Genomic DNA, 64,061 nt, shown 5'->3' with positions numbered 1-64,061 from the left:
CAAAACCACATCTTCAATCATCAACATCAATTCTACCAACAGACCTAAGATTCAACTCTCTGCTCCTCACAAGCAATACAGAGACTTTTCCTTTCTTTAATTTTTTCGGACCTATCTCGCATTTCCAATATCAATATGAATGAATGAATAAATTAGCTCTAATGTCACACCTACTCACATGAGTACGGTGAAAAGGTTACAAGTCACCACTTACAGTGCCATCTTAGTACAGAAGTACCCAAGTATAGAACCTGGAGTACAAATTCTTAGGAAAACAAAATAGAAAACTAAATAAATTAAAATTTCTGCATTACAGACCTTCAAAAGTACAAAAATAATAACAATAAATTAGGAAAAATAAAAGAGAGGTGGCACGGTGGCTCAGTGGTTCGATTCCAGCCTCGGGTGACTGACTGTGTGGAGTTTGCGCATTCTCCCCGTGTCTGCGTGGGTTTCCTCTGGGTGCTCCGGTTTCCTCCCACAGTCCAAAGATGTGCAGGTTAGGTGAATTGGCCATGCTAAATTGCCCATCGTATGTTAGGGGCATTAGTCAGAGGGAAATGAGTCTGGGTGGGATACTCTTCAGAGGGTCGGTGTGGACTGGTTGGGCTGAAGGGCCTGTTTCCACACTGTAGAGAATCTAATCTAGATAAAAGGTTCAGAATAACTGTCCTACGATAATAGAATATGAAAAAAATCCAATCTGTGTATATTTGTGCTGTAATTTTATTTATTTTCTGTCATTAATTATTTAGTCATTATTAAGCCCACCCTTTTGTTAATTTAAGAGAGTATGATTAAACTGGCTCCTTCTGAATCATAGTTGTCTGGGAGAAAGGGGTCCACAAGAGAAGGGATCTGTTTACAATTACGGATGAGTGAGTAACCAGGGAACAGACAGTTCACCCCTCCTCAAGGGCTGCTTTAGGGTTAGAGGTGATGTGAAATATCTGAAACATTACCTTACCCTAGAACTACTTGCAAGAAGACAGAATCTATTTCTGTTTGTCAGGAGGTTTGAGAATTCCCAGGGTTAACATTAATCACAGACGGAGAGACGTCTAAAAATTAGAGTCAGATATTTCAGGAGTATGATTAGGAAACGTCTCTACTCACAATGGGCAATGGAGGCTCTGAACTCTCCTATGCAAATAACTATTGATTCTTAATCAATTGCTAACATATAAGCTTGATGTTGATAAAAATCCTTGTGCAAAGATAATATGGAATATAGGGCAAAGTGACTGGTTTTCAGCTTATGGTCAATAATTCATCCCACCCTCGGGTGAATTTGGTGCTGTGGTTCTGTTCGCCGAGCTGGAAGTTTTTGTTGCAAACGTTTCGTCCCCTGTCTAGGTGACATCCTCAGTGCTTGGGAGCCTCCTGTGAAGCGCTTCTGTGGTGTTTCCTCTGGCATTTATAGTGGCCCTGTCCCTGCCACTTGATTGTTGCCATTGCACATAAAGGTTGGTGTCAAGGCTGGTACGCAGGAAGATGGTTCTGGTTGTTGGAGATCAGTCAGCTCAGATCCAGGACATCTCTGCAGGAGTTCCTCTGGATAGTGTCCTTGACCCAACCATCCTCAGCTGCTTCACCAATGACCTTCCCACCACTTTCTCAAGCTTCAATTCAGGATAAACAATAAACACTGGCCTTGGCAGTGTCACCCACATACTGTGAGAGACCAAAAGAAGTCAAATGTTGGAACATTAACAGATGATTGCACATGTTTGACACCATTTTCTGCTCCTCAGATACTGAAGCAGTCCAGACCCATATGCAGAAAGAGTTGGACAGTGCAGGTCATTCTGTTTCGTTAATGCGAATTCGCTGTAACACGATTGATGAATTGGGAACACTGTTTCTAAAGCACGAACTTTTAAAGTGTGTATTGATTACAATGGGATTCTGGCCCCATTAGTTTAAATGGTGCTGCTATTACGCGATTTTCTTATAACACGGGATTGCACGAGATTGAACTATCACGTTAAGCAGAACGACTGTATTCAGTTTTGGGCTGACAAGTTTTAGTAACATTTGTGCCATACAACTGCCAGACAAATATTGTCTCCAATGGGAGAGGATGCCGCACTCACCCTCAATATTCAGTGGCATTACCATCACTGAATATCCCACTGTTAACATCTGGAGGTTATCATTTTCTGGGAACTGAGTTAGAGTATCCATAAAAATACAATGGCTACAAGAAGCAAGTCGGAAGCTAGGAATGTTGCAGTGCTTACTCACTTCCTGACTCCCCGAAGCCTGTTCACCATCCACAAGGCACAAGTCAGGAGCGTGATGGAATACTCCCCACTTGTCTGGATGGATGCAACAAGATTCAAGAAGCTTGACACCATTGCTTTATTGGCACCACATCCACAAACATCCACTCCGTCCACCACTGACGCTAGGTAGCAGCAGTGTGTACTATCTACAAGATGCACTGTAGGAATTCACCAAAGATCCTCAGACAGCACCTTCCAAACCCATGACCACTTCGATCTAGAAGGGCAAGGGCAGTGGATACATGGGAACACCATCACCTTCAAGTTCCCCTCCAAGCCACTCACCATCTTGACTTGGAAATATATTGCTGCTCCTCCAGTGTCGCTGGGTCAAAATCCTGGAATTCCCTCTCTGGCATCAAGTTAGACAAAGGAGATCCAGTAGATGTTATCTATTTGGATTTCTAAAAGGCCTTCGACAAGGTGCTGCATAGGAGGCTGCTTAATAAGAAAAGAGTCCCTGGTGTTAGGAGCATGGATAGAGAATTGGCCGACAGGAAGAAGGCAGAGAATGGGGATAAAGGGGTCTTTTTCAGGATGGCAGTTGGTGACTAGTGGAGTTCTACAGGCATCAGTTTTGGAACCATAACTATTCATGGCCTCATTCCTGATGAAGGGCTTATGCCCGAAATGTTGATTCTCCTGCTCCTTGGATGCTGCCTGATCTGCTGTGATTTTCCAGCAACACACTCTCAACTGCAACATCTGCAGTCCTCACTTTCTCCCATAACTATTCATATTATACATTAACGAACTGGACAAACGAACTGAGGGCATTGTTTTAACGTTGAAGTTGACACAAAGATAAGTGGATAGACAGGTCATGCTGAGGAAGCAGGGAGGCTGCAGAAGGACTTGGACAGGTTGGGAGAGTGGGCAAAGATGTGACAGATGGAATACAATGTGGGAAAGTGGAAGATAATGCACTTTGTTAGGAAGAATAGAGGTGTATTTTCTAAATGGAGAAGGGCTTTGGAAATCTGAAGCACAAAGAGACTTAGTTCAGGATTCTCTTAAGGTTAAATACAGGTTCAGTTGGCAGTCAGGAAGGCAAATGCAATAGTATTTATTTGGTTAGTTACTAGTTAGTATTCATTTCAAGAGGGTTAGATTACAAGAGCAGAGATGTACTGCTGAGGTTATATAAAGCTCTGTTCAGACCGCATTTGGAATAATGTGAGCAGCTTTAGGTCCCATATCTAAGGAGGATGTGCTGGCAAAGGAAGGGGTCCAGAGCAGGCTCACAAGAATGAACCTAGGGGTGAAGGCCTTGTCTTCTGAGGAGTGACTGAGGACTCTGTGTCTGTACTCAATGGAGTTAGAAGGATGAGGGAGGAGTCTGATTGAAACTTACAGAACCCTAAGGTGCCTGGATAGAGCGGGCATGGAGAAGATGTTTCCACGAGTAGGAGGGATGAGGATCCGAGGCACAGCCCCAGAGTGAAGGGACCGTTAGAACTGAGAGAAGGAAGAGTGTCTTCAGCCAGAGGGTGGTGAATCAGTGGAATTCATTGCTGCAGGAGGCTGTAGAGGTGAAGTCAATGATTGTATATAAGACAGAGATAGGTTCTTTATTAGATTAGATCCCTTACAGTATGGAAACAGGCCCTTCGGCCAAAACAAGTCCACACCGCCCGTCCGAAGAGTAACCCATGCAGACCCATTCCCCCAACTTATATTTACCCCTGACTAATGCACCCTAACACTATGGGCAATTTAGCATGGCCAATTCACCTAACCTGCACATCTTGTAATTTTGGGAGGAAACCGGAGCACCCGGAGGAAACCCACACAGACACGGGGAGATTAGTAAGGGGATCAAGGGTTACAGGGAGAAGGTTTGGAGAATGAGGTCGAGAAACATACCAGCCATGATTGAATGGCGGAGAAGACTAGCTGGGCCCAATGGCCTAACCCTGCCCATACATCTCATGGTCTTATAGTCTTACTGTGGGTCTACTAAAGCACATGGTCAACAGTGTTTCAAGAAGGCAGCTCACTACCACTTTCTCCAGAGTAATTAGGATTGGAACTCGTCAGTGACATTCACAATTCATGGAGAAATATTACAAAATGATCCATTGAATTTCCTCCTAATTTTCCCAAACCAAACCCATCCTTTCCATTGATACAAACGTCTATGGAACATCTACCCTCCATTGTCCATGTTGGGGTTAGCATGTGGAGGTTAACAGCAGACAAACAATCTATTTTCTATTCAGAATTCCTGAACTACATTACCGCTGGGTGTTGCCAAATTAATCTACATTTGAAAGGTAAAATCTCAGAATGGAAATGAAATATTTGGCAAATAACATCTTTTCCACTAAGTTACGAAAATACAAGAAATACTGAAAGCAACAGTATTCTCCAGATAATAAATGGAAATATTAGTTACTTGACAGCTTGCCCTGGCTTCTTTGGCAGAGAAGTTGTGGCAATTAAAGAAGTTCAATTTTCAAATGTTATTTCTCCAACGTGTGATCAAAAGTCACCACATTCAGACCAAAGCATTTGGCTTCATTGCAGCTTCCTTCATCATAGAATCATCAAGTCATAGAATCTCTACAGTGTGTAGAAGCCTATGGTGACTAACCAGCTCCTGACGCTCCAAAGCCTGTCCACCCTCTATAAGGCACAAGTCGGGAATGTGATGGAATGCTCCCTGGATGGGTGCAGCTGGGAGTAAGTGAGGATTGCGAATGCTGGAGATCAGAATCAAGAGTGTGGTGCTGGAAAAGCACAGCAGGTCAGGCAGCATCTGAGGAGCAGGAGAATCGACGTTTCGGGCATAAGCCCTTCATCCAAGATTCCTTGGATGCTGTTTGACCTGCTGTGCTTTTCCAGCTCCATGCTCTGGATGGCTGCAGCTCCAACAACACTCAAGAAACTTGACACCATCCAGGACAAAGCAGCTTGCTTGATTGGCACCACATCCACAAGCATCCACTCCCTCCACCACCGACGCTCAGTAGCAGCAGTGTGTACCATCTACAAGGTGCACTGTAGCAGTTCACCAAGGACCCTTAGACAGCACCTTCCAAACCCATGCAGCATCCAAGGAGCAGGAGAATCGACGTTTCGGGCATAAGTCTTTCTTCAGGAATCCTGAAGAAGGGCTTATGCCCGAAACTTGGATTCTCCTGCTCCTTGGATGCTCCTGACCTGCTGCGCTTTTCCAGCAACACATTGTTCAGCTCTGATCTCCAGCATCTGCAGCCCTCACTTTCTCCTTCCAAACCCATGATCAAGTTCCCCTCCAAGTCACTCCCCATCTTGATGTGGAGGTATATCATTGCTGTTCCTTAGATGTCACTGGGTCAAAATTAAAATCATGAACTCTCTTCCCATCGGCATTGTGGGTCATATGGACAGCAATGGTTCAAGAAGGCAGCTCACCACCACCTTCTTAAGGGCAACTAGGGAACAGCAATAAATGCTGACCCAGCCAACAGCAGCCACCTCCCCTCAATGAATTAAAAATAAGGCTATCCGTAATTGTTAGCTGTGACAGTCAGACGATTGTGAGCTCAAATCCTCTCCTGAGCCTTGAGAACAAGTTTCTGGTTGCCATCCATTTTAATTTTCCTTTCCAATCCCTCAGCGACACGTCCATCCTTGGCCTCCTCAATAAACAAAGAACAAAGAAAATTACAGCACAGGAACAGACCCTTCGGCCCTCCAAGCCTGCACCAATCCAGATCCTCTATCTAAACCTGTCACCTATTTTCCAAGGATCTGTATTCCTCTGCTCCCTGCCCATTCATCTATCTGCATAAAGAACTTTCCAAGCATATCTCCCCTAAACTTTTCCCCTCTCACCTTGAACTCATGGCCTCTAGTAATTGAGTGCCCCATCTGGGAAAAGGCTTCTTGCTATCCACCCTGTATATACCTCTCATGATTTTGCAGACTTCAATCAGGTCCCCCCTCAAGTTCTGTCTTTCCAACCTCTCTTCAAAGCTAGTGTGCTCCATACTGGGCAACATCCTGATGAACCTCCTCTGTACCCTCTCCAAAGCATCCTCATTCTTTTAGGTAATGTGGCGACCAGAACTGTACGCAGTATTCCATATGTCGCCAAACCAAAATCTTATACAACTGTAACATGACCTGCTAACTCTTGTACTCAGTACCCCGTCCAATGAAGGAAAGGCTGCCGTACGCCTTCTTCACTACTCTATTGACCTGCGTTGCCACCTTCAGAGTACAATGGACCTGACCTCTCAGATCTCTCTGTACATCAATTTTCCCCAGGACTTTTCCATTTACTGCTCTTGAATTATACCTTTCAAAATGCATCACCTTGCATATGCCCGGATTGAACTCCATCTGCTATTTCTCCGCTCAACTCTCCAGTCTGTCTATATTCTGCTGCATTCTCTGACAGGAAGAAAGTGAGGACTACAAATCAGAGTTGAGAGTGTGGTGCGGAAAAGCACAGCGGGTCAGGCAGCATCCGAGGAGCAGGAGAATTGATGTTTCGGGCATAAGCCTTTCATCGGGCTCCTCGGATGCTGTCTGACCTGCTGTTCTTTTCCACCACCACACTCTCACTGCATTCTCTGACAGTCCCCTTCACTATCTGCTACTCCAACAATCTTAGTCTCATCTACAAACTTGCTAATCAGACCACCTACACCTTCCTCCAGATCATTTATGTATATCACAAACAACAGTGGTCCCAACACGGATCCCTGTGGAACACCACTGGTCGCAGGTCTCCATTTTGAGAAGCTCCCTTCCACTACTACTCTCTGGTTCCTGTTGTCCAGCCAGTTCTCTATCCATCTAGCTAGTACATCCTGGACCCTATGCGACTTCACCTTCTCCATCAGCCTACCATGGGGAACCTGATTAAATGCCTTACTAAAGTCCATGTATATGACATCCACAGCCCTTCCCTTATCAATAAACTTTGTCACTTCCTCAAAGAATTCTATTAAGTTGGTAAGACATGACCTTCCCTGCACAAAACCATGTTGCCTATCACTTATAAGCCCGTTTTCTTCCAAATGGGAATAGATCCTATCCCTCAGTATCTTCTCCAGCAGCTTCCTTACCACTGACGAGAGGCTCACAGGTCTGTAATTACCAGATTATCCCTGCTACCCTTCTTAAACAAGGGGACAATATTAGCAATTTTCCAGTCCTCCAGAACTTCACCCATGTTCAAGGACACTGCAGAGATATCTATTAAGGCCCCAGCTATTTCCACTCTCATTTCCCTCAGTAGTCTGGGTTAGATCCCATCCGGAGCTGAGGACTCGTCCACCTTAATGTCTTTTAGAATACACAACACTTCCTCCCTCCTTATGCCAACTTGACCTAGAGTAATCAAACATCTATCCCTGACCTCAACATCTGTCATGTCCCTCTCCTCAGTGAATACAGATGCAACGTACTCATTAAGAATCTCACCCATTTTCTCTGACTCCACGCATAACTTTCCTCCTTTGTCCTTGAGTAGGCCAACCCTTTATCTCGTTACCCTCTTGCTCCTTATATATAAATAAAAGGCTTTGGGGATTTCTTTAACCCTGTTTGCTAACAGTATCTTATGACCCACTTTAGCCCTCTTAATTCCTCATTTCAGATTGGTTCTACATTCTTGATATTCTTCCAAAGCTTCGTCTGTTTTCAGTTGCCTAGTCCTTATGTATGCTTCCTATTTCCTCTTAGCTAGTCTCACAATTTCACCTATCATTCATGGTTCCCTAATATTGCCATTTCTATCCCTCATTTTCGCAGGGACATATCTAACCTGATCTCTAATCAACCTCTTTTTAAAAGCCTCCCACATATCAAATGTGGATTTACCCTCAAACAGCTGTTCCCAATCTACATTCCCCAGCTCCTGCTGAATTTTGCTATAATTGGTTTTCCCTCAATTTAGCACTCTTCCATTAGGATTACTCATCTTTGTCCATGAATATTCTAAAACATACGGAATTGTGATCACTATTCCCAAAGTAATTTCCTATTGAAACTTCAACCACCTGGCCTGGCTCATTCCCCAACGCCAGGTCCAGTATGACCCCCCTCCCAAGTTGAACTATTTACATACTGCTCTAGAAAACTCTCCCGGATGCTCCTTACCAATTCTGGTCCATCTCGACCTCTAACACTAAATGAATCCCAGTCAGTGTTGGGAAAATTAAAATCACCCATCACCACCACCATGTTGCTCCTATATCTGTCCATCATCTGTTTACATACTTGTATATCTCTCATGCTCGCTGTTGGGAGGTCTGTAGTACAGCCCCAACATTGTTACTGCACCCTTCCTATTTCTGAGCTCTGCTCATATTGCCTCCCTGCTCGAGTCCTCCATCGTGCCCTCCTTCAGCACAGCTGTGATATCATTTCTGACAAGTAATGTAACTCCTCCACCTCCTTTCCCTCCCTCTTTATCCGCCTGAAGCATTGATATCCTGGGATATTTAGTTGCCAATCATGCCCTTCTCTCAACCAAGTCTCAGTAATAGCAATAATATCATACTCCCAGGTACAAGCCCAAGCCCTATGCTCATCTGCCTTACCTGCTACACTTCTTGCATTAAAACAAATGCATCTCAGAGCACATTCAGTATCTGCTCCCTGCTTACTCTTCCTGATGAAGGGCTTATGCCTGAAATGTCGATTCTCCTGCTCCTTGGGTGCTGCCTGACCTGCTGTACTTTTCCAGCACCACACTCTCGATTCTGATCTCCAGATCTCCAGTCCTCACTTTCTCCTGCCTACTATTCCCCTTAGTCACGCTGACTTCATTACCTAGGTCCTTACAGGTTTTACTTACTACCTCCTTACTGTCCACTAATTTCCTCATTTGGTTCCCATCCCCCTGCCATATTAGTTTAAACCCTCTCCTCCCCCAAGGACATTGGTTCCAGTCCAGCCCAGGTGTAGACCATCCAATTTGTAATAGTCCCACCTTCCCCAGAACCGGTCCCAATCCCAAAAATCTGAACCCCTCCCTCCTGCACCATCCCTCAAGCCATGCATTTATCCTGCCTATTCTTTCACTTCTACTCTGACGAGTATGTGGCACTGGTAGCAATCCTGGGATTCCTACCTCTGAGGTCCTACTTATTAACTTGGCTCCTAAATCCCTAAATTCTGCTTATTGGACCTCATCCTGTTTATTACCTTTATCATTGGTGCATATATACACCACGACAACCAGCTGTTCACCCTCCCCCTTCAGAATTGTCTGCAGCTGATCTGAGACATCCCTGACCCGTGCACTGGGGAGGCAACACACCATTTGGGAGTCTCGTTTTCAACCACAGAACCACTTATCTACTCCCCTTACAATTGAATCCCCTGTGACTATAGCCCTTCCACTTTCTTTCCCACCCTTCTGTACAGCAGAGCCAGCCATGGCTATTGCTCCCCTCCTCTGGTGAGCCATCTCTCCCAACAGTATCCAAAATGGTATAACTGTTTTGGAGAGAGATGACCACAGGGGACACCTGCACTGCCTTCCTGCTCTTTCTCTGCCTTTTGGTCATCCATTCACTGTCTCCCTCAGCAATCCTAATCTGCGGTGTGACCAATTCACTAAACGTGCTATCCACGACCTCCTAAGCATCGCGGCGAGACCATCCGCAGCTCCAGATCCGTCATGCGGTCAAACAAGAGCTGCAGTTGGACACACTTCCTGCATATGAAGGAGCCAGGGCCATCAGCTGGTCCCTGAGCTCCCACATTCAGAAAGAGGAGCATAACACAGGTCTGAGATCTCCTGCCATTTTTAATCTTAGCCTTAACTTAGATAAACGAAAATTCCTCCATTGTCAGAGTGAGGCCAAATGGAAACTGCAGGAACAACACCTAATATTTCACCTGGGAAGCTTACAGCCCAATGGCCTCAACATCAACTTCACCAGCTTCAATGTCCCTCCCAGCTTTATCCTTTATCTAGACCCACCCATCCTCCTCGCCTCCCTGACCTGTTATAACTTGTCCATCTTCCTACTCACCTATCCGTTCCACCCTTCCCACTGACCAATTACAATAACCCCGGACTGCATCCACCTAACACCATCCCACCTACCCCTCCCCCAGCCCCATCCTCCTCTCTCTATTTACTTCTGGGCTCCCTTCCCCCTCCCCAGCTCTGACAAAGGATTTCAGCCCGAAACATTGACTCTCCTGCTGTGCTCTTCCAGCCTCACATCTATCAACAATATCTAGATTAATCCTCTCAGTGTGCTACAAAGAGAGGGCTGCATTGTTGAAGGTACTACTTTTCAAATGAAATGTGAAACTAAGGGTCTGTCTGCTCTCTTGGGTGCATATAAAGATCTGAGGGAAAGTGAGGGCTGCAGATGCTGGAGAAATCAGGGTTGAAAAGTATGGCACTAGAAAAACACAACAAGTCAGGCAGTATCTGAGGAGCAGGAGAATCGATGTTTTGGGCATTAGCCCTTCATCAGGAATGTGGAGGGGGAAGGAGACTGAGAGATAAATAGGAGGGTGAGGGTGGGGGTGGGGGGAGGGAGGTAGCTGGGAAGACGATAGGTAGTTGCAGGTGGGGTGTAATAGTGATAGGTCAGAGCAGAGGGTGGAGGGGATAAGTGGGAAGGCAGGTGGACAGGTAGGGCAAGTCAGTGGGCAGTGCCAAGTTGGAAGGTTGGGGGGGAGGGGTCATTCAGAAACTGGTGAAATCGACATTGATGCTGTGTGGTTGGAGGGTCCCAAGGTGGAAGCTGAGGCATTCTTCCTCCAGGCATCAGGTGGCTTGGATTTGACGCTGGAGCAGGCCCAGGACTTGCATGTTCTTGGCAGAATGGGAGGGGGAGTTGAAGTTGTCAGTCACATGGCGATGGGGTTGTTTGTTGTGTGTGTCCCTGAGATGTCCCCTGAAACATTCCATGAGTTGGCGTCCTGTCTCCCCGATGCAGAGGAGACCACATTGAGAACCTTCCCAGCTACCTTCTCCCCACTCCCACACCCCCATTTATCTCTCAGCCCCTCTGCCCACCTTCCTGATGAAGGGCTTATGCTTGAAATGTCGATTCTCCTGCTCCTCAGATGCTGCCTGACCTGCTGTGCTTTTCCAGCACCACACTTTTCGACTCTGAATGTAAGGATTGCATGATATTATTGGACAAAGAGATGGGGACTTGTTTCTGGCATCCAATATGTATCACACAATCCACATCACTGAGAAACAGATTGACTGGTCATTATTTCCCAGGCTGGGCCTAGCTTATGTATATCATGAACAGTAGTTCTATGTTGGTGTTCAACAATAAATGATGCTCTTTTCCAGTCAGGTTTCCTGAGTTATTACACTAAGGTTCAAGTCCCACCTGATCCAGAGATGTCTCATCACATCTCGGAACAGGTTAGGAAAAAGCCTCTGACATTGTCATAATGAAACATTAACTTTCACTGATCACAATGCACTGGCCTACATTGAAAAGTTTATAAACTCAAAACATGAGATTGTTCAGGTGGAGTCATTTATTTCAACCATTTATTGTCAAGGATGTTCCCATTGCTGGAATAAACATTGCAATTGCAGGTGCATTGTACTGAGTGTAAATTGTTGGAGTAAGTTAAAGGTTTACAAATTGTTAAGAATGTATAAAGTTGTTTAAGGGAATGAATGGATGTGTTTCTTGTGTTTTGTTGTCTATCACATATCTAGTGATGAAACATATATTTAAAATAGTGCTTCATCTTATTAATGTTTGTGGGAGCTTCCTGTAGTTGCTGTGTATGCTAAACAACCAACAGAAGTACACGAGTTGCTGTAAAACTCTTTGGGCTGTCCTGAGATCCTGAAAGGCGCTACATAAATGTAAGTCTTCAGACTTCTTTTCCCTAATACTTTCCTATTGAACAAAGAACAAAGAAAATTTACAGTCCAGGAACAGGCCCTTCGGCCCACCAAGCCTGTGCCGATCCAAATCCACTGTCTAAACCTCTAGCCCAATTTCTAAGCATCTGTATCCCTCTGCTCTCCACCTTCTCATGCATGTCTTCAGATGCACCTTAAATTAATCTACCGTGCCCTGCCTCTACTACCTCTGCTGGCACCGCGTTCCAGGCACCAACCACCCTCTTTCCATGTGCATCCCCCTTAAACTTTCCTCCCCTCACCTTGAAAGCATTGAATCCCTCACCCTGGGAAAAAGCTGATCTCTATCTACCCTGCCCATACCCTTCATGATTTTGTAGATCTCAGTCAGGTCCCTCCATCATCTCCTTTTTTCTAATGAAAACAATCCTAACTTACTCAACCTCCCTTCATAGCTAGCACCTTCCATACCAGGCAACATCCTTGTAAACCTTCTCTGCACCCTCTCCAAAGCGTCCACATCCTTTTGGTAATGTGGGAACCAGAACTGTACACAGTATTCTAAATGCAGCCGAACCAAAGTCTTGTACAATTTTAACATGACCTGCCAGCTCTTATACTCAATACTCCGTCTGATGAAGGCAAGCATACCATATGCCTTCTTGACCACTCTATCCACCTGTGCATCCACCTTCAGGATACAATGGACCTGAACTCCCAGATCTCTCCCAGATATTGACCTTACCAGGTTTAACCTGTTGCTCACTTTCTCCTCACTGTCATCTTCCTGTTTCCTCTAATGCCTTAAATATTTCTATTATTAATTTCTATAGCCTTTTTCTTCCATGCCCCTATATCCTTACAGAGGTATACCCTTACATACCACCTTCTGTCTAATGTTTCATCTTATAAGGCTGGAGGCATGTGATGACTCTAACCTTTCTTTACCTGTATTTTTGATTGGTAACTGAAATGAGAAAAATGTTGTTTTAAAAACAGGACTGGGGAAGGGATTTCTGCATTGTTTAAATGCACTTTTGTTGTAAGTGCTGCTTACAGCGCTGTTTGTTCAACCAGTAGAGAAATATTAATTGCCGGCAAATGGTGCCAGTGAGAATTACAAAGTGAGATTTGACCAGCAACAAGTAACTGATTGGTCTGTGGAATGGTGACCAGTATATCGATGACAAAGGCTTTCTGCCTGCCAACAACAATGTGATTGGCTCCTAGCTAGCTGACTACTTTGTGACTGTGAATGATAAAACCAAATCCATCTGACCTCCAGAAGGGGAGGTGATGTCCTTTTCTCTGCTGTGGAAACACAACTGAAGACCAAAGAAAGCCATTTTCCCTCAACAACTGCTGTAAGCTGTTGCTTTTAACAAATAAGGCATAGCTTTATAATTTGTTGACCAGTAGCTCTGTAACAATGTAAAAAAAATTGTCCTAGAGAGAAATTGACCATCAGCAAATCCTGACAAGCCAAAAGAATCATTTCAGCAAATCCTGTGAACAGGGATCACTGAACTGCCTTCTCGGTCTTTCCCTCCAACCCTAACACTAATGTTTCTTTGGTGCCTGTTCATGTTCTTCTGTATGTGTATTATAAGGAGGTTAGAGTTTTAATTATCAGATTTATCTGTTCACTATTGTTTACCTGTAGCTAGAATCTATTTATTTATAGTAAAACATTTCAATTTTTGTGATGACTCTGGAAATAGCAGAGCTTGATTTCTAATGTATTATCACAATGAGAAATGACAATTTTCATTTTGTGTATCTGTCTGATCATTTGACCTTCTGCTTTCTTCCTTGCTGTCAGCTAGTTAGCCCTAATTTTGAAAACTTTTCTTCTGGCAATCAGCAGTAGTTCGTGGAGCTTACTATTTCCACACTCTCTGTTAATCCTTTCTCTAGCGTCACGGAAATCATAACATTGGCTATCATTAGTCCTGGCAGTGTGTGAATTGGCCATAATAGTCTAGTTTAGCAACACGAATCTCCACCCCATCTCAAAGCAAAAAGGGACTGAGCTTTACCTCAATGGAATAGTCAGCTCCACAAACACAACGAGAATTTTAAAAAGTGGTTTTCGCATCTGGAAATTTGCCCGCCTTACTCTAACCAACCGAGTGCAGCAGCATCATTGGATAAGATTTTCGCTTTCAGAGTGGTTTCAGAACTCAGCTCTTGGTCCAACGTGTAACTGGGTTCCGAGGTCTGGATAGATTCATGCTGCAGCAGGTACGAAGTTACATATTTACCCTTTCTTTTCAAATCAAACAATAGCTGGATAATTGTTGGGGGAGCTGTAATGTTCTGTCACACAAAAAAAAACTGGTTGTTTTCTCTGAAATATTTCCAGATTGTTTCCAATGAAAGGCTAGACTTTTCACCCCACCCTGTCTTTAAATTTTGTGGCTTTTCTTCTTGAAGAAATCGATTTTATGGGTTTCTAGATTTGCTGCGCTGCAGTAGAAGTAATTCAAATGTTCAAGTTAAACTCTTGCCAATTCCAAACCCTCTCTCCAGAAAGCCCACTGGGCGAGGGGCTACACCACAGGACTCCAACACCGGGAACAGTCGACTATTTCTTGATTAACATTCTGTCAGCTTACAGTCACAATCAGGTATCCTGCTTTGTTGAAATGTTTTAAATAGATGGGAACGTTAAATGCTTCGCCAGGTCAGAGTTTGCAGAAATAAATGATCGAGTGATCTCCAACAATGTGGATCTGATCCCAATGGGATATCTGAGACTGTTTGGAATTCTAGTAGGTGGAATGGTTAGAATTTTAATATCTGTAATCGGAAGGAATACATTTAAGATCATTGGGAAACGAACAAGAGGGGCATTGCGGAGAATTTATGCCAAAACCTGGCGTTGTGTTCAGCAGTGAACTGCCTGAAGAGGTGGTGGAAGCTGATTCCATCATAATGTTCAAAACAAGAGTTGGATAAATAATTGCAGGGCTCTGGGGGGAGGGGAGTTAATTGCTCTGCTCTTTTGAAGAGCTTGCACAGGCAGAGTGGGCCAAACGACCTCCTTGGGTGGAGGCTCAACTAAATAATTCCAGGTATTTGTAAAACCTCCAGGGCATGAGGGAGGTTTTGCTAAATCTATACAAGATACTAGTCAGACCAGAGCAGTTTTGGGCTCCTTATATGAAGGAAGATATACTGGCATTGGGGGCAGTCCAGAGAAGGTTGACTTGGCTGATCCTGGACATGGAGGGACCGTCTTATGAGGAGATTGGTCTTTACTCATCGGAATATAGAAGAATGAGAGGAGATGAATATATTTAAAAGAATGGGAGGGTAGATATAGGAAGTTGTTTTTCCTTGTAGAAGAATCTAGGAGCAGAGAGCATCATTGAGTCATAGAGTCGTAGAGAGATACAACACAGAAGCAGGCCCTTCGGTCCAACTCATCCATGCTCATCCGATATCCTAAATTAATTTAGCTCTTGGGCCCTATCCCTCTAAACCCTTCCTATTCATACACCCATCCAGATGCCTTTTAAATGCTGTAATTTTACCACTTCCTCTGGCAGCTCATTCGTACCCGTACCACCCTCTGCTGAAAAAGTTGCCCCTTAGGTTCCTTTTACATCTTTCTCCTCTCACCCCAAACCTATGCCCTCTAGTTGTGGACTCCCCCACTCCAGGGAAAAGACCTTGTCTATTTATCTTATCCATATCCTATAAGGTCACCCCTCAACCTCTGATGCTCCAGGGAAAATAGCCCCAGCCTATTCAGCCTCTCCCTGTAGCTCAAACCCTCCAACTCTTGTTTTGAATGCTATGACTGAATCAGCTTCTGCCACCTCTTCAGGCAGTTCACTGCTGATCACAACACCAGGTTTTAGCATACACTCTCCGCAATGCCCCTCTTGTTCATTTCCCAATGATCCAATCATCCAATTGCTACAGTGTGGAAACAGACTATTTGGCCCAACAAGTCCACACCGATCCTCCGAAGAGTAAACCAGCCAGACCCATTCCCCTACCCTATTAATCTACATTTACCCCTGACTAATGTACCTAACCGACACAGCCCTGAACACAATGGGCAATTCAGTATGTCCAATTCACCTAACCTGCACATCTTTGGATTAAGAAGTTGCACTCAGAGGGGAGTGAATCTGTGGAATTCTTTACAGCAGTTGGCTTTCAAGGCTGGGTCATTAAGTACATTCAAGGCTGAGATAGACAGATTTTTAATCAGTAAGGAGAATCAGGGGCAACAGGGCAAAGGAAAGAAAGTGGAGTTGAGGATTCTTAATCAGCCATGATCTCATTGAATGGTGGAGCAGACTTGATGGGCTGAATGGCCTACTTCTGCTCCTATCTCTGTGATAGGGTTAGAGTTACTGTGCTGTAGTAAGGCAAGCTATGTAATTTTTGGCAGTGCATCCTTAACAGTTTTTTTGACCAGCTTAGTACACATTTAGTGGTCTGCTGAGCAGGAATGCTGTGCAAAGTCTGTCCCCCTCAATAAGCCCCTTGCACCCACTCCCAGAGACATTGTGGTGCCAAGCAGTTGAAATCCTGTGCACGATCGGGCAGTGTCAGCGCACCACAGGCTTGTGAAGCTCAGGAATACATCAGCCACCAGTGTTGCTGCACTAACCCAGCCATAGAGGTTTACAGCACAGAAAAACCTTTATCCATTGTGTCCACACTTCTCAAAAACAACCACTGAACTGCTCTAATCCCATTTTCCAACACTTGGCCCATACCTTGTATTGCAAATGCACAATTATATACATTGAAATGCTATCAGGGTTTGTGTCTGTACCAGGCTGACACACAGCGAGTCCAGATTCCCATCAGCCTCTGGGTAGTATGTGTTGGGGTTGACAAAGTTGAGTTGCCCATGTTGGATTTAGGTCACCCCAGCATCATTTAAGTTGGAGGAAGGATACCAAAAAATGATGAATTTGAAGTTGAGGGATATGAATACGGAGCTACAGTGTGTGGGTTATGGAAAAAAGTCACTAATGTCACTGGGCCAGTAATCTGGAGATCTGGACTACTGATTGGGAGATTGTAGTTTTTTTTTAAATTCATTCACAGGGTATGGATGTTTCTGGCTAGGTCAGCATGTATGACCTACCCATAATTGTCCAGAGAGCAATAGAATGTCAACCACATTGCTGTGAGTCTGGAATCACATCTAGGCTAGAGCAGGTAAGGATGGCAGATATCCTTCCCTAAAGGGCATTAGAGATTAGATTCCCTACAGTGTGGAAACAGGCCCTCCAGCCCAACAAGTCCACACTGACCCTCCGAAGAGCAACCCACCCAGACTCATTTCCCTCTGACTAACGCACCTGACACTAAGGGCAATTTAGCATGGCCAATTCACATGACCTGCACATCTTTGGACTATGGGAGGAAACTGGAGCACCCGGAGGAAACCCATGCAGACACAGGGAGAATGTGCAAACTCCATACATACAGTCACCCAAGGCTGGAATCAAATCTGGGTTCCTGGTGCTGTGAGGCAGCAGTGCTAACCACTGAGCTACCGTGCCATCCCAGGTAGGATTTTAGTGAACCAGGTGGGATTTTCCTGACAATCGGCAATGGTTTCATGGTCATCATTGGACTCCTAATTCCAGATACTTGTTGAATTTAAATTCCACCATCTACCATAGCAGGATTCACACTCAGATACCCAGAACGTCACCAGAATCTCTGGATTAATGTTCTAGCCAGTATACCACTTAACCACCACCTCTAATTCAAAGCATTAAATAACTTTGGAATCAAAATAAAACACATCAGCAACAGTGACCATGAAATTATTGGGTTGTTATAAGATCAGATCTGGTTCACTAATCCCTCTAGGGAAAGGAAATCTGCCATCCTCACCTGGTCTGGCCTACTTGTAACTCCAGACCTACGGCGATGTGGTTGACTTGTAACTGAAATAACTCCATAGAGGCCAGTATCCTGTCACCAAATCCCCCGTTATGTACATGTGGAGAGTCCTTGACACTGATCCAGGTCCCTTAGTGCCAGCTCTCAGAGTGAACAGAACCCCTGACACTCCTGTTTATGTCTGTCAGCCAGGACTCCCTGATTGGATCAGTTAACAGCCCCAATCAGGGAATCATTAATAAGGAAATAACTATTTATTTTAATTGAACTATTTTTAAACAACAACAAAAAAGAAACACGAATTGCTGATTTATAACTATATAACCTTCGAAACCTATGACCATTTACAGCAGATATGTGGGAACACTATTATCTGAGAGTTTCTATCCATCCGAATGGAAAGATATCACCACTCCCTCTAACCATGGTTCCTGGATGTTCAATAGCATTGCTATGACTGAATTACTATCACTAACATTGCAGACCACATTTGGAATATTGTGAGCAATTTTGAGCCCTGTATCTAAGGAAGGACGTGCTCTGGAAGGGGGTCCAGAGGAGGTTTACAAGAATGATTCCAGGGATGAAGGGCTTAGAATATGAGGAACAGTTTAGGACGCTGGATCTGTACTAAATAGAGTTTAGAAGGATGAGGAGAGATCTGACTGAAATTTATGGAATACTGGGAGGTCTGGATAGAATGGATGTGAAGAATATTTTTCTACCAGTCGGAGAGACTCGGACCCGAAGGACAGACTCAGAGTGAAGAGGTGACCCTTTAAATGAGGAGGAAGTTCTTCAGCCAGATGGTGTGGAGTGCATTGCTACAGAGGGCTGTGGAGGCCATCATTGAGGGTTTTTAAGACAGGTTCTTGATTTGTAATGGGATCAAGGGTTACGTGGAGAAGGCAGGAGAATGGGGTTGAGAAACACATAAGCCATGATTGAATAGCAGAGCAGACACAGTGGGCTGAATGGCCTAAATTCTGCTTTTTTCTTGTATGGCCTTTTGGAATTCCTTGCTGTTAATGTTCTGGGGGTTACCATTGATTATAAACAGCTGGATCTGTTATATCCCTCACCAACCTGACTTGGAAATATTTCACTGGATCTTCACTGTCGCTGGGTCAGAATCCGGGAATTCTCTTACCAAGGGCATTGTGGGCCAAGCCACAGTATGGACTGCAGAAGTTCAAGAAGGCAGCTCACCCCCACCTTCTCAAGGGATTATTAGGGATAGGCAATGAATACTGGGCTCAGGCTTCTGCATCCCATTAATGAATTTTTAAAAATCTTAAACTATCTGTTTCTAAAATGCCCATGCACATAGATACAGCCACACAAAGAGACAAGAGAAGGCCCAGGTCTTTACAGTGGGGAAAGTAAAAGAAAGAGAAAACAATTCTGACCCCAGTTTGAGTAACGCACATTGAATCACTTCCTTCCCCTTCCTTCCTGCTCAGACCATGATGTTTCCATAGCGATGCTATCTTTCATTCACTGATTGGGAATTTCCCCCTTTCAGTGCTTCTAAAGATGGTTTTTCACCCTAATCATTTCAACAGGCAATTTGCTCTTCCTAGTTACCTGCCAAGCGAGAAGAGTTACTGGGAGATTTTCTGCTACTTTCTGTCTGTGAAACATTCACAGTTGCGCGTGTAATTAAAGGCAGGAGTGCAGCTTAATGGGTCCACAGGGTTTCTGTTTCAGGAGAAGAGATTGAATCACCAGCAGGTGACAATTGATGCAGCCTTTGAGGAAATTCACAGACTAGATATTCAAAAGTAAAGAGTTCTAATCTTTCATGAAGGAGAGAAAATTTTAATGAGATTTGGTTATCCATAGTGTCACTAAAATTTAGCTGGGTTACAGAGAAATGAGTGACTGCATCTTGATGTGCTCTGGGGAGTATTTCACTATCATTAACTGTTCATTCATTTTACCTCATGATAATTTTGAATATTAGAATATAAATTGCAAGCATTTTGTAGATTGTTTTCCTTTCCTGACAATGCACAATAAACTTCTGCAGTCTGTTGAAAACTGGAAGTTGTGGCTTTACTCTCTTAATAAGTACCTAGGATTTCAAAAAACTGTTGACTTTAGACAAAAATGTTACTGGGACCTAAACAGACTGTAATATAAAATTGGGGGCACACCCAGGACTGTAACAAATGACTAAAAACCTCATCACACTAACCCTCCCAAAAAGGAACTTAGACACATTCCCCACCTTTCTCCATAGTTAAGTCCAGATGCTTATTCAATTTTCTTTTGAAATCAACAATGAATTGCTTCTACCACATTCTCAGGCAGTACATTCCAAAGCATACAATTCATTGTATAAAAAAAAGTTCTCATCTTGCTTTCAATATTTTTCCTAATCATTTTGAAAGCACGTTCTCCAGTTATCGACCCTTCTGCTAATAGGTAACCATTTCTCTCTGTCCAGATCCTCTGGACTTTGAACAGATCTATCAAAATGACGATAGTGATTTCACTGTAACGTCACTGGATATTAATGGTAATGGTGACTATGATAAATCTCAATGATTTATTTTAAGTAAAACTCCTGTCTGGTTCATTCATTTCCTTGAGGGAAGGAAATCTTCTGTATTGACCTGATTTGGCCTGTATGTGACTTGATCCTCAGCAAATGTGGTTGGCTCTTAACTAACTCCAGGCAATTAGGGATGGGCAATAAATGCTGAGTTTGCTGGTGACATCCCACGTTCCATGAAAGAATAAAGGAAATCTCCCCTCTCCATCTAAGGAGAGCCTTCCCAACCAGCTTCTCTGATCTCTCCTTGTAACTAAAGTCCCTCATCCCTGGAACCATTGTTGTGAACCTTTTCTTCATTGTCTCTGTAAGGATCTTGGATTAGAACTCTGTGGATAACTGCAAAATGGAGCAGCCATACGCCTGTCTTTTCAGCTACACCATGTATTTGAAGTTGTTTGTCAGTTCGCTGAGCTGGTTGGTTATCTTGTAAGCTTTTCATCACCCTTCTGGGTGACATCTTCAGTGCTGTGTAGCCTCTTGTGAAGTGCTGTCATTGTGGTCTGCCCAGAATTTATACGGTTCTGTCTGTCATGGCAGGTGGTTCTGGTTCTGGTTTGGTACTGTAAATGGGGTCGATTTCAACGTGTTTGTTTATGGCACCAGTGGATGAATATCAGGCCTCCAGGAATTCCCTGAGCTTGTCTTTGTTTAGCCTGTCCCATTATCATGACGTTGTCCCAGTTAAACTGGTGTCTTTCATTGTCAGTGTACATTAATATGAGGGAGGATTGGTCATGTCATTTTGTTGCTAGCTGATGCTCATGTATTCTGCTGGTAGGTTTCCTGCCTGTTTGTCCTATGTAATTTTCTCAGAGTTGCTGCATGGTGTTTTATACATCACATTCATCGTGCATGTTGTGGGTATGGGGTCTTTTGTCCTGAATAGTAGCTGGCGACGTGTGGCTGTGGGTTTGAGTGCAGTCATTATTCCCAGAGGGCATAAAAGTCTCATTGTTAGTTCTGAGACATTTCTAAGTGTAGGATAGGGTGGTCAGTGTGTCGAGGGGCACAGTGTCTTCTTGGTATTGTTTGTATGCCAGGCATTGGCAGATGAAGCTGCTAGGGTACCCATTATTGGCAAAAACTTTGTATAGGTATTCCTCTTCTTTTATGTGGAGTTCTGAGGTGTTGCAGCGTATTATAGCTTGTTTAAGCAGGATCTTGACACAGCTCTGATTGTGCACATTGGGGTGGTTACTGTTGTAATTAAGGATCTGGTCTGTATGTGTGGCCTTTCTATACACTCTGGTAAGGAATTCCCCATTGTTCGTCAAAGAACAGGAGTTAGTTGTTGTCCTGTTCTTCTCTGGTGAACCTGATCCCGGTGAGTATGGAATTGATGAGATGGTGTGTACTTTCCAAATTGGACCATTCAATGATAACAAAGGTATCGTCCACGTATGTGATCCATAATTTGGGCTGGATCATTAAACTGTCTGAGTAGACACCCCAGGCAATCACTCCACTCTGGGAAGAGACATTCCCTCACATCGCAGTTTTCAGTGATTATTCTGCAACAATGTGTCCTGGTTTGAGACTGCCCAGCTGGTAGAAACATCTCAACATCTACTCTGTCACACCACCTCAGAATCTTGTACATTTCAATAAAATCAGCCCTTTGGTGAATAAAGGTCTAACTCATTCAGCTACTCTGATAGATAGTGCAATGAAACATTATTACTGAAAGTTTCCAATGAGTAGGGACCTTGCTAAAGCCCTTGCTGATTTTCCTTGATTTTATTTTACTCTTTTATCAATTTTCTTATGGAACTGGAAACTGAGAATTGTAAGCTAACAATGACTTGTGAGTAACAACTTGTGTTAAAACGAAAAAAAGACCATAGAATCGTAAACGAAAAGCTTTTGTTTAATTGTGAGGCCAGCCCTGGAAGTTATTTGCAGATTGGTTCCTGATCAAAAGGTTCTACAGATGTGGCATCAACCGGTAAGAGCATTACATGTAAACAGATTGACTGAAGTTGTTTATTAATGCAGCCAGTCCTTGGGAGTTGGTTACAGCAAGTTTGGAATGGACCTTATGCCCTAACAGATGGTAGATATTGAATGAGAACTGGGACCTGATGGAGGGGAAGGTCAGTCTGTCAGGGAGAGGACAGCATTTGAATTGAGTTTTGGACTGTATTTTCTCTGATTATTGATGCTACAGCTTGAAGATTTGAAAGTTCCATACCTAACCTCCCACAAGCATCTCTTAGTCATTCAGAGAATAGAAAACCAAGCTAGATGTATTCCTGCCTTTATCTGGGTGAACTGTAAAATCAACCATAATCGACATCTTCAGGTAATCAACCAAGGAACCATGGCTCAAGCCTGTAGAGCAATACGTTCTACAGAGAAACCCACTGAAGCAATCCAGCCAGTTTTGTTCTTTTCTTTTATTCATCCTTTAACTGTGTGTGTGTCTGTGTGTGTGTGTGTGTCTGTCTGTCTGTCTGTCTGTCTCTCTTTTGTGTGAATTGAGCTGATATCAAAGGTTTTTGGGTTTTAGTATCAACCAACTACATTACTTTGTCGTTTAATCATACACTACCAAAGTTATTTTATTGTTAATAAATTACAATGTTTTTTGTTCTAAACTACAAACTGGTGTCAAAGATTGACTATTCTCACAGTCTGGGATTGTTTATTCAAAAACTCTAATGAGGAACCATTGGGGTCAATTTTAAGGATTTTTGAATGCTTTAATGTTACCGTGTTGCTGATTTGGTTCAGTTGTCTTTCTCCATGTCATTACAAAAGAATAAAATAGAACAGTAATGTATTACCATTTGCAAAAGGTACAGTGAAAAGTGTTTAAGTCGCCATAATCTGGTGCCTATATTAATAACAGAAATCATACATTAAAAATAGACAAAGGGCAACTTTGTTCAATTCATGGCACATGGGTTCCCAAGGTCAAGGAAAAGACAACCTATACTCTCTGGAGTTAGAAGGATGGGAAGTGATCTCATTGAAATTTATCAGATTCTGTGAGGACTTAGTAGAATAGATGGTGACTGTATGTCCACCCTTCCACCACCCACCAACTGGAGAGTCTAGAAACTGGGGGCATTATCACAGATTAAGAGATTGACATTTGGGACTGAAATGAGGAGGAATTTCTTCACTCAGAGAGCGGCAGACCTTTGGAATTCTCTACCTCAGAGGGTTGTGGAGTGTTCAGTATTGACAGCAATAGATGGGTGTGCATGTTGTGAATTTGGGATGCAGGGAGAACTGTAAGACTTAGCTGGAGCCAATGAAGTTGAGCACTGATGTTACTGAAGAAGCTCGAGATGGGAATAGTGGCTGACTTCCCTATTCTTAATGTTCGTCTGTTCTTATAACTCCTCAGGTATGAAGATGACACCGCAAAATATCTTCCTCCTGCTTCTTTTGGAAATTGCACTGGTTGAGAATGTTGCATTGGCCAGAAAAACACAGCATGCAAAACAATCCAAAGTGAGCACAGGGGATGAAATCGCAGCACAACAATATGTTGGTGAGTACTGGCAGATAGCTCAAAACAACAGATGACACAAGTTGGCACTAAAGCATCTCGGTAAGGAAAAGGGACCATATCAAAAAACTGGGAGTGAGTTAAATAAGCAGCAACAACTAATCTTCCATCCATACCTCCTGCATATTGAAAAAGATCCTGTAAAGTTCACATTGAGGAAAGATACCAGAGCTGAGTTATCACTGTAATGTGGAGATACCAGAGAGGATGCAGTTGTTCTTTTTAGAGAAGGTTAAGAGGAAACTTAATGACACAAAGATAAAACAACTGCGGATGCTACAGGTCTGAAACAAAATCAGAAAATGTGACAGAAACTCAGCAAATCAGGTAGCACCTCTGGGAAGAAAGTAGAATTCACATTTTGAGTCTGGTGATTCTCCATCCGAATGACACAAAGCTAGGTGGGAGGGACAGATAGTGCTGAGGAAGTGGGAAGATTGCAGAAGGACTTGGATAGGCTAGGAGAGTTGGCAAAGAAGTGGCAGATGGAATACAGTGTGGCAAGTGTGAGGTTCTGCACTTTGGTCGGAAGAATAGAGATGTGGGCTATTGTTTATGTGGCAAAGGCTTCAGAAATCTGAAGCACAAAAGGACTTAGGAGTCTGAGTTCCCTAAAGGAAAACATGCAAGTTCAGCTGGCAGTTAGGAAGGAAAACACAATTTGTGATTCATGGACAAGGATTCCTAAATCACTTTGTGTTGTAGCGTTCTGCAGTCTTTCTCCATTTAAGTAATATTCAGCTCCTCCAATCCTCCTACCAAAATGCATAACTTCACACATCCCCACATTACATCTGCCACACTTTTACTCACTCACTTAACATGTTTATATTTCTCAGCAAACTCTTTGTGTCATTCTTATCACTTGCCTTCCCACAAATTTTTGTGTCATCCACAAACCTGGCTATCCTCATCCACATTCCTGATGAAGTGCTTACACTCAAAACGTCGATTCTCCTGATCCTCGGATGCTGCCTGACTTGCTGTGTTTTCCAACACCACACTTTTTGACTCTGATCTTCAGCACTTTATCCTCGTATTTTATATATTGAAAATAATGGTTATTACTGATCCCTGTGGCATATCATTGTTTTACAGGTTGCCATCCTGAAAATGTCCACCTTATCCCATTTCTCTGTCTCCTCTTAGTTAGCCAATCCTCTATCCTTAATGTTGTTTGTCCTGTTGTTTTTGCTGCTAATGGTAGCACAGTGAGTATGCTATGATCTGGAACGTATTCCAGCAGGATTCTGGAATAGTCAGTGGTTTTAACAGATGACAACAGGATCCGATGGTATTTTCCAGCCAAATCTGCTGAACGATGACCAAACCATTGTCTGTCATATCCTTTCATGCCTGCGTCCTTTGCTGTAAGGGAGTGGAGATGGGTACCCTGCCAGGGGAACAGTCAGGATGAGAGAGCATTATGGAGCAGACCAAATCCCCTCAAAATATTTAAGAGGGTAGCCTAGACCCTAATTTTTTCTTATTTTAAAGGTAGATGTGAGTGGATATTCCAGGTATGATGCAGCTGGTCAAACCACTTGGCTTTAAGCAAAACAGTATTTATTTAAACACTACACTTAAAACATGAACAAAGGAAGCAGAATTTAGAATAACTTAAGATTTAGATTACCTACAGTGTGGAAACAGGCCCTTAGGCCCAACAAGTCCACACCGACCCTCCAAAGAGAAACCCACTCAACTATTGGAAAACTTAACCAACCCGATACAGTAACATCCCATAGACACACCTTTGACAAAAAGGTAAGTTCAAACACAGATTCTTACTGGCAGGAGGGAACAATTTCCAGCAAGACATTTTAGAAGAAAGTCAGAGGAATTCTTTACTGAAGCTTATAACTCCCCCGGACTCTCACATCTTGTGACTGCTACAGCTAAAACAAACTAGAAAAACCTGAACTGGGAGAACTGACCACTGACCACATTGATGAAACAGACCGTTCGGCATCTCTGCCTTTACGACCTCTCTTCAAAAAAACCAAGTACAAAATAACCTTTTCAAAGCGACAGCATCGTCACATGAGAAAGTACCATTTCACTGGGGATGGGAACATCAGACACAGTGCATATGAGTGAATCAGTTGTTGGAGGAATGTCATGGAAAATGGAAGGTCAAAGGCTAGATGATGAAAGTGCAGCTGTGAATGAATTTGGGCTCACTTTTTCCAGGGGCTATATGGATGGAGGGAAGGTTGGAGGTGTCAAAGGGGGCCTTAGATGCTTAAAGATGTAAACAAAGCTAACCCTGTCTATGATTGAAACTATGGTATTGTAAGGAGCAGACAGTGAGATCAAGGAGATGGCTTTGAACATGTGCTGGGAGTTTCTCAGAGGAAGACATTTGAGTGGATCAGAGGCCAGTAATCTCAGAGGAGTGAGAAGATGATGAGGTGACGTGAAGGCCGAAATCCTTGTGATAATGTGTTGAGGGAGCAAAGGAGTGAAAGAAATCTCAATTATAAAATTTTTATTGTACTTGGGAGGACAGCACCAAACAACTACTGAACGAAACCATGGTTGGAATGGAACGATTTGATAGAAATTTTCAAGATATTAATGAGAACAAAAAAGAGGTGATCAGGAAAAAGTATTTTCACTGTTTGGAGGCATGGAGATGAGGTGTGGATCTTGATCTAGGAGCTTTAATCAAAAAATGAAATTTCAGGAGTAAAATCAAGAAATTTGGAAACTTGGCAGTTGATGCTAAATTTGTTGTCAGTTTTAAAATACATTGAGAGGTTCTTATTACCCAAAGTGATTAAGGGTTCTGGGGCAGGAAGGATGGCGATGTTATTGTGGATTAGCAATGCTGATGCCTGAAACCATTGCTCTGAGGACATGAGTTCAAATCTCACCATGAGCAGCTGGAATTGAAAACTTGTCTTGGAATTGATAACAACTATTGATTGTGCTTAAATTTAAAAAGACACTTCTAGTTCACTAACATCCCTTAGGGAAGGAAATCTGGCATCCGTACCTGGTCTGGCCTACATATGACTCCAGATCCACAGTGATGTAGTTGACTCTTAACTGCCCTCTGAAATGGCCGAGCAAGTCATTCAGTTCAAAAGGTAATTAGGATTGTTCAACAAATGTTGGGCTTGCCAATTATGGCCTGTCCTGTGGAAGAATAAAGGAGGGTGTCTTCTCGATCAGCCATTGATTGACAGAACACACTCAAGGAGTCAAATGGCCTGCTCCTGTGGTATTTACCCATGACAGAAGCTACAGGTCATTTTGCTATAAGTACATTTCGATAATACGAATTCGCTGTAACGTGATTGGGGACACTGTTTCTAAAGTGTGAACTTTTAAAACATGTATTGGCTGTGATGCAATTACGTCACCAACACTTTGTGTGCTGTTTCTAAAATGCAATTTTTCTATAACACAGAGTTGTATGACAAAGCAACCATCACTTAATAGAAGAACTACCTGTACTCCAATGCATTTTCTAGACTGTAAATATTGTGTTTTATTTTACAGAGGAACGATGCGTTGGCAAGGCCTTAGATTTAGTCTTCATCATTGACAGTTCCCGAAGTATACTTCCTCCTGACTTTGAGAAAGTGAAGGAATTCATCAAAAACATCCTTAAATTCCTGGACATTGGTCTGGCCAAGACGAGAGTGGGCCTTGTCCTCTACGGAAGCACTGTCGAAAGTGTGTTCTCCCTCAAAACCCACAGGAAGGTGGAGGACATGATGAGCGCAGTTGAGGAGATGGTGCACCTGGCAACTGGCACCATGACAGGGCTGGCCATCGAATTCACGATGAACGTGGCATTCTCCACTCAGGAGGGGGCAAGGCCGTTCGATTGGAACGTACCACGCGTGGCGATTATTGTGACGGACGGGAGACCCCAGGACAAGGTGGCAGAAGTAGCAGCTCAAGCAAGAGACTCAGGAATTCTAATATTCGCCGTGGGTGTAGGGAGAGTCGATATGCAGACACTCCAGCTGATTGGGAGCGAGCCACATGAGAAACACGTGTTCTTTGTGCAGAATTTCAGCATGATCCAAACTCTCCTCTCTGAATTCCAAACCAAAATATGTGGTATGTTGGGGGGGAGGTGGGGGGGGGTGTGGGGGGGGGGATGGGATGGGAATAGCACCATTATGTTTCAAATGCACTGTTTAACATTTAGCCATGTAGAGGGTTTTGTGGCCAATGCTCTCACCCTTAGCATCAGGAGGTTCCCAAGATTATGAGTTCACAACAAACATTTAGGCACAAAATGTAGACCGACAGTCCATTGCATCACTGAGGGAGTGCAGCATTGCCAGAGGTGCTGTTTTTCAGTTGAGACATTAAACCTAAACGCTATCTGCCCTCTCAAGTGAGTGCAAAAGACCACACTATCTTAAACTGAGGTTCAAGTAGCAAGACTTCCAACTTGGGTCAAAAATTGGCCAAATACAGAAAACAGCAAGTCACAACAATTTTTGACTCTCAGAATGATGGCTTTTCGTGGTACTGCTATTGTTTTAAAAATATGTCCAACTGACCTGGATATTGGATTACAGTATAAAATTTCAAAATTTGCCAATGGTACTAGCCTTGGAGATGTGGCAGACAGGGAAAATGATGCCAAGCAAGGCAGCGACAGTCTGACAGAATGCAATTTGATACAGAGAATCGTAGAGCCATACAGCATGGAAACAGACACTTCGGCCCAACCCGTCCGTGCTGACCAGGTTTCTCAAACTGAACTAGCCCCATTTGCCTGTGTCTGGCCCATGTCCCTGGAAACCTTTCCTATCTATGTATCTGTCCAAATGCGAAGTGCATCCCAAAGAGAGGGAGAGGTAATATACACTTAATGGCATGGGTCAAAAGAGTTTTATGGGTGTGTGGGATCAGTGGGTGCACGTATACTGATCTTTGAGGGCGCCAGCTCATATTGGGAGATTATTTGGCAAATCATGTGCTCTCTTAGGCTTCATATAAAGAGATGTTTAGTGCAAAAGCGGGCATGCTCTGCTGAATGTTTATGAAACTCTCAATAGGCCACAACTCGAGTGTGGCACCTAATTTGTTTGGTCACCAAGCCTGAGGAGGGGTACTTGAGAGAGGGATGAGGACTTTTACCAGACCAGTCCCAGGGATGAGCGAATTTAGTTGAAGGATGAAGTTGGAGAATCTGAGCAGGTCCTCGGGTGAAGGTGAATGAGGAGAGACATGAGAGAATTGTTCCCAACTATGACAGATTTAGAGACATAAGCAAAAATAATCCGTTTCCATTGGTTGCCATCCTAAGGACTAGGGTTGCAGATTTAAGACCTTGCATCAGAATGTGATAAAGAAGATTTTTATTATAACAAATAGATTTGAAAAGATCTGAAACTCACGGCCTACAGGATAGGTATTTTAGTGGAGGAGGGTGAGAATGGAGATAATGAATGATTCCAGAAGGAAATCATGAGCACTTGAAAAAGATAAACTTGCAGGGCTACAGCCTGAGGTTAGGGACTGTCAGGATCAGTGTAGAGAGAGCCAGCACTGGCTAGATAGACAAATGGCCTTTTTTTTGCATCAGTCTAAAGGATGGGTTTTAAGGGGTCTTGTGAACTCTACTTTCAAAATATCACCAGGTAAAGAAGGGTAACCATGCAACCATGAGTAAGCATTGGCTGATGATAGACTGGTACAGGAAGTTACACCTCAGAAAGCTGACCAATAAGAGGCAAGCAACTCACTCATTCTGACAGTGCCACCTGGAGCAGTGGTCATTGCTGAAACTGCAGCAAGGCCGAGAGGAGGTAATGTCAAATTGCATTGTAAGCATTCAGGAGTCCTTTTAGGAAGATTGGTGGAAGAGGTGCTGTAGAAATGCAAGTTCTCTCAGTGAATTAACTTTGAGATGAACTGCATGAAAGTCCAACTTACCCATGAGCAGATATTGATAAAATCTTTGGAAGTTTGCTGGCCCACTTTGTTTTGCCTTTAAATGGAATCCAGCTCAATGAAACCCTTTGAAGTTTCATTCACTGCAATTGATGCGTCTTCACCCAGCTGTACTTGTCACTATCGTGAAGAAGTCCTTCAGGATAATTTCCTAATGTCAATCATTTATTGAAAGGAGTAATCTGTCTTGGTCAAAATAGAAGGTAATGCACAGGGTTTGCTTATGCAGGAAGTGTAGATAAATAGATTAATGCAGCACCAAAGGAGGCCATTTGGTCCATTGAACCTCTGCCAGCTCTCTGAAACAGCTATCTAATTCATCCCACACGTCCCTCCTCCAGTATAACACTGCCTTTTGCTTTAATTTTAATCTTTGGAAAAGTTCCTTTTGAATCAGTTTCCCACACCTTTTCAAGCTCAACATTCCACATCTCTTCATCTTCCCCTCGTGGTCTTTCATCATGTACCTTTGAGAAATATTTCACTAACGATAAACCTTTCTCTTTTTGTGCACAGATACGGATCTCTGCGGAGTGATTGGCCATGGATGTGAACAGATATGTGTCAACACGCCAGGGTCTTTCATTTGCAAATGTAAAAAAGGATTCGTCCTCAACAGTGATCAGAAAACCTGCCGAAGTAAGGCCAGTTGGTGTCATAGTTTAAATCGCTTTGACCATTTGAAGGGAATGTTTTTTAAACACTTTCATGTGAAATGGGTGTTGAATTATAGGCCAGTGTTTAGTCGGCAATGGCCGAGTATTATCACAACACTATTAATCCAGAGAAGTAGGTAATTTTCTGGGGACCTGGGTTCGAATCCACCCAGATGGTGGAATTTGAATTCAATAAAATCTGGAGTCTAATGAGGACCTTGAAATCATTGTTGATTGTCAGGAAGAATACATCTGGGTCACCAATGTCCTTGAGGGAAGGAAAGCTTCCATCCTTACCTGGTCTGGTCTACATGTAACTCCAGATCCACAGCCAATGTGGTTGATTCTTAACTGCCCTCTGGGCAATTAGGGATGGACAGTAGATGCTGGCCCAGCCAGCAATGCCCACATCCTGTGAATAAATAAAAAGCCTGTCCTAATCGTAGCTGAGAATGTGATGGTGAGGTTCAACAGTGTTAAAGAAGGTTACAATTAGATCTGAAGGGTTAAAGGGGACAGCATGTCCGATGCCTTGCAGTGCTGCTTGTTACCCCCTCAAAGAATTCTAATAGATTTGCCAGGGGCGTGATCTTTCCTTCCTGAAGTCAGGCTGACTCTGCTTGATCATATCATTTATTCTGAAGTGCTCTGCTATTATATCCTTTACATTAGAGTGTAAGGAGATATTAACAACAGGCATTTAACTAACTGGCCTACAGTAACCTGCTTTTTGTTACCGACCCCTTTTTAAAGCACTCATTGTATGGTGCTTTTCCAGAATCTAAAGATTCCTGGAGAATTACTATCACTCTTTCTGTAGCTATTTCCTTTGATGTGGAGGTGCCGGTGTTGGATTCGGCTGGGGTAGGGGGAACAAAGTCAGAAAACACAAGCCTTCGGAGCACTGCCTCTTTGTCAGGTGAAGTTCATCTGAATGAAAGCTTGTGATTTCAAACAAACCTGTTGGACTATAACCTGGCGTCGTGTGACTTCTAGCTATTTCCTTTAATAATCTAGGATGCAATCCATCAGGTCTAGGGAATTTGTTAATCTTTCTCCCCATTTGTTGCCCTTGTGTTAATTATTGAATTTAGTTCCTCTCATCCTTTGCCTCTGAATTATTTAATATTTCTGGAATTCTTTGGTGTCTCCTACATTAATAAATAAAAATCAAGTCCTCTGTCTTTTTTCGTTTCCCTATTATTGATTCCCCAATGTCATCCTGTGAGGGGCTTACAGTTAGTTTTCCCACTCTCTTTTACTTATTTAAGAAAACTCTTGCTTTCCATCCTAATATTATTTGCTGCTTTATGCTGAAGGTTTATTTTCTGCCTCTTTATTATTCATTTAGTTATCTTTTGTTGATTTTGAAAATTTTCCCAATCTTCTGGTTTACCACTAAGGTTTGCCATACTGTATATTTTTCTTCTTTCAATTTGATGCTAATCAGCTTCCCTGGTTAACCAGGGTTGGCTTATCCCTTTCTTAGAAACCTTCTTTCTATGGGAATATACCTTTATTGTGAGTCATGAACTATTTTATTGAACGTTTGCCATTGTTCATCAACCATCTTTTTTTGTTAAACTCCTTTCCCCCTCCAATCAGACCAGCTCTGTCCTCATTCCCATGTTATTATCGTTATTTAAGCTTAATTTCCAACCAACACTTTTCCCATTCAAACAATGCTAAATGTTATGATCACTATTTCCTTGGGGATCCTTTACTCTGACATCATTTCTTAAACCTGCCTCGATACACATCTATAGATCCAAGGAAAGCCTTATCCTGGGTCAGATTCATAACATATTATTCTAAGAAATTCACTTACAAATTATTCCTCATGGTTATCTCTGCCAATCTGAATATTCCAATTTATAGCAAGATTAAAATCACCGTGAGTGGGTTTTTTCACATGGCATTATTATATTCTGATATATTTTCTGACACACCTTTGAGACCTAACCTGTTGGAATCTTACAGACCTCTATCAGCTTAACCACACCCCCAGTTCGAACTGAAAAGTCTAAACGACTTGTATATGCTTAACATACAGTACCTTGCCTGTAGGGCACTTGTGGTGTGGTGGTAGTGTCCCTACCTCTGAGATTGGAGACCTGGGGTCAGGCCTAATAACATCTCTGAGCAACTTGATTTAAAATATCTGTACTACTGGGGAAAAAAAAAGAGTAACAGCTGCTTTAAATTAACACAATTCAATACGTTCTTTGTCCTTTTTACAGGAATTGATTTCTGTGTCCAGGCCAGGCACAACTGTGAACATGATTGTGTGAGCACGGAGGACAGTTATCTCTGCAGATGTCGGAAAGGATATAAACTTCACCCCGATGGCAAGACATGTCTGCGTATGTCCCTCAGCAACTACTCACTCTCACAACACACCATTTCATCTTCTTCTAAACCCTGTCTCATAACAAGCCAAATTCCTTTTTATTCCAATCCAAACAATGTATTTAGGGTGGCTCAGTCGTTAGCACTGCTGCCTGACAGCGCCAGGGACCCAGGTTCAATTCCACCATCAGTCTGTGTGGAGTTTGCAAATTCTCCCATGTGTGCTTTGGTTTCTTCCCACAGTCCAAAGATGTGCAGGTTACTGGATTGGCTGTGCTAATTGGCCCATTGTGTCCAGAGATGTACAAACTAGATGGGTTAACTGTGGGAAATGCAGGGTTACAAGGATGGGGGGTGAATCTGGGTGGGATGCTCTTTGGATGGTTAGTGTGGACTTGACAGGCTGAATGACCTATTTCCATGCTGTAGGGATTCAATGATGTAGAAACAGTCATTCAATCATCATTGACAGGAAACACTAAATTAAACAGATGTGCTTGATGAAACTTGCCCAAATCACAATCCCAGAGTCACTTGTGCACCACATACATCGGAGGATTCTGATTCAAAGACTCATTGTTTGGGAATTACAAGGAATCAAAATGGAATGCAGGTAGCAAAATGCTGGATTGTTAAACAAATAAATGAGGTAGATCAGCAAACTTGATTGGTTGAGTATTCGCTGGCCACCTCCATTCTGTAGATTTACTGTCACTATACAGATAGTTTCAATCAACCTGCACAGGGACATTCCTCCACACCTCTGTAGTGGTTGGGACATGAATACAGGTCCTCAGGTCTCAGAGTATGGGACACCACCACTGTGTCACAAGAGTCATCGAGTCATGCTACATGGAAACAGATCCTTCGGTCCAACTAGTCCATGCTGAACATAATCCCAAAGCTAAACTAGTCCCTTCGGCCCATATACCTCCATACCTTTCCTATTCACGTCCTTATTTAAGTGTCTTTTAAACTTTGTGATTGTACCCACATCCTCCGGAAGTTCATTCCACACACAAACCACCTTCTGTGTAAAAGAATTTGTCCCTTGTCTTTTTAAAATTTCTCTCCTCTCACTTTAAAAATATGCCCCTAGTCTTGAAAGTTCTCATCCTAGGGAAAAGACACCTACCACTAATCCTATTGATATCCCTCATGATTTTATAAATCTCTATAAGGTCACCTCTCAACTTCCTATGCTCCAGTGAAAGATGTTCCAACCTATCCAGCCTTTCTTTATAACTCAAACCTTCCATACCTGGCAACATCCTGTTAAATCTCTTCTCAAACCTTTCTAGCTTTCTAGCCTAATATCCTTCCTATAACTGGGCAACCAAAACTGGACACAGCCTTCCAGAGGAGCATTGTTATGCTCCAGCTTCTCTACATATTACCTCATCTCAGAGATGTCATTACACTTCTCTGGAGCAGGTAGGTTTTGAACCTAGACCTCCTGACTCAGAGAGATGGATACTCCTCCTACACTACAAGAGCCCCTTATCATTTTGTACTCATTTGTGAATGGCTCATCACTTTAACTGGATAAATAACCATCTGAAGGTAAGCCTGAGATCTCTCAGCATTGTGTAACCTCACATTGATCATTATTGGAGTTGTAAAGCCATTGCTGTGCAGTGTCTCTATGAGAGCTCTTATTTTGGGGAAGGTGGAAAAGAAGAAAAGAGTACCAGGATAGATTAAAAGTAATGAACAGGGTCTCATCAGTTGGGACTGAAGGCCTCTTTTTGTGTTGTAGCTTCATTAGATGCTTTCTATTAAAACTGCTCAGAGATGGTATCTCATACATCTCTGCAGTAGGTGGGGCTTGAACCCAAACCTCTAGCTCAGAGAGAGGGTCATTTTCGCTACACCACATGAGACCCTCTAGCCTCTCGATGTAGTGATCCAAAATTGGAGTCTGCCTGGTTAATTGGACATTGAATTGGTGATGAATCCGTATGAAGTGGGGACATAACTGAGTTCCTCTATATAGGCACATTAATACACCAAACACATTTGTAACAAACAATATAACGATTAGGCTCAATGTTCTTTCTATCACTGTCTGGATATCTGTGTTGTACCAACTTACCACAATTCCAGTCAATTTGTCAAGAATGTAATTAATATAATCAATAATTCCAGTCAATTTGTCAAGCATGATTTCCCTTCCATAAATCCATGCAGACTTTGTCCAATCTCGTCACTAGGTCGAAAGTAAGAAGACCTTGATTTTGCAATAAAATGTGATCAATTCTACACATACACAATGGTGCCAGCTTTTTATTAGCTTATACTTTATTCTATTTCAATTATTTTGTCTCTAAATTGTAAATTCTTAAACTTGATTTATTTAATCGTCATTACAATTTAGCACTTTCTGCCACAACGCTTTCTCAAGAAAGTATTTTTAAAAAATACCTATCTGCACAAAAGTTAAATAGCGTACGTTAACTTTTGTGCAGATAGGGTTTATCGGTGAGTGATACCCCCACATTCTGTTTAATGTTCTGTTTGGATGCTGTAGAGTGTATCCATGGAGCTATGGACCTTGTCTTCTTCATTGATGAATCCAAAGGCCTTGGAACAAATAATTTCCGCTCAGTGAAACAGTTTGTCAACAGCATTGTGGATGGCTTGGAAGTTGCACCAAACGCAACTCGAGTGGGTCTGGTGCAGTATTCCTCTAAGGTGCGGAATGAGTTTCCTCTCCGACGCTACAGCACTGTCAACCAGGTCAAGGCTGCAGTGAGTCGAGCTAAATCCATAGGCCAACAGCCCACAAGAGGACGCCCTCGGAGACAGATCTTTAAAAACAGCTTCAAGGTGGCCGAAGGAGCTCGAGCCCTTGCAGAAAACGTTCCGAGGATAGCAATTGTGCTCACTGATAGCCGGCAACAGGCCGATGTTGTGGAATGGGCAACTGAAGCAAAGCAGACTGGTAATGCACATTTTACACCATGCAAAGAATCTCCCACAGAATTGTATAACTTACTTTTGTACATTGTCTTGACTTACGATCTTGTATTTTAGTCATAAAGTTAAAGGCCACTCTAGAAAACCTAAGCTCTGGTGCCAGTGGAGTGCTGCCTAAGGCCCCTTGGGTGAACATCGAAAGTCTCAAAAGGCAATCTTCCAAAATGTAGCTGCAGAGTTCTTCACAGTGCCCTGGCCAATGCGTGTCTCTTAGTGAGCACCGCTAAAACAAACAGATTACTGCTCATTATCACATTGGGTTCCTGCATAAAGCTAGTCGTGTTCCAGCACAAGTCTTCATATGTCCTGCAGGGCATTGAAAGGTTGTGAAGTGCCCTCTATAAATGCAAGTCTTTTTTCTTTAAGGCAGAAGTAGGCCATTCTGTTCTTCAGTCAGGCCATTTAAGGACACAATCTTCTCTTTTAACTTGATTAAATTTTAATTATTTAGGAATACTGGTTTTCAGTTGCAGATAAAACAACATTGTAACAAAGCAATAATTTTACCCATATATGTAGCTCAATGACATGGCTAAAGTCTCAAAGTGCAATATAGCGACTGCTGCAGTGTTTATTATTAGGGCATTTAATCAAAGTCCTATCTGTCTATTCAGATCAGCACAAAAGACGCCGAAACATAGTAGCACGGGGCTATTTAGTGCCTCAGGTCTTTTTCCGCTTTAATGGGATCATGGCCAATCTGCTACAGGAACTGTACATTCTCACCACTGTCCCATGATTGTCTAGGAGAGCTGCTGAATCAGGGTAGACACTATTGTAAATTGGGTAGATGAAATTGGAAAATCGCATCAAGATATTGATTAAGTGAATGGCAAAAGAATTTCAATGTAGGCCTATGTGAGGTAATGCACTTTGGACCTTGAAAGCATAGGATAAATTATTTTCTATATAAAGCTAAACATCTCAACATCTGCAGAAAATTGGGTTGGTTCTAGGTACAGAGATCATTATGAGGTCAGGCAACTTGATGACTGCAAATGGTGACTGAAGCCAAATCAACTGTTAATTTTTAAGTCTGAGATTGATAGATTGTCATTCACCAAAGGTATTCAGGAATGCTGTTGTATTTTTAATATTTAAGAGAAACAGCAGCCAACAGCCAATTTACACATACGAAGTTCTCAAACAGTAAAATCATAATTATCAATTCTTAGTGATATTGATCGATGACTAAATAGTGTCCAGCACACCTGCCTAATTCTAATGTGCTGTCACCTTTCAGAGGCTGAAGCTAAGAAAAGCTGCAGTAAGTAGTCAACTTGCACAGTTACACCACCTTACTAATGCTTCATTTGTGGCCTTTACAACCGATTGAAAATGAATTGCAAGTTGAGTGCACTGTTGAACAGGCACTAGGCAACTAACTCATGAATCTGAAATTGACCAAGTGTCTTCATTTCAGTTGTATCATCAAATCAAAGCATTCAGTAAGGGGCCAGTCCAGACACCACTTTGGTTGGAGTCCTTTTTTCTTTGGTAAACTCTTTACCTATATGCGCCCCCATTACACAATTGTCCACCTTTCCTTGATCGACAGCCAAGGACAAGATGTTCTTCAGAATTACATAGCACAGGATGCCATTTGGCCCATTATCACTGTGCTAGCTCTTTGAAAATGCAATCCAATTAGTCCTTCTCCTTGTACTTTCCCCAAAATCCTGCAAAGCTTTAAGTTTTTATCTAATTTTCTTTGGAAGTTATAATCACACCTGCTTCCACCACCTGTTCAGTTGGTGTGTTTCACATAATAACCCACTCTGTGGCTCTATAGTGCATTGAAGGTGAAGAGAAACAACATACTCATGGGAACTGTCTCAACAGGTATCAATATATTCGCTATTGGAGTTGGCAAGGCAACTGAAGAACAACTACAACAAATTGCTTCATTGCCACATGATGAATACCTGCATTACACAAAAGACTTCAGGACCATGGGTGAAATAGCAGAAACAGTCAAACTACAAATTTGTCAAGGTACTTAAGTATTGTAAGTTCTGTGGGAATTCCCTCCAAGCGAACATTATAAGTCAGAATAATTCCTATCATATATAGAGTGGGAAGAATTCTGAAGTCAGTATTAATATTGTGACATTAATTCAACTGAAATACAGCACATAGCTCTTGACCCAATTAGTGTCATGTTTCAGTACCATTTGTTTCCAGGTGCAATTGGTGGCAAGGTTCAAAATATCTGGAAGGGAAGAATTTTGCAATTTCAAGTAGCAGAACAGAAACAGACCCTACAGTCCAACTCGTCTATGCCGACCAGATATCCTAAATTAATCTAGTCCCATCAGTCAGCATTCGGTCTATATCCCTCTAAACCCTTTCTACTTATATACCCATACAGATGCCTTTTAAACGTTGCAATTGTACCTGCAATTTATCAAATTAGGCAGCTCATTCCATGTACATATCATGCTCTGCATGCAAAAGTTGTCCCTTTTAAATCTTTCCCCCCTCACTTTTAACTTTGGCTTTTAACTCTAGCTTTGGACTCTCCAACTCACAGGAAAACATCTTGGCTATTCATCTTATCCATGCCCATTATGATTTTATAAACCTCTATAAGGTTTATAGAGGTCTTCCTGGCTCCAGGGAAAACAGCCCCAGCCTATCCCTATAGCTCAAATCTCCGCAATATTCTTGTAAATCTTTATTGCATCCCCTTTCAAGTTTAACAATGTATTTCGTATAGCAGGGAGACCAGAACTGCACACAGTGTTCCAAAAGTGGCCTAACCAATGTCCTGCATGGCTACAACATGACCTCCCAACCGTTCCCACTGTGACTACCTGGTCAGGTCCACACCCCCAACAACCCACCCTCCCCTCCTGGCACCTTCCCCTGCCACCGCAGGAATTGCAAAACCTGCACCTACACCTCCCCCCTCACTTCCATCCAAGGCCCCAAAGGACCCTTCCACATCCACCAATGTCACTTACTGAATCCATTGCTCCCGATGCGGTCTCCTCTACATTGGGGAGACTGGACGCCTCCTCGCAGAGCGCTTTAGGGAACATCTCCAGGCCACCCGCATCAATCAACCACACCGCCCCATGGCCCAACATTTCAGCTCCCTCTTCCATTATGCCAAGGACATGCAGGTCCTGGGCCTCCTCCACCACTGCCTCACCACCGACACCTGGAGGAAGAACGCCTCATCTTCCACCTCAGAACACTTCAACCCCAGGGCATCAATGTGGACTTCACCAGTTTCCTTATTTCCTCTCTCCAACCTTACCCCAGTTCCAAACTTCCAGTTCAGCACCGTCCTCAAGACCTGTCCTACCTGCCAATCTTCCTTCCCACCTATCCACTCCACCCTCTTCTCTGACCTATCACCTTCATCCCCACCCCCATTCACCCAGTGTGTAGGTCCACCCAGAACTGTAGATCTTTGCTACCATCCCCCACCCTCCTCTCTGACCTATCACCTTCATCCCCACCCCCATTCACCTATTGTACTCTTTGCTACTTTCTCCCCACCCCCAACCCCCTCCTATTTAGATTTCCACCATGGAGGCTCCCTGCCTCCATTCCTTATGAAGGGCTTTTGCCCGAAACGTTGATTTTCCTGCTCCTTGGATGCTGCCTGACCTGCTGTGCTTTCCTAGCACCACTCTAATCTAGACTCCTACACTCAATGCACTGGTCAATAAAGGTAAGCGTACCAAACACCTCCTTCACTATCCTGTCAACCTGCGACTCCGATGTCAAGGAACTATGAACCTGCACCCCAAGGTCTCTCTGTACAGCAACACTCCCCAGAACCCTACCGTCAAGTGTATACATCTTACCCTGATTTGCCTTACCAAAATGCAAACCTCACATTTATCTAAATTAAATTCCATCTGCCATCTCTTGGTCCATCTGATAAAGGTCCTGCTGTACTCGGAGATAACCTTTTTTGCTGTCCACAACACCACCAATTTTGGCATCATCTGCAAATTGATTAACCATTCCTCAAATTCACATTCAATTCATTTATATAAATGAAAAAAAGCAGTGTACCCAGCTCCGATCTTTGCAACACACCACTGGTCACAGGCCTCCAGTCCAATAAACAAACCCACCACCACGTTATGAGCTTGTGATGAAGGTTCCTGATATCTTATTATTTGGAAATGTGTTCTGAAATGGACAAAACCATATACAGCCTTAAGTTTGATTTATCTTTCTATGTTGTGTGACAAGAAAGAAAGGATATAGTCTTAGTTTCATTTTTCAGTGGTATTGAGTTATCTGGAAATCTGTTTACATGCTTTAAAAATAAAGGGCTGTTGCCTGGCAACAAGGTGGTTTATGAGATAGGGAGAACGAGACAGAAATGAGTTTCCTTTCAGAAGGAGATCAGTGAATGTACAAGCAGCAGGTCAGAATAGGCCTGGACCAACGGCAGTGCAGGTTAGCAGTCTCCAGAATAGTCCGGGCAGAAGAAAAGTTCTAAGTGGCCGAGAACGAGAGAGAGGATGCAGAAATAAAAGGCTTTAAAGTGCCTGAGAGGAAGATGTCCTACAAGGATGTTGAACACAAGAATTTAAGGAACACGTTAAGGAATGTGGCACCTGTTTTAGCTGTTTAGTTAACATCTATTGATAAGACTGCTAAACAAAGAAGATAGAGTGAATGCAAAAGTTTAGGAAAAAATGAGGACTGTAGATCAGAGTCAAGCGTGTGGTGCTGGAAAAGCACAACAGGTCAGGCAGCATCCAAGGAGCAGGAGAATCAACTTTTTGGGCATAAGCCCTTCGTCAGGAATGAATTCCTGACAAAGGGCTTATGCCTGTAATATCGATTCTCCTGCTTCTCGGATGCTGCCTGACCTGCTGTGCTTTTCCAGCACCATTCTCAATTATGAATATTGAAGTTTGAAATAAACCAGATACAGCTGTGCCAACTGAAACTTTAAAGTGGAAACTGGACAAACAAACACTGAGGTTCGAGTGTCTGCAAGATTGCTGTTGAGTGTAAAAGGGTAAAATCTTTATTTGATGTTTGTAATAAAACCCTTTCAAATTGTTCTGATATCTGTGTTTTCTCCTTCCTTTCAAGTAATAAACTTTAAAAGTACATTGGCACCTCCACGTGACTATCACAATTGATCACTGCAATTTGCAAAATCTAAACTTATGGTCTATCAAGTCAGACCTCACTCTGAAATCAGACTTGTCTAGAATGAAACTCTACACAGTAAAGAATGAAATTAATAAGTGTACACAACTTATTACAGGAACTCCATCACTTGGTGATCAATGCAAATGTGAAGCAATGGTGTTGTTCCAGATTCAAGCTAAAGAAGAAATACGGACATTAAACCAGAAATATATCCTTTCAATGTATTGTGAGACAGTACTTTAAAAAAATTTTAATTTCCTTCACAATGCAAAATAATGACCAAGATTTATTCTGAGTGTCTATAAGTAATTGCAGATTAATTTCATTTTCTCAATATTCTGGTGGCCATAAACACTGGGAATATTGTTATCGCAGTCTATATAAAAAAAAGGGCAAGGAGGGACACATTTACATTTAAGTAATTGGCTGCACTATTGCCCTAGTCAGAAGGTTCTGGGTTCAGGTCTCATTCAGAATTTCTGCAGTGCAGAAACATCGAGTCCACACAGACTCTCCAAAGGATATCCTATCTATACCCACCCACCTACCTACCCTATCCCCATAACCCTGCATTTCCCATAGCTAGTTCACCCAACCTGCACATCTTTGAATTATGGAAAGATACCCACACGGACACAGGGAGAATGTGCAAACTCCACACAGACAGTAGCACAGAGGTGGACTCAAACCTGGGCCCGTGACTGTGTGTAACTACTGAGTCACTGTGCCATCCTAAAGACTTGAATTTAAAACAGCCTTGCACGCTAGTGCATGGATCAGGGATGGTCAAAAGTTCAGGATTGGAACAGGGCAGTAATTGGATAGTTGTAGAGCTAGAGGTGGTTATCGTTAGCAGAGGGGCAAGATCATGGTTAATTTGAAAATATGGATAGTATTTTAAAGATTAAAGCGCTGGTTAAACAGGGGCCAATATAGGTCAACAAGCACAAGGTGATAAATGAACTTAACTTGATACAAGTTGGGTCAACCTCAAGCTTTCTGAGGATAGAATATAGTAGAGCCAGGGAAATATTGGAAAGTCTAGTGATAACAAAAGCACGGATAAGGATTTCAGCAGATAAGCTGAGGCAAGAATAAAGGCTAAAGTGAGGACTGCAGATGCTGGAAACCAGAGTTTAGATCAGAGTGGTGCTGGAAAAGCACAGCAGGATAGGTAGCATCTGAGGAGCAGGAAAATCGACGTTGCAGGCAAAAGCCCTTCATCAGCAATTATGAAGGGCTTTTGCCTGAAACGTCGATTTTCCTGCTCCTCGGATGCTGCCTGACCTGCTGTGCTTTTCCAGCACCACTCTGATCTAAACTGAGGCAGGAATGAAGTCAAGCGATGTTACAGAGGTGAACATCTGATAGTTATCCTGAAACAATCTTAGAATCTCACAGTACAGAAGAAGCCCTTTGGCCTATCGAGTCTTGTTCAGCACCAGATAATTGCAAAGGAGAGGCAAGGCAACTAAGTTTGTCTTCAGACCAATGACTGTATGCAGTAATCCCAACATTTGGTTGGAAAGAATTCAAGCTGCAATAGCGTGCGTTGAGAGACAGTGGTGAGATAGTAGGCAAAGGTTTCTGGAGAAACAGTGGGTAGTATGGTAAATTAGCAGAAACTGATCTGACCAGTCAAATCTTGTTCTGTTTCTAATAACCATTTCCATACCCCTTGAATAGAGAAATATAGTAATCAAAAATAGTTAATTAATTTCATTCATGAATTGCATTTTTTTCCAGCAATGGGTCTAAATGACTTTGCTCAATTGATTTATTAAACATGCAATGTCTGCTATGACCATGATTGTGACTTTGGAATTGTGTCGCAGGAGGGTGTCATTGAATAATTTTAAAGAGGAAGGGGATACAGAAGTCATAGCTGACTTGTAACTATTTCTCTCTACATAGATGCTGCCAGACCTGTTCGGTTTTGCCAGCATTGTCTGTACTTGTTTCAGATTTCTAAATCTGCTGTATTTTGCTTTTATTTAAAGTTAAGAATTCTGTGTTCCAACAGAATCAAAAGTTTGGTTGGGGGGGGGGAGCTGTATATGGGAAAGTGGAATTTGAACAGACAGATCAGCCTGATCTCATTGCATAGGAAAACAGGCATAAGGGGTCAAATGCCTACTTCTCCTAATAAGAACATAATAGGAGTTGGCTATCTAGCCCTTCAGGCCTGCTTAGTCATTCAATAATATCATAGCTGATCTTTTAGTGAACGCAGCTCCACTTAACCGCCTGCTCACCGTAACATTTAAATCCTTTATTGTTCAAACACCCGACTGCCTTAAAAACATTCAATGAAGTAGCCTCAACTGCTTCACTAGGCAGGGAATTCCACATTCACAATGCTTTGGGTGAGGCAGCTCCTCAACCCAGTCCTGAACCTGCTTCCTCTTATTTTGAGGCGATGCCCCGAGTTCTAGTTTCACTTACCAGTGGAAACAACTTCCCTGCATTCTAAATTCCAATGAGTATAGCCTCAGTCTACACACTAAACCAGCCCCCTCATCTCTGGAATCAACCTAGTGAACCTCCTCTGTACCCCCCTCCAGTGCCAGTATATCCTTTCTCAGGTAGAGACCAAAACTGTACACCGTACTCCAGGCGTGGCCTCACGAGCACCCCATACAGTTGCAGCAATAACCCAATTTGCGTTTCCATGTCAGGGAGACCATATGAATTTACAGTCAAATCAGTAACTTACAATTAACTCCTCTTGACTACATGATGCAAAATGTGTCACCGTGTAGAAATTCAGTGCTTTGATCCTAAAATTGCTAGGTGAGCAGGATCAAAGCTTTTTTAAAAAATTGCTGAAACAACTTATATACAATAATCATATGCATTGTACTTGTATAATATTTAACAGCAATTGCCAACATTTTAACTTTTGAGTTCCTTAACTAGAACTACTGGAAGAAGTGATGAACAGGCTGAAGATTGTGGAGAACTCTTTCAAAGCCAAGTAAAATGGAATATACATTTCTCTTTAATTCCTATAAACAAAGACTTTAGTTTGGTGGAGAGAGTTGTTTTCTGATCAGGTTATTAGATAACTCATTTTGTACACTTTATTGATGATATGGTATTTACAAACTGGCAAAGGGAAAATGATTAGTGCCTCATCCATTTCTGAAAGAAACTAAATCCTTTTTACCATGTGTTACATATTTTTATTAGAAATATAGACAACTCACTTCCACTTCACCGATAATCTGTAGAGAATTATTAGTTAATTTTAAGACTGCTATTATAGCTCAGCATGAATAAAATGTGCATACTTAATGAATATTGCCAGGATTATTGCAAAAACAATTCAGGGCTGTTTGCCTTTTGCTGCAAAAAGCTATTGTTCTCATCATCCTTCCCACTGGTTGAACAGTTAACACACCCAACAGTTTATATGTTAAAACAAATAAAAAGAGGATGTCAACCAAATGCGTAGTTTGTGTTTAATCCATTTTACAGTCTTTTTTTCCTGCTTTATCAACCCCACAAAAGAAACCCTGCCAAAAGATCACTGAAATATTTTCTAGATTTCTTCTTCCCATTTAAGATCAAAACAGCAACACAATGAATTCAGTTACAATAAATCAAGGACAGATTAGCACCTTCCAAATCTGCGACCCCTACCACCTAAATTTACAATATTTCTGAAGCATTTTGGGGATGAACAGCTCCTAATCAAACAACCAACTTCTATTTAAATTATACTATAATTCTAATATCAATGCATAATAAAGACCATTAGACATAGATTCAGTTTGAGTGAGCAAAGAAACAAGGGGCAGCAAACTATGAGGGAATTGTAGTAAACTGCAGTACAGGTACTAGCTTTGAGGGGAAATTAGAGATGTAATGTGGACAGCACAGTAACAATGGGCAATTTCAATTTAGACACTGACTGGGTTAACCAAATCAGCACTAAATGTGGAAGATGAATTCCTTGACTGTACGAAAAGGGTTTCTGGAGCAAACAGATTGAGAATCCAACTAGGGATCAGGTCACAAAAAACAAATTGCTGGAAAAACTCAGGTCTGGCAGCACCTGTGGAAAGAAAGCAGAGTTAACGTTTCAGATTCAGTAGGTTTTTCCCAGTAATTTCTATCTTTGCTCCTGATTTCCAGCATCTGCAGTTTTTTTGTTTAGGGACCAGGTTAATTTAGATTTAGCACTGGGAAATGAGAAAGGACACAAACACCAAAAAAAAGGAATGGTAAACCAACCATTGTTAATGGAAGAGTTAAACATTGCATTAGATGAAAGGAAGCAGATAATAGCAGAAAAAGTGGTAAACTGGAAAAATGCAAGCAATGAGAATCAGACAAAAGAGGACCAAGAACCTGATGAAAGGAGAACAAAAGCAAGTGCAAACTAGCAAAAGAGAGAATAGAATTGTAAAATCTTCATTAGATATGTGAAAAGGAACAGATTTGATAGGACAAATGTGGGCTCCAAAGACATGGACTGAATGATCTGTTCCATGCTGTATTACTCTAGAACAGGAAAACTAAAGTTATTTTGCATCTGTCTGTAAGAGGATGCAGAAAATCTCTGAATTAACAGGTGACCAAGGGACCCACGAACAAAATTTAAAACATAGTATTTGAGAAGCCTGATAAATCCTCAAACCAGATGAGTTACATTCCAGGGTTGAGTGGCTAGAGAAATTGTGGATATATGTGTGGCTATCTTTCTAAATTCCAGATTATCAAGTTTCCTACAGCTAGAAAATAGCAGCTACAACCCTGATTATTTTGAGGAACAAAGAATAGACAATAGACCTTTTGGTTTGATGGCAGGAGTGAAAAATGTTAGAACTTATTAAAAAGCAATGATAACTGAGGGCTGAAAAGAATGCTAAAATTGGGCAGAGAGATTTGTGGAAATCAAGTTTGGCAATCTCTTTTGAGGATATTACTTTAGCAAAGTCAAAGGAGAACTACTGGATTTGTTAATTTGAATTTTCAGAAGGCTTTTGATAAGGTCGCGTACTAAAGGTGAGTAAATAAAATTAAGAGCACACAAGAATGGGAAAATATGCAAATATGTATTGAGTATTGATTAACAGACTAATAGAGCAAGAATAAACTAACTTTCATTAGTGAGTATTAGTATTTGTACCTTAATGCTCGCAATCTATACAAATGATTTGGACATGGGGACCAATTGTAATATCACCAGATTTGCTGTGAACACCATGAGGAAGATTTCAACAGATATTGGACAAGCTCACTGACTGGGCTCGAGTATGGTAGATGCAAAGTAGCATGAATTAGTAACTTCTCATTTACTTTGGTAGAAAAAAGGACATTTATGAAACGGTGTGTCTGGGAAATGCAGGGATCCAAGACAGATCTGGGTGGCCCTGTTCAAGAGTCACTAAATTACAGCATGCAGGAGTAGCAAACAAATGATAGGTTGGTCTTCATTGCAAGGGAAATGAGCATTCAGGAGTAAAGATGTTTTGCTGCGATGTACAAAGCCTTAGTGAGTCCTTGCATGAAGTATTGTGCACCGTATGTGTCTTATAGGAGGAATATACTTGCCATAGTTGGAGAGCAGAGGTTCAAAGATCAAGAGGTTTAGTTTTCAGCTCAGGGTGGCAAATTTAAGAGGAAAGGAATTACTTATCTCAAACAGTTGAGAATCTGTGGAATTCACTACTCCACTGTGTGATGGATGCTAGTAAACAGAACAATATTAATGAAAGATTTAACAGGCTCAATGGGTTGAGTAGCTTACTCCAGCTCCTAATTTGTATGGTTGTATGTATAAAACATCAGTTAGTTCAGTAGCACAATCTTCCCATTAACTTCTCTAACACCTAGAATCATCATGAGGCAAAAAGCAAGCAACAAACCGCACAAATACCAAATATACAGTTTGACATTAAATGTCACCAAAATAAAACTCATTTCAACCTGGCCAGCCAAAACTTTTACCTCCCATACGCAGAGTTGCTGGAATATGTTGAGCACTTCCCACACCTCAGCAGTCACCTCTTTTACAAAGGCCTCCTTAAACCAACAGAAATCTTAAAAGTATCATCTAGTACTGTCAGCACCACATTCCTGCACTTGAGAGACCTAGATTGTGATTCAACAGATAAGGTTAAATTTCTTTAGCAATGCCTCCAATATAATTCCTGATCTGAGACCCCATTTAAACACTAGAAATCAGGATCACAAGCCTGAAAGCTGTCTTCCTGCTAGGTCCTATTCTCACAATCAAATGGTCAATATTCCAAAGTCAAAGAAGACTTCAGACACAATTTCTCCTTGAAATGCAGCAGCAGTGACCTAAGTGTTGACAGGAGCATGGTACCAAACCTGAGATTAGCAATAACTTGTTCAACAAGCTGCAGCACGCCTTAAACCCTCAATATTAAAGTCAGTTTCTACAAGAGGTGAGCAAGCTTATGTAATTGAAAAATATGCCAGATCTACAGGAATGCTGCAAATATATGGTTATGGTGATAGGATTTGGATACATAGATTTTTAAATATAATTGAATAAACCCAATTTTACTAAGCTAGGTATAACAAACTTTTCTGCCCTCTGCCAGATGCAATCAAGATCAGTCACTCATCCTGAAATATTGAACCTACTGCCACTAACTATTCTTGCTAATTTTAACAATATACATTTAGCTGGACAATTATTGATGCTAGGACAGACATATAGACAGAATGCAACAATTACCCTATATGCTTATGTTAGTTATTGTTTAAATCTTAAGCATCCCTCAATGCAATGCATTAAGACACCTTAACCACAGGTGGAAGGGAAACAAAACTTGCCTTGCAACAAAAACTATTTTACTAAGTACGGTACCAAACATGACTCTTAGAAACAGGTTTAGACCCTCCCAGAATTAAAAATTTGTTCATGGGACATGGGCAACTTGCGAGGATAGCTTTTATTGCCCATTCCTTATTGACCCGGAGAACTGTTCCAGCATTGTCAGATTCCTGTTGATTTGTACCTCAAGACTATATTCCCTTCTACTGTCACCTAACAAAAGGTTATCAACCTCAATCTCTGAAATACCCAAATCAATTACAAAGAGAGTCTGGGGGAATGCAGTTGTTCCACCATTGCAATCAATTATTTCCTGACTTCACTCTTAATCAACTGTTTTAGTAATAAGGCCCACTGTTCTTCATTTCCAAAGAAAAAGCATACAGGAGTTATCAAATCCATTTACCATTTGCGTCACCATTAAAGCAGATTAATCCCCAATTTAAATTTCTACACAATTTTTATATTATAGAATAACATGATTGTACCTTCAAATAAATTAATTTCTGTAAACATCTGAAATGTCATGTTGTGCATTTAAATTAAAAACAAAAGCAAGTGCCTTTTTAACAGAATAACTTTATTTGTAAAACATTTCAGAGTTGCAGCCCAGTTTATTTCTCACTGATTTGTTCTGGCATGCTCCTGATGATGTCAGAATCACCTGAAAAGAGAAGTGAATTCAGTTTAGTCGAAGCAAATGTCACTGAATAAAAGGCTGGAGGGCTTTACTGTTATCTTTCAGAAAGCCAGATGAACGAAAGACACATTTTCAATGAACTGTCACAAAACAGGCCTATCAGCAAAGTTCAACTACAGGGAGTAAAGAGGAATGGTGCCAATATGGAAACAAAGTTGATAGGAAATGGATGTGATCTGTTTTAGGGATTGAGAAAGGTACATACTAGGGTCAGTAACAGGACGCTGCTTCTTTTGATCTAAATTAATGACAAGCTTGGGTGTGCATGGCAAAAATTCAATAATGTACAGATGACGATACTTGGCAGGATTGTGAAGTGAGAAATCAAATGATAAATTTCAAGGTGCCAGATACACTTGCAGAGTAAGTCTGGGCACAAGGCAGACTAAATTTAATTAATTTTCCTACTACGAGGCACATTACTCAAACTGAAGACAGCAGCAAATATTGGTCTCCATAAATATGGATAGAGCACAAAGGGTAATGGTTATGAGGAGCTTCAAGAATATCCAGTTGACTGCCATCACCAGGAGACTATTTGATAAGAGTGTGGCTGACAGTCAGCATCTTTTGTCCATCCCGAACGGTTTTCAAGGATGTGGTGAGAGAATTTCTTGAACCACCACAGGCCCTCTCTCCAAATTCACATACCATGTGCCTCAAAATACTTGTATCAAGGAAATGCACATTAGCCCTGCCCCAAATCATGTGAACGGATGTACACAGTTACACTTGGTGCAATGCAAGAAGTAAGAATGGAAAAGGGATCTCTTCCAAGAAGGCAAAATTCACAATCTCAGCCACAGAAATCAATGAAAACAGGTATTTGTCGGGACCAAGGCCAAATCAAAGCAATTGCTCAAAAGGAATGTCAATGATATACATTACTACCCACTCCAGTTGCAATTTAAAACGTACCATCACACCACTGAGAAGAAAAACCTGCCACAGATGAGATGCGACAGAAACGTCACAATGTAAAAGTTGTCGCTGGCAAATATTACCACAGGACTTAAACTAGGCTTGTGGACAATAAGCACAGCATTAATCTAGCGAATGTCTAGCCTGACTTGATTGGAGACAAGAATCAAGACAGCGAGAATATTCGCAATAAGTAAATTCTTTTAGATACTTAAGTATTAATGGCTAAGCACACAAATTGCTGTACCTCTCATTCACACATGCCATGTACTCAGTATAGAGCAACAAACATTCAAACCCTACAGCCACTTCCACAATCAATTAAAGCACAAGCATATGAAAGGTACATTATACTATGTTTTTCTGACTATAATAATAAAAATCCAACATGCTTTACTCTCAATACACTTTAACACTAGTTCAGCCAGTGTAGTATAATTTTGGAAGAACTTACCAGGATCAATGATAGCCAGTGTACACACTCTGTAGTATTTACCACAAGCTGTACCTAGTTCGATATTGTTGCCACTGTAATGATGCACTCCAGTCTTGGCTAACATAGCATAATACTCAATCTCCGACTTCCTGAAATAAATACAATTCACCATTAAAACAGTACCATCGTAATGTTGCATTTTAAGTCAGTCAAGATCAGCCATGAAAACAGACAAACAGTTCAATGTAAAACAAGGCTCTCCGAACACAGTCAAAGGCACAGGGACAAAAGAAAAAAGTTTTTATATCATTAAGAACATTTATCTGATGACTTCAAATTCAGTTACTGCACATAAGTGAAATAAGAAAAATCTGTCCATTATTATGGTGGCCTAATAGTACCAAATTAATGCTCCAGTCCAAAAAGGTGAATTTGAAGCACACAAATGGATCGATACGAGGCCTTAATACCTGTCAGAGACAATCTTATGCAAACATGGACTAAACACTAATTAGGTACTGTAAACAACACTGAAGATGACTGCCAATTGAAATGTACAAGTTATAATGGTTACAAGTCACAAAAAAAGCACAAAACCTCAGCTTTAGGGATGAGCATATTGCTGTTAAAGCCAGAACTTGTTGCCTGTTCCTAATTGCCCCTGAACAGGTGGTAAGCCAACAAGAGAATGACTTACTAGGTAATTTCACAGAGCAAAGATACACCTGGGATTTGGAGTTGAAGCAAGGACAGTAGACCATCTTCCTTGGAGAATCAGTGAAAAGGGAGGGTTACAACAGTTTCATGATTAAGATGACATCTCAATTCTAGATTAGTGGATTAAATTCCCCCAGTCGCTGTGGCGGAACTAGTATTCATATGTTTGCGGCCACAGCCGTGACCTCTCGAGAGAATTTACAAGCTCGACAAATTCCAGACTCTAACCATTTGAGATACATTTTCAAAAAAATATTTCCAGTTTGCCACTAGTTCTTGATCCAATCTCAAAATCAGTTCCTCCAGTAATTAGATTAGATTCCCTACAGAGTATGGAAACAGACCATTTGGACCAACAAGTCCACACCAACCCTCCAAAGAGCAACCTAGCCAGACCCATTCCCCTAACCCCTATATTAACCCCTGACTAATACATCTCCCACTATGGGCAATTTAGCATGGCCAATTCACCTAACCCGCACATCTTTGTATTGTGGGAGGGAACCAGAGCACCTGGAAGAAACCCATAGACATGGGGAGAACATGCAAACTCCACACAAACAAGGGACACTGGTGCTGTGAGACAGCAATGCTAACTACTGAGCCACTGCGCCAGCCCCACTACCATTGGAAACTTTCTATCCTGTCGAGGGCCCATATGATCTTGAACACTTCTACCAGAATCATCCCTCAATCTCCTCAAAGGAGATGCGTGGAATATAACCTTGCAGAGAGCAGGCATAGATAGGCTGAATGATCTTGCTCTGTGTTGCAACCATTCTATGATTATCTACGACTAAAGGTATGTGATAGAGTCATATAGCACAAAAACAGACCCTAGAGTCCAATTGTCCGTGCTGATCAGACATCCCAATCTGACCTAGTCCCATTTGCCAGCATGTCTCATTTCCCCTAAATCCTTCCTATTCATGTACCAACCCAGATGCGTTTTAAGTGCTATAATTATTACCAGCTCCAGCACTTCCTCTAGCAGCTCATTCCATACATATACCACCCTCTGCATGAAAGAGTTATCACCTAGGTTCTTAAGACTTTCCCCTCACCCTAAACCTATTCCCTCTAGTATTCAACACCCTCACCTTAGGAAAAAGACTGTTGCTATTCAGCTTATCCATACCCCTTATGATTTTATAAACCTTTACATACTTACCCTTCAGCTTCTGATGCTCCAGGAAAAAAGCCCCAAGATGACTATTCAGCCTCTCCCTATAAAACAAACCCTCCAGTCCCAATCCTTGTAAGTCTTCTGCACCAAGTTTAACAATATCCTTCCAACACAAGGGCAACCATAATTGTCTGTAGTATTCCAAAAGCTGCCTCACCAATGTCCTGTACAGTCGCAAAATGACAACCCAATTCCTACATTCAATATTCTGAAGAAAGCAGAAGTTATTGAGTGTCATGGCCATTATTTATATCAACTATGATCATAAAAAGTTACAATTGTTCTCAGTGGCATTTCTGGTACTTTGCTGTGCGAGATTTGGTTGCCATATCAGTCTACAACAGGAATTACACAATTATGTAATTTAGTACAGTGTCTGCAAATTGTTTTCAAACATCCCAACGATTTAAAAGGCACTACATAAACCAGAGTTTGACTTCTTGACACCTTCACCACTAAATAAATAGTCAACTTTCACTATTGCATCCTATTTATTTTTAAGGGACCATATTGTAAGATTACTAACTTACATATTTCAACAATGCCTTAGGTCCTAGGTCTAACATTTGCTTTCTGTCTGGTCCGAGTGAACCTGTTTTTAACCTTTCATCTAACATCTGGTAACGGTGACTTCATCAGCAGTCTTTACAGCAGCAGAAATATTTTGGGCTTTGATAGGAAGTAAAAACAGTTTCATAGCATTTTGTGGCTATCCAGTGCTTTTTTAGAAATTTTTCTCTTGTACTGTGAATGAGCTGGTTCAATCTGATTAATATTTAATTTCATGAATTTTCAGGGTGACGAATGGGTCAAAACCTAAGCAAACATTTGGCCTATGTGACATTTACATACATTGCATAACAAAATACCGACTGCAGTATTAGCAAGAAACATTATGGCAAATCAAGTTGGACTACAGATTTAATTAGAAAATAAATATTTACCTTTTCTCAGTAGGAGGAAACATTAAAATAAAAAGAGATAAATTAAGGAAGAGGATGGATAATAGCAAACCCATTCTATATCTTGCTATTTATTTCACAAAATAGCTCCACTTACCTCAAAGCTGGACAGTTGTTGGCAAGAATAACTAGCTTGGCTTTGCCCTGACGAATCATTTTCAAAGTCTGTTTGTAACCCAGCACATATTTGCCACTTTTCATAACCAGCTGGAGCCTGGAGTTGATGGACTCCAAAGACTTTTTCTGCATTCAAAAAGCAAGTCCCATTTAAAAAAGTCTACAAATGCAATGAAATAATGAACTTTAAATGTTCAATAGCATTCAATGAACACCAATGAAGATGCTCATTCGAATTGTTGAACAAAAATATATACAGATTAAATGAATGCATTTATAATTAGATCAGAACTTCAAATGTTATATCCCGCTAGTAACATCTAGCCCAAACTACAGTACATTTTGTAATTATTTCAGCTCATTACTTCTTTTGAAGAGTCGATATGGGTGTATCAAATCAGATTGACATTCTGTTGTCTCCCCAAATCATGCAAATTCTACACCTGGCAACTTGCTTTTGGAAGATCTAAAATATGCATTCCCCCAGCCTTTCAGATCACAATTGCATTAAGATTTGTCTCCTTCATAGTTCTTTTGCTACTTAACAAAATTATTTTCCGCTTCATTATCAAACATCCTCTTAGTGGCAAACTTCATTTTAATTTTGTACAACTAGCCTTGCATTTTCCACAACTCAAACTTAAATTCTGCTTCCCATTTCCAAACTTGTGTCAGCTACCATTCGCATACCATGTCGACCTACATTGACTCCTGGCTTTGCTACCACAATTGTCAAAGTGCTTATCCTTTTTCAGTTTTTTCATGGCCTAACCCAGCTGAGGCTGAGCCAATGTTGCACACAAGTTAAGATACTTCCTTGCTTGATCTTGTGTTAGCAGCTACTTTTCCATCATTAAACTGGATTTGTTTAGATGACAAATTTATTCCAAATTCTAGGCAAGGGTCACTTGACCCAAAATGTTAACTGATTTCCATACACAGACACTGCCAGACCTACAAAGCTTTTCTAGCAGATCCTGTTTTTATTTCTAATTGTTAAAGTTTCTCCACCACTGAAGTTAACTTGACTGGTCTGCATTTGCCACTTCATCTTTACACCTTTTGTTAAGAACAAGGGTTTACCATCTGCAATTCATCAGCCCACTTATCAATTTTAAAAAATCAAGTGTCTGAACCTCCTTTCCCCATAAATTGGGAATCAGCATCTCTGCTGTTAAAGGCAGATGCAAAGCATTCATTTAGTAACTCATAACTGTTTCTGCTTTCAATTCAGCCCCACTTCTTTTCACCAATATTTATGGCATGAAGACGTTGATTTTCATGTTGGCAACTAGCATCTATACCTACTTTGCTTTTTCACATTTCCTTTTACATCCAGCCTGATTAGGTAGACAAGGGGGGAGGCTGCAGGAACACAGCAAGCCAGGCAGCATCAGTAGGTGAGGAAATCGACATTGCAGGTATAATAAGCCTCCTGCACGTTTACTTGGGATTCCAATATCTGCAGGTCTTTTGAATCTAACCACGATTAAATTTTGTGCCTGGCATCTGTTAGAAGCACACTTTTACAACTGTCTCAATCACGCATTCTTTCGTTATTCAGAAATGTTATTTACCCTAACTTTCTCCTTTGTGCCTAAACTGCACTCAAACTGAATTGGAGACAAAAAAAAAAGCAGATGCTGGAATCCAAGTTAGACAAGCAGGAGGCTGGAGGAACACAGCGAGCCAGGCAGCATCAGGAGATGGAAAGGTCAACGTTTCAGGACTGGTTTGCCGTGCTCTTCAAGCATCTTGCACTAGACTTTAAAAGGCAGGGCAATGGTTACTGAGGGCCTGCTGTGTGATTGCAATCAATCTAGGCCAGAGCCGGCGTGGCACTCGGGAAAGGTGGCCAACCTACAGAGTTGGGGGAAAGGGGTAAGAGGGAAGAGGCACTCAGGGTTGAAGATGAACAAACACCAGCTTTCCCCACGCCCGCCGCCGCGTCTGAAAGGTTTCCAAGGGGGGCCGCCGGACCCGACGGGAATCAGGATGAGGGAGGTAAAGGACGGTAGGGGCCAGAACCCGCGGGGGTAGGAACAAGGTGAAGGTCGGAGCTGGAGCCGCTCCCTCTCGCCCGGCTGCCGTCCCTCCACGTGAAGCCTCGGCCGCGCTTCGTAGGCCGCAGGCGCCTCAGACTCACCGTCTTCTTGGCCGCCACCATCTTTGCCAGTGTTTGCAGAGCCCGAGTAACGGTGTAAGTGAGCGGGAGGGCGGAAGGAGAAGGACCGGCAGCGCAACACGGCGCGGCGGGAGGGCTCAGACTCCGCTCGGACACGGGCAGCGGCAGCACCGAGGCGAACCCAAGATGGCCGGAGGGAGAAAAGGAAGGCTATCCCAGAATCCTCCAGGCTTCCCGCCTTCAACCATCGCGAGGACAGAGCGTGATGACGTCACTCACCCCGCAAAGGACGGGGCCAGACGGGTTGCGCCTGACCAGCGAGAGGGGCACGTGGTCCAATCGCGGGGTGGTGGGGAAGAGGTCACGTGTCCGCCAAGGGGACGTAGGCCTCTCCTCTCACCCAATGGGGAAAGTCTGCAGAATGTTGCATTAGTAATGTCCCTACCTCTGAGCCAGGAGACCCAGATTCAGGTACTGCTCTAGAGGTGTGTAACAACTCATAGGACAGTGCAGTACAGGAACAGGACCTTCGGCTCACTATGATTCTACTCTAAAGTAATCCCATCTACCTGCACATGACCCATGTTCTTCTTGCCTGTTCATGTATCTGTCTTGGTGCCTGTTAAATGTTGGTATTTTATCTGTCTCTCCTAGCAGTGTGTTCTATCTCTGGACAGGTTGATACAGAATATTCAGACGGATTTGGGGATCCTTGTGAATGAATCACAAAAAGATGGCATCGAAGTTCAGCAGCTAATAGGAAAATGTAATGTTGGTTGTTACTTCAAAGTGAAAGCATTATCAAAGGTGTGAGGTTTTGCTAAAGTCAGTCCACAACTGGAACACAGTACTGTGAACAGTTTTGGTCCTTTTATCTGACGGCTGATGTGTAGAAACAAAAGATGTTAATTTGAATGGAAGACAAACACTTATTTCAACAATTTATTTTTATTCATTCAGTCATTCAAAATGGTGCGGGAGTGTGGCGACATAATAATTTTCATTTCATTTCCTAAATGCATGTGACAATAAAATCATTCTTGATTTGATTTATTGTAGTCACGTATACTGAAGTACAGTGAAAAGTTTTGTTTTACGAGCTGTACAGACAGATCATAGCAAACAAGGACATACAGATTATAGGGTGTTTAGACAGCGATGCATACAGGTTACAACAGCACAGGAGGTATGCAAAGCAAGATCAATATTATTTGAAGTTAGAGAGGTCCATTCAGCAGTTCTTGAAACTGTTGTGTGTATGTGTTCAAGCTTCTGTATCTTTTTCCTGACAGAAGAGGTTGTAGAAGAGCATTACCAGAGTAGGAGGGGTCTTGATGTTGGCAGCCTTTCTGTGGCAATGAGAAGTATAAATGGAGTCCATGTTTAGGAGATTGACTTCCATGATGGTCTGGGCTATGCACACAACCTTCTGTATTTTCTTACGGTCCTGGCCAGAGCAATTGCCGTACCAGGCTGTCATGCACCCGGACAGTATATTTTCTGTGGTCCATCTGTAATGTTGGTGAAGGTCCTTCTTTCAATGCAGTTTGTAAAGAAATATATACTGGCAGACAGGAAACAGAATAGGGATGAGCAAGATTATTTTCTCCCAAGTGCCAGTCACAGACTAATGGATACTACAGGGATCAGTGCTTGGTCCCTATCTGTCAAAATGTATATTAACGTTTTAGATAAGGAAAATAATTGTACTATCACCAAGTTGGCAGACAACAGAAAGTTAGGTCCTTTGAGAAGGTCTTGCATAGGAGACTGATGGTAAAGATAAGAGCCCATGGGATCCAAGGACATTACCTAAGTGCATATAGAATTAGCTGAGTTGTAGAAAGCAGAGGGTGAATGGCAAGGCATGATTTTTGTGACTGGAAGCCTGTGTCTGGTGGGGTTCTACAGGGATCAGTGTTGGGAACCTTGTTATTTGTGGTTTATGTCAATGATTTAGACTTGAAAGGAGGAGTATTGACCAGTAAATTCATGGATGAGACAAAAATTGATGGGAAGGTAAATAATGAGGAGATAGTCTTACACTTCAACAGATATAGATAGGCAGGTCAAATGGATTGATCAGTGTCAAATGGAATTCAATTCAGATAAGTGTAAGGTCTTGCATTTCAGTAGGATAAACAAGACAAAGGTAGAAGTAACAAAGAAGATTGATGAGGGCAGAGCAGTAGATGTAATCTATATGGATTTCAGTAAGACATTCAACAAGGTTCCCCATGGAAGACTGATTAGCAAGGTTAGATTTCATGGATTACAGGGAGAACCAGCCATTTGGATACAGAACTGTCTCAAAGGTAGAAGACAGAGGGTGGTGGTGGAGTGTTGTTTTTCAGACTGGAGGCCTGTGACCAGTGGAGTGCCCCAAGGATCGGTGCTGGGCCCTCTACTTTTTGTCATTTACATAAATGATTTGGATGTGAGCATAAGAGGTAGAGTTAGTAAGTTTGCAGATGACACCAAAATTGGAGATGTAGTGGACAGTGAAGAGGGTTACCTCAGATTACAACAGGATCTGGACCAGATGGACCAATGGGCTGAGAAGTGGCAGATGGAGTTTAATTCAGATAAATGTGAAGTGTTGCATTTTGGGAAAGCAAATTTTAGCAGGACTTATACACTTAATGGTATGGTCCTAGGGAGTGTTGCTGAACAAAGAGACCTTGGAGTGCAGGTTTGTAGCTTCTTGAAAGTTGAGTCGCAGGTAGATAGGATAGTGAAGAAGGCATTTGGTATGCTTTCCTTTATCGGTCAGAGTATTGAGTACAGGAGTTGGGAGGTCATGTTGCGGCTGTACAGGACATTGTATTCCAACAGGCCACTGTTGGACTATGGCGTGCAATTGTGGTCTCCTTCCTATCAGAAAGATGTTGTGAAACTTGAAAGGGTTCAGAAAAGATTTAGAAGGATGTTGCCAGGATTGGAGGATCTGAGCTACAGGGAGAGGCTGAACAGGCTGGGGCTGTTTTCCCTGGAGTGTCGGAGGTTGAGGGGTGACCTTATAGAGGTTTACAAAATTATGAGGGGCATGGATAGGATAAATAGACAAAATATTTTCCCTGGGATCGGGGTGTCCAGAACTAGAGGGCATAGATTTAGGGTGAGAGGGGAAAGATATAAAAGAGACCTAAGGGGCATCTTTTTCAAGCAGAGGGTTGTACGTGTATGGAATAAGCTGCTAGAGGAAGTGGTGGAGGCTGGTACAATTGCAACATTCAAGAGGCATTTGGATGGGTATATGAATAGGAAGGGTTTGAAGGGATATGGGCTGGGTGTCGGCAGGTGGGACTAGATTGGGTTGGGATATCTGTTCGGCATGGACGGGTTGGACCGAAGGGTCTGTTTCCATGCTGTACTTCTCTATGACTCTATCTATGACCATGATCCTGGGAAGCACTAAAGGTCAGAGGGACCTTGGTGTTCATGTCCACTGGTCCCTTAAGGTAGTGGGACAGGTAGATAAAATAGTTAAGGAGGCATATTGGATACTTGTCTTTATTAGTCATGGCATAGAGTTCAAGAGCAGTGGGGTGATGTATAAAACATTAGTTCGGCCACAGTTAGAGAATTGTGTGCAGATCTGGAATCCACATTATAGGATGGATGTGATAGCACTGGAGAGGATGCAGAGGAGATTTACCAGGATGTTGCTTGGGCTGGAGAGTTTCGGTTATGAAGGGAGATTGGACAGACTGGTCTTGTTTTCCTTGGAGCAGAGGGGGTTGAGGGGGACATGTTGGTGATTTATAAATTTAATGTGGGATAGATTAGACAGTAAGTATCATTTCCCCTTGGTGGAAGGAGAGTGGCTGAAGGAATAGAAGGGGCAGGAGGTTTAGAGGGGATGTAGGAATATTTTTTCACCCAGGGATGGTGGGAATGTGGAACTCACTACATCCTGTAAGAGTGGGAGAGGCAGAAACCCTCAACATTTTAGTAGTATTTAAATGTGCATTTACAACCTAAGGTATACAAGGCTATGGGACAAATGCTACAAAATTGGTTACAGTAATTTGGCGGCTGTTTTTAGAGGGCACAGACTTGATGGGCCAAAAGCCCTTTACCTATGCTGTAAACCTCGATGACTCTGGGTGGAAAGGAGTACTGTGAGGAGGATGTGGCAATGCTGCACTGCACTTTGGATAGGCTGAATGAGTGGGTAAAAGCTTTGGCAGATACAATATGACATGGATAAATGTGAGATCATCCACTTTGGTGGCAAAAACAAGAAGGCAGACTGTTAACTGAATGGCAGTAGTTTGGAAAAGAGGAAGGTACAATGAGTTATGGTGTTCTTGTACATCAGTCACTGAAAATAAACATACAGTTGCAGCAGGTAGTGAAGAAGGCAAATGAAATGTTTGCCTTCATAATGAGAGGATTCAAGCACAGGAGCAGAGATGTCTTGCTGCAGTTGTACAGGGCCTTGGTGAGACCACACCTGGAGTACTACTGTGTGTAGTTTTGGTCTCCTTATCTGGGGAACATTAGGACTGAGATGAGGAGAAATGTCTTCACCCAGAGAGCAGGGAGCCTGTGGAATTCTCTACCACAGGAAGTGGTTGAGGCCAAAACATTGAATGTTTCAATGAGAAGTTAGATATAGTCCTTGGGGCTGGAGGGATCAAAGGGTATGGGGAGAAGTTGGGGAACAGGGCACTGAGTTGGATGAGCAGCCATGATCATATTGAATGATGGAGCAGGCTTGAAGGGCGAATGGCCGACTTCGGCTCCAAAATTCTGTGTTTCTGTATTTCATTGGAGTTCAGCGATGTTCCCAGGATCATAGGGGTATGATCATATGAAGAGACATTTAGTAAGTTGGGTCTGTATTCATTGGAGTTCATAAGAATGAGAGGAGTCATAGAGATGTACAGCACGGAAACAGACCCTTCAGTCCAACTTGTCCATGCTGACCAGATATCTAACCTAATGCAGCCCCATTTGCCAGCACTTGGCCCATTTCCCTCTAAAACCTTCCTAATCATATACCCATCCAAATGCCTGTTAAATGTTGTAATTGTACCAGCCTCCACCACTTCCTCTGGCGCTCATTATCCAATAACGCATCACCCTCTGAGTAAAAAAGGTGTCCCTTAGGTCCCTTCTAAATTTTTCCCCTCACCCTAAACCTATGCCCTCTAGTTCTGGGACCTTATTGAAACATACAAGCTTCTCAGGGGTTAATAAAAAGCAAAATACTCTGGATGCTGAAAATCTAAAACAAACACAGAAAATAGCAGGTTTGGCAACATCTGTGGGGAGAGAATTGGAATTAATGTTTCAAGTCTGATATGACTCTTCCAATTCTTCGGAAGCTTGGCAGGGTAAATGCAGACAGGTTACTCCCCCTTGTGGGAGAGATGGAAACAATGCCAGAATCTCAGAATAAGAGTTTGCCCATTTAAGACAGAGATGAGGAATTTCTAGTCTCAGAGGGTAGTGAATCTGTGGAATTCTTTACTGCAGAGGGCTATCAAGGCTGGGGCATTAAGTATATTGAAGGCTGGGATGAATTAGTTTAATCAGTAAAGGGATCAAGCCTTATGGGAGAAAGGAAGGAAAGTAGAATTATCAGATCAGCCACGATCTGAGTGAATGGTGGTGCAGAGTTGATGGGCTGAATGGCCTACTTCTGCTCCTGTGTCTTAGGGGCCTGAGATCACATGCTGCTATCCCCTCCCCACTCCTATCTCCATGGATCCCCAGCCCCAGCATCAGGAGAACTTGGATTTAGAGAATGTGGAACTGTGTGATTAACAATCTAGAAATGCTCAGCTTTTCATCAGAACTGGATTTAGTTGTAGCTTACCCACAGCTTGGATTTTATTCCTGAACTGGTCCAGTTTCTGATTGATGATACCTGGCTTATCATCATTAGCAATGAAATCTTCCACACACAGGCAGCTGTAGAGAGGGAGTACCCAGTAGCTGCCACTGTGCAAGAGGTCTTCCACTACAGGCTGTGGAGGACAGAGCAAAATAACAAGTGGGAAATGATCCTGTTCTAATCTCCCTAGAGGGTGCTATGTACCAAACATTTGATCAGTGTAGCTCACTGTATTTGTAGTGATGTGTATTTTTGTAGGGAGTGAACAGTCTCAGGTCCCTGTAATCCCCTCCAAGAACATCAGTGGCTGACAGCAGACAAACTGACAGAATCACAGAATTCTTATTAGTGCAATTGGAGGTCATTCGGCCCCACTCTAAGGATGTCAAACAAAAACCTTCAAGATGCCTGACTGAAATCCCATGAGTCCCGACTGTAACAAAGACCCCACACGTTGCAAACAGGCGACTGACCCACCTCTCGACAGGGCACTTCCTGTTTCACTCTGAACATCGCCAAGCACAACTTGGCAATTGCCCTGATGGGTGAAGTTCCGGGTTTCAACCTTCCCCGGAAAATGTGGACAACCCCCAACCGGGGGAAGACAGGCCAGGATGGTGTGTGGCTGCTTGCTCCACAAGAGGAACAGCTTGAATAGTATGTGCAGCACCTGTGCCTGCCCATCGTCCAAGTACTGGCCTTTAGTAATCCACACCTACAACCATGCATCAGTGGAATAGACTGTTACCCTTGACATCGAACTATTACTGCTGCCTCAGCCACACGAGCAGGCATCGCTTTCATTTATCACTGAGTGCATTTAAGACAGAGACTGATATGTTCTTTATTGATATAGGGATCAAGGGTTATGGGGTGAAGGCAGGAGATGGGGTTGAGAAACATATCAGCCATGATCAAATGGTGAGCATTAACAGTATCGTGGGTATCCCGAGATCAAATGGACTGCACTCTGTTTAAGAAGACAGCTTAGCACTACCTTCTCCAGGACAACAAGGGATGGGTATTCTCCTATGAAAAAACAATTATTGTATGTCTCGCTTTCCCAGTTCTTACAGGGGTCATCAAACTGAAATGTTTTCTTTCTAGGCTGCCAGACCTGCTGAGATTTTTTCAGCATTTTCTCTTTTTATTCCAGGTCTCCAGTAGCCATTTTATTTCACTTTTGCAATTATAGTTGCCTCATCCTCAGATTAACAGTGAATTTTTAACAGTCTTATTGTGTCCTTCGTAGATTAGAAATCAGCACCCATTTCAGAGGCGTTTTATGGCTAATTGTCTAATCTTCCATCCATACATTTGAAGAAAGCTGATTGGTCTGAACTGGCTCTATCTGTGATTATTGAGGAAATGACCCTCGACCTTGGGTTCCATTCACATAGATGAGCACTATGAGCCTGATGAATGCCCAGAAAACTGTACCAAGCTTTGATGTGTCCTTTACAAGCTTAAAGTATCACAATTGGGGCCCAGGGCATAGTTGTCTGTCCTCCGCACCAGGAAACTATTGGGCCAAGTTCCATTCCAGGTACAATGTTTGAGGACAGATAGCAGGCTGGCACTTAAGCTTGCTGCCATCTTACAAGGATACCATCTTGCCTGTCCCTGTCCATCACCACCTTCCCAGCAGGATGTCAAAGTAACAGGAGAGATGCAAAGGTATCATTTAAAAATGCAAAGGCATCATTTAAAATGAGAGTTCTTCCTGGTTTCCCAGCCTAAGCCAGTCCTGAAGAAGGGTTAATACCCGAAATGTTGAGTTCTCCACCTCCTCATGCTGCCTGACTTGCTGCTTTCCTCCTGCTTGTCTACTTTGGATTCCAGCATCTGCAGTTTTTTTGTCTCTAACCAATATTTAACCCTAGACCAATACAAATTAGAAGCAATCATCTGGTGATTGTTACATTGATGTTCTTTGGGCTTGCTGTGTGTAAGCTGGCTGTCACATTACATGAAAAAACATGTCTATGCTTCTGAAATATTCCTTTGTGATAATGGTAAACAATAGACAATAGGTGCAGGAGTAGGCCATTCGGCCCTTCGAGCTAGCACCACCATTCATTATGATGGCTGGTGCTGGCTGATCATCCACAATCAGTATCCTGTTCCTGCCTTATCCCCATAACCCTTGATTCCACTATCTTTAAGAGCTCTATCCAACTCTTTCTTGAAAGTATCCAGAGACTTGGTCTCCACTGCCTTCTGGGGCAGAGCATTCCATATATCTACCACTCTCTGGATGAAGAAGTTTCTCCTCAACTCTGTTCTAAATGGCCTCCCTCTTATTTTTAAACTGTATCCTCTGGTTCTGGACTCACCCATCAGTGGAAACATGTTCCTGCCTCCAGAGTGTCCAATCCTTTAATAATCTTACGTGTCTCAATTAGATCCCCTCTCAACCTTCTAAACTCAAGTGTACACAAGGCCAGTCACTCCAATCTTTCTACATATGAAAGTCCCGTCATTCCGGGAATTGACATCGTGAACCTACGCTGCACTCTCTCAATAGCCAGAATGTCTATTGGAAACCAAAACTGCACACAATACTCCAGGTACGGTCTCACCAGGGGCCTGTACAGCTGCAGAAGGACCTCTTTACTCCTACACTCAATTCCTCTTGTTATGAAGGCAAGCATACAAAAAATTATCTTGTAATTAGCTTTCCTATTACTGCTATCCAAATGAGTCGTAATTTCATCTTTTATAATTGACTCCAGCATCTTTCCCACCGCTGACATCAGGCTAACCAGTCCATCATGCCCTGTTTTCTCTCTCCCTCTCTTCTTGAAAAGTGGGACAACTTTAGCCACCCTCCAATCCACAGGAACTGATCCGGAATCTATAGAACATTGGAAAATGTTTGCCAATGCATCCACAATCTCTAGAGCCACCTTCTTAAGTACCCTGTGATGCAGACCATCAGGTCCCGGGAACTTATTAGCCTTCAGACCTAACAGTCTATCCAACACCATTTCCTGCCTAATATAAATTGCCTTCAGTTCCTCCATTACCCTAGGTACTTCAGCCACTATTACATCTGGGAGATTGCTTGTGTCTTTCCCACTGAAGACAGATCCAAACTCTTC

General features: G+C 42.3%; 2 protein-coding genes and 1 non-coding gene across 3 annotated transcripts; 1 reads left to right on the top strand and 2 right to left on the bottom strand.

Moving 5' to 3' along the window:
- Positions 1-14,101: 14,101 nt before the first annotated feature.
- On the top strand, positions 14,102-44,578 carry LOC122549526 (matrilin-1-like). The gene is made up of 9 exons (XM_043689382.2): positions 14,102-14,346; positions 23,910-24,056; positions 27,585-28,154; positions 30,522-30,644; positions 32,902-33,024; positions 35,541-35,954; positions 37,832-37,984; positions 41,244-41,336; positions 44,054-44,578. The coding sequence occupies exons 2-9, from the start codon at positions 23,912-23,914 to the stop codon at positions 44,107-44,109; spliced, it is 1,677 nt and encodes a 558-aa protein (XP_043545317.2). The 5' UTR covers positions 14,102-14,346; positions 23,910-23,911; the 3' UTR covers positions 44,110-44,578.
- A 3,926-nt stretch (positions 44,579-48,504) lies between these two features.
- rpl30 (ribosomal protein L30) lies at positions 48,505-55,310 on the bottom strand. Its single transcript, XM_043687648.2, has 4 exons — positions 55,131-55,310; positions 52,965-53,110; positions 50,021-50,151; positions 48,505-48,609 (listed from the first exon to the last, which is right to left on the bottom strand). Exons 1-4 carry the CDS (start codon positions 55,149-55,151, stop codon positions 48,560-48,562), a joined length of 348 nt encoding a protein of 115 aa, XP_043543583.1. The 5' UTR covers positions 55,152-55,310; the 3' UTR covers positions 48,505-48,559.
- LOC122549625 (small nucleolar RNA SNORA72) lies at positions 49,628-49,756 on the bottom strand. The gene has a single exon (XR_006311621.2). It is a non-coding gene; the product is annotated as a small nucleolar RNA SNORA72 (small nucleolar RNA).
- Positions 55,311-64,061: the final 8,751 nt, after the last annotated feature.

This window comes from Chiloscyllium plagiosum, unplaced genomic scaffold (assembly GCF_037043375.1).
Source record: "Chiloscyllium plagiosum isolate Xiang-an unplaced genomic scaffold, Cpla_swu_hap1 HiC_scaffold_4, whole genome shotgun sequence".
NCBI classification, from domain to species: domain Eukaryota; kingdom Metazoa; phylum Chordata; class Chondrichthyes; order Orectolobiformes; family Hemiscylliidae; genus Chiloscyllium; species Chiloscyllium plagiosum.
Note: the sequence above shows the minus strand (reverse complement) of the source record. Positions and strands in the feature narration are given on the sequence as shown.

Coding starts and splice junctions, on each gene's coding strand:
- LOC122549526 (XM_043689382.2), top strand. CDS start 23,912: ATGAAGATGACACCGCAAAATATCTTCCTCCTGCTTCTTTTGGAAATT. Junction 37,985..41,243: donor CAAACTACAAATTTGTCAAG/GTACTTAAGTAT, acceptor AACTTATTACAG/GAACTCCATCACTTGGTGAT. Junction 41,337..44,053: donor ACGGACATTAAACCAGAAAT/ATATCCTTTCAA, acceptor AACTAGAACTAC/TGGAAGAAGTGATGAACAGG.
- rpl30 (XM_043687648.2), bottom strand. CDS start 55,151: ATGGTGGCGGCCAAGAAGACG. Junction 50,152..52,964: donor AACAACTGTCCAGCTTTGAG/GTAAGTGGAGCT, acceptor TATTTATTTCAG/GAAGTCGGAGATTGAGTATT. Junction 48,610..50,020: donor ACTGGCTATCATTGATCCTG/GTAAGTTCTTCC, acceptor TTCTCTTTTCAG/GTGATTCTGACATCATCAGG.